The 72,089-nt window shown below is 41.3% G+C and overlaps 1 long non-coding RNA gene across 1 annotated transcript; it reads left to right on the top strand.

Annotated features, from left to right (window-relative positions):
• Positions 1-5,451: 5,451 nt before the first annotated feature.
• LOC141988179 (uncharacterized) lies at positions 5,452-17,098 on the top strand. The gene is made up of 4 exons (XR_012639685.1): positions 5,452-5,522; positions 14,740-14,782; positions 15,319-15,911; positions 16,501-17,098. It is a non-coding gene; the product is annotated as an uncharacterized LOC141988179 (long non-coding RNA).
• The last annotated feature ends 54,991 nt before the right edge of the window (positions 17,099-72,089 follow it).

A 72,089-nucleotide genomic window follows, 5' to 3' on the forward strand; every position in this document is an offset into this window, starting at 1 on the left:
CTGTAGAGAGTAAAATTTCAAACAGTTGCTGCTAAATTAACATTGCCATTTACACACGGTATTTACTGAGTATTGCTGCTCAGTGGCATTGTTTGGAGGATTAGTGCAGAAATTTGAAACCTGGGTGTAGGATGCTTAAAAAGTACATCTTCATGATTAGGAGCATGTTGACTCTGGTTGGACTTTTGGTAGGGTCATGGCAAGCACTGGTGTAATTAAATCTTTTGAAAGTCATCACTTTTCAGCCAGTATGTTTTAATGATTATCGGGATCTGTATCATTCTTAAAGGAATGACAGGTAAGGATTTAAAGGCCTAGAGAGTTGATTTAGGGAGGGAGGAGAATCTTGCAGTTGCCTGTAGGCACCTGGTGCATCTGAACATCTGGCTGACTGGTACAATTTTACTTCCAAAGGTGTGGCTTTTTTTTTTTATCATTGGTGATGTTGATGTGCACAAAATCTTTATCATAGAAATCTGCTGCAACTCCAACCCAGATTATACAGGAAAACCTTTTTTTTTATTTTTAAAACTGATAAACCCTTTTCTGTTCTACAGACTGATTCATTTATTTTTTTATTGTTTAGGTAAAAACAAATTACTGCATCCTACAATGAAATTAAAATTGTAACACAAAAACAAAATTTCATCTTTAAGGATGACTAGCTATAATGTATGTAGGTATACTTCAATATTGCAAGAATCTAGTGACTGACATATGATTTCAATTTGTATAGTATCTGTTAACTATTCAAAAACAATTTGGAGTGAAGTAGTTGCCTAATTTTAAAATTAAAAAATGGAAGTGAGCAAGAGAAATACGAAAGAATAACTTTTTGAAAATAAATGGTGTTCCTGAGGCTAAGGTATTGCATACAGGTTTTTCTAGCTGGGAGGAGCTACAAGGGTTTATGTGCTTGCACTATGTCAAATTTGTGTGAAATAACCATGGGGAGGCTGGTGCTAGGTAGAAGGGGACTAAAGAAAAGATATGTGAGGTAGGCTGGAGTTTGTCTATTGAGGGCTTTATAAACAAGGAGGGCAATTTGGAACTGTCGTGAAACAAATGGTTGAGCCAGTAGAGTTAGTACAGGATGATTTGGAACTGCAATTTGACATACATGTAAGTAGACAGCCAACAGCACTGAAAACTGAAACCCAAGTTCCCGATAACAATCAGCTGTAGACAAATGTCATGGAGGAACAGGTGTTTTTATCTTATCTTACAGAACAGATAAAATACAAAGCTATAAATTGCTTCTTCAGAAAGACTTGCCACACCGGTTCTCTAAAATAACAAAACACCGTGTAAAACAAACACCTGACAACTTGCATTAGAGAATACTTGTTGGCATTCAAATTACTTGCAAAAGTCCCAGAGGTTAAAATATAGCCCTCAAGTATCCTCGTCAAGATTTACAAGAATAAGCATCTACTTTGTGCAGGTGAAACATCCTGACGTTAGCCAGCCATGAAGTTTACTGCTGAAGTTGTGAATCAGGGGGAAAAACCACAAAAGCCTTTGTTACTTAGAAATAGGGCATTTCAGTAGATCATAATAGTGAACATGTTTGGATTGAAAGGGATCAGACCTGGTGTATTTGAATATTGTGGAAACCCAATATTAGAGTTTTAAAAGAAATCAGATTGACAAATCCTTGGTTCCTAAATACAATACATACTTTGCAGTACATACTATAGAATCTTAAGTCTCTTTAAACTATTCTTTTTGTAAAGATAAACCTAGCATGGAGAAATCATCCTTCAAAATGCACTATTTCATCATTATACAGTATAACAGATCGATGGAAGGATATTTCATGTATGAGGCAGTCTCCTTTTATCAGTACCAGAAGTTATTGGGTTTTTGGACAGGTTTAATCAGAGCAAAAATATTTTAATTTCTTTTGTTTTTAAAGGTGTTTAAAAATGTATGTGTTTAAAGATTACTACCTCTGTTTCTTCTGTTGCAGATAAGTATGTGCCTTTCATTGAGAGAAATTAATCTTAAATCAACAGAAAGAGGAGGTTATGCAGGAGGAATAAGAAGCCAATATATCAACGGGGCGTGGGGGGGGGTATTTAAAGTGTGTATATTATGGTATGCTTAGTTTGTTGCAATAAATACTATAACAATTGGTTGTACCTCTTTGTACATACAGAAATACTCTAAATTCAGAGGGGTGTGCACTAAAATTCAAAACTATTTGAAAAGGAGATTCCCTTTTAAAACGGTATTTTCTGCTTATTTTAATTCCCTATTTGTGTATATGTATTGTATTTTCTATACCAATCTGGAATACGTTCACTTATTTTTGCCAGTGTAATATTTTAAGTCCATATAAACAACATCATCTTATGTATGTGTGAATTCTGTAGTATGGCTAGATTTTGTGTAGTTTAGTTGAGTTTCTTTCCCTATCTTGAAAAAGCTCTGTGCCAAACTACTGCCTCTTGTTTTCTTTTGGTTTTTTTTGTTTGAAATATTTGACTAAATGAATGTGAGTTATTGTATGTAAACATTATTTAAAACTGCCTAAGTGCACCAATAAAATGTTTACAATATTCCTAACATTTGTATGACACTTCATTTATGTAGGTTTTAAAGTTGCCTTTGATAGGATCCTGAGAAATATGGTAATGTTATGGCCATTCTAATCAACCAGTTATGACTGATAATTGTTCCATCAGCTTCTCTAACAAATGTAGTCACACTGATGTAAAGCTGGTGTAACAGTGGAAAATCTGGCTCCAGGGGCCACTTTCTCAGCTAATGTAAGTCAGTATAGCTACATTGACATCGGTGAAGCTACTCTGACTTCCACCCGCCGAAAATCTGGTCCTTGGTATTCAAAGCCACCCAAAAATGGTAGAGCAGGAAGCCTTCATTTAATCCTGTAATCCTTTCTTTAAAATATTCCAAGATAATGGAGTGGCTGATATAGGACTCAGTAAGTAAAGAGTTTAAAGGAAAGTCATATAACTAATGTCAATCAACATGGGTTTATGAAAAAAGATGGGTTTATGGAAACTCAGTTGATGAGTTTTTAATGAGATTACAAGTTCAGTTGATAAAGGTAATAGTGTTGATGTAGTGTACTTAGATTTCTGTAAGGCGTTTGACTTGGCACTTCATGACATTTTGATTTTTAAAAAATTAGAATGATATAAAATTAATATGGCTCACATTACATAGATTAAAAGATGGCTAACTGATAGATCTTGAAATGTAATTGTAAACTGGGAATCAGCATCGAAAGGGCCTGTTTACATTTGAAGGAGATAATGCTGCCCACTTCTTGTTCACAGTGTCACCTGAAAGTGATAACATGTTCTCATGGCATTGTTGTAGCTGGCGTTGCAAGATATTTACATGCCAGATAAGCTGAAAATTCATATGTCCCTTCATGCTTCAACCACCATTCCAGAGGACATGCATCCATGCTGATGACAGGTTCTGCTCAATAACAATCTAAAGCAGTGCGGACCGACTCATGTTCATTTTCATCTTCTGAGTCAGATGCCACCAGCAGAAGGTTGTTTTTTGGTTGGTTGGGTTTTTTTTGATGGTTCGGGTTCTGTAGTTTCTGCATCGGAGTGTTGCTCTTTTAAGACTTCTGAAAGCATGCTCCACACGGTCCCACTCAGATTTTGGAAGGCATTTCAGATTCTTAAAACTTGGGTCGAGTGTTTGTAGCTATCTTTAGAAATCTCCCGTTGGTACCTTCTTTGCCTTTTGTCAAATCTGCAGTGAAAGTGTTCTTAAAATGAACAATATGTGCTGAGCCATCATCCAAGACTACTGTAACATGAAATATATGTCAGAATGCAGATAAAATAGAGCCAGAGACATACAATTCTCCCCCAAGGAGTTCAGTCACAAATTTATTTATTTTTTTTTTTTTTTTAAACAAACGTCCTCAGCATGGAAGCATGTCCTCTGGAATAGTAGCCAAAGCATGAAGGGGCATGCAAAGTTTAGCATATATGGCACGTAAATACCTTGCAATGCCTGCTACAAAAGTGCCATGCAAACGCCTGTTCTCACTTTTCTGGCGATCTTGTAAATAAGAAGTGGGCAGCAGTATCTCCCGTAAATGTAAACAAACTTGTTTGTCTTAGCAATTGGCTGAACAAGAAGTAGAACTGAGTGGACTTGTGGGCTCTAAAGTTTTGCATTGTTTTGTTTTTGAGTGCAGTTATGTAAAAAAGAAAACTACATTTTTAAATTGCACTTTCACAATAAAGAGATTACACTACAGGACTTGTGTGTGGTGAATTGAAAAATACTGTTTCTTTTCTTTATCATTAGTTGTAATAAAAAATAATATAAAGTGAGCAGCGTACCTTTTGCATTCTGTGTTGTAATTGAAATCAATATATACGAAAATGTAGAAAAACATCCAAAAATATTTAATGAATTTCAATTGGTATTCTATTGTTTAACAATGCGATTAAAACGTCAATTAATCGCGATTAATTTTTTTAGTTAATCGTGTGAGTTAACTGTGAGTAATCGACCGCCATAAAACTAATATTTGTAACTCTGTCAGAACCCGGTAATCTAATCTGTCTATTCTGTGTTGTAATTATTGGTCTGTGTGGTAAGACTTGCACCACAATAATCTGCCAATATGAATAGCTACGGTGTCTTAATGTGATATGGAGATTTACTAGTGATATTTATTGAAAGCACATGAAAATGGTCAGTGTGAGCCATATTAATTTTATATCATTCTAATTTTTTTAAAATCAAAATGTCATGAAGTGCCAAGTCAAACGCCTGACAGAAATCTAAGTACACTACATCAACACTATTACCTTTATCAACCAAACTTATAATCTCATTAAAAAATCATCAACTGAGTGACTCTAAGCCAGACCGATCTACAAAGAACTAGTCTGGGATAGCCAGATTCAGTTCAGAGATATAACCCTGAACAGCCATCAGATAATAGCTTTTTTCATTGCCAGCTGGTCTTGATTTGAACTGATGACTTAGACATGAAAGGCTTTATATCTCATTATCAATCCCCTGAAGTATTCAGTTATTTCTCCAATAGCTCTAGTTAAGATGGATTCTTCTGTACTCAACCTGGCATATTTAGAGGAGAAACCTTTTTAGTTGCAAATAATGTGCTTTAGTTAACTTCAAAATAACTCTGCTGCCCACACTAGCTATAACTCAATATTATTTTCAATATTACAATCTCACCAACTAATCAGGATTTAAGTCTAGATTCAGTAAAGCACTTAAGCACATACTTAAGCCCTGTTGTAGAATTGGGGTAGATTGTTAGGTTCCAGTTAGTGAGTTCAACTGTAGCGAAGTGGATAAAAGTTTATAAAATGTTGTAACCACCCATAACAAATGTTGATGGGAAAAGGTACAAAATGAAGACTGGGATAGTTCAAACAGAAAGGTTTACTGTTATAACTCAAGCACTGCGTTGAGATCATTTCTGGTAAACAAGAGGACTGTGGGATACCAGCTGTACTGTTGGAATGCAGCTACCTGTGGAGGTACGTAGACAGACACAATATCCTTTCCATTTCTATTCATTATATTTCTTTAAAAGCTTAAAGCAAAACTAATTTAACAAACTGGAATTTTGACCCATTTTGAAGCAGGTGTATTTAAATGAAAACTTGCAATATGAAAATAGACCCATACCCCACATTTAATGTATTTGAATATTCAATGCTCCTTTTTGAGTAAATCTGGTACTTTTGCATGAGCACAGAAGCACTGAAGATTGAACAACTTCCCATCAGTGTGGAACTGGATAAATACTCCTCTGTCAATGTCATGAAATGCATCCCTAAGCATAGCTGAAAAAAGGATGGAAAAGAGCATGGGAGCCAGCATGCAATCTTGTGTGGTAACATTGGTGACCATAAAGGAGTTCTTTATTTCAGCATTTTCCACCAGTCTGGCTATCGTCCCGTCATAGAAGGTCCAAATTATAGAAATAAACTTTGCAGGGCATCCAAAGATGAACAAAAGTTTCCAGAGTCCCTTACGATTTACAGCACCAAAAGCTTTAGCTAGGTTGACAAACAATATAAAGACCATGGTTTTGCACCCAGCACTTTTCCTGAAACTGATGGGCTGTGAAGATTGTGTCTAAAGTGCCCTTTCCTGACTGAAATCCACACTGAGACTTGGGGATGATGGCTTCCATAAGATGGGAGTTAAGTCTATTCAATATGACCTGTGCAACAATTCTCCCAGCAAGAGAGAGTGGAGAAATCTGTGCTTATCACAGTTTGCCCTATCACTGTTATGTTTATAGAGATGGACACGGTTGGCATCCTTGAATCTGTGGCACTGACTTCTGGTCGCAGATAATGCAAGAGCCATGTGAGATGCCTTGCAATGTGATACCCACCCTGCATATGTATCTTTGCTGAAATGTCATCCTGTCCATATGCTTTCCTTTTTGACATCTGCTTGATTGCTCTTATGGTCTCTCATAAGATGGTGCTACTGCAAGTTCTTCTTTTTAATGGGTGTTGTGGAAGAAATATTGGAATTGTGATTAAGAAGTTAACTGAAATGTTCCATCATTGGGAAAGTATTTTTTTTTCTTTTTTCAGTTAAGCATTGATTGTTGTCCAGTGTGCATAGAGGGGTTATCCCATTGAACCTGTGGCCATAGATAGCACAAAGGCCAGAAAAAAAGCTTTTGGTGTCTGGTCTGCTGCCAGTTTTAACTCCACCACTTTCTTTTCCCAGCACTAGATTTTCATTTTTCAAAGTTAGAGCTGGATCATCTGTTTTGCTCACCGGATATGTAGCCTTCCTAGCTCCTAGGCTACCTAGGATTTCAAGAGTTGACATATTTCAGGTCATTCTCATCAAATGAGTCCTGATGTTTCTGACTGGTTCGGTCACAGAGATCCCCTTGGGACTGTCACATGATGTGCTGAAATTACCTCTGAGCCCGTTTTCCCTGCTACCTTGGGACTTCCGAAACCCTGTCTTGCAGCAAGCTAGCATATCTGGCTCAACAACAAAGACCCAGGGTCCGGTCCATGCCCCCAAAGCTGCAGACTTAACTGAAAACAGCTCTGCAGGTTATTTATCTCCAGCACCCAGACACCCAGTTCCTAATGGGATCCAAACCCCAAATAAATCTGTTTTACTTTGCATAAAGCTTGTACAGGGTAAACTCATAAATAGTCCGCCCTCTATAACACTGATAGAGAGATATGCACAGCTGTTTGCTCCCCCCCGCCATTAATCACTTACTCTGGGTTTATTAATAAACTAAAGTGATTATATTAAGTATAAAAAATAGGATTTAAGTGGTTTCAAGTAATAACAGACACAACAAAGTAAGTCACAAAAGCAAAATAAAACAAACTCGCAAGTCATAAGAACATAACATAAGAATGGCCCTACTGGGTCAGACCAAAGGTCCATCTAGCCCAGTATCCTGTCTTCCGACAGTGACCAGTGCCCCAAAGGGAATGAACAGAACAGGTAATCATCAAGTGATCCATCCCCTTTTGCTCATTCCGAGCTTCTGGCAAACAGAAGCTAGGGACACCATTCCTGCCCATCCTGGGTAATAGCCATTGATGGACCTATCCTCCATTAATTTATCTAGTTCTTTTTTTAACCCTGTTATGGTCTTGGCCTTCACAACATCCTCTGGCAAGGAGTTTCACAGGTTGACTGTGTGTTGGGTGAAGAAATACTTCCTTTTATTTGTTTTAAACCTGCTGCCTATTAATTTAATATGATGACCCCTAATTCTTGTGTTATGAGAAGTAGTAAACAACACTTCCTTATCTACTTTCTCTACACCAATCATGATTTTATAGACCTCAATCATATCTCCCCTTAGCCATCTCTTTTCCAAGCTGAAAAGTCCCAGTTTTATTAATCTCTCCTCATACAGAATCTGTTCCATACCCCTAATAATTTTTGTTGCCCTTTTCTGAACCCTTTCCAATTCCAATATATCTTTTTTGAGATGGGGCAACCACATCTGTACAGAGTATTCAAGATGTGGGCATATCATGGATTTATATAGAGGCAACATGATATTTTCTGTCCTATTATCTATCCCTTTCTTAGTCTAAGCCTAATACATTAAGAAACTGATTACAGGTAATATCTCATCCTCAGAGATGTTCCAATAAGCTTTTTTCACAGACTAGACTCCTTCCTACTCAGGGCCCAATCCTTTCCCCTGGTACAGTCCTTGTTAGTTCCAGCAGACATCTTAGGTGGTAAACAGGGGTTTTCTCATGACTGGCAGACCCTTTTGTCCTGCTCAACCCTCTTTTATAGCTTTGGCACAAGGCAGGCATCTCTTGTCTCTCTGGTTCCCCACCTCTCCTTCTAAATTGAAAAGTACCAGATTTAAGATGGACTTCATTATCAGGTGACATGGTCACATATCACTGTAAGACCCCTACTTTCCATTCCCCATGGCTGGCCCACACATACACAGGAAGGCTTTCAAGTAGCTAAGGCCATTTACAACTGATCGTTTCTGGAGCACCCTTAACGGCATCCACTTAATATGTTTCATCAGTGATACAAGTTTATATCTTATTCTCCTAACTCAACACATAGAGATAATACATGCAGACAAATAGGATGAACACACTCAGTAGATTATAAGCTTCGTAGTGTTACCTTACAAAAGACCTTTTGCATAAAGCATATTCCAGTTACATCATACTCACATTCATAAGCATATTTTGATGTGCAAATGGAGTGCAATGTTACAGTTTCCTCTTAACGAAGCTGAGAACTTCAGCAGCCATAATATAGGTCATATCCTAAAAATGTTTCCAGGCTGTCTCAACTTCCACTGAGGCTTCTATAGCTAAGGGAAATACTTCCATGAGTTTCTGTTGGAGTTTGGTCTGTTTGTCTGAAGTTGTTGTTTGCTGATGATGGTGCACTGGTTGCCTAAACGATTGATGACATTCAGTTTTTAACTGATCACTTCACTTGTGCAGTCAATTCCTTTGTTTTCACAATTGGCCTAAAGAAAATGGAAGTATTGGACCAACCTGTTCTGAGAGACGTACATGTTGGTCTGAATTAGATAAACAACTCTCCTCTGAAGTCCATGGGGAAGTTTTGCTACCTAGGGAGTATGCTGTCACAGAATACCACAACTGATGATGAGATTACCCATTGCATGGCCAAGGCCAGCTTTGCATTTGGAATGCTGTCTCATGACCTATGGAATGATAGCAGTGTTAAAATAAGCACTAAGCTAAATGTCTATTGGAAAGTTGTGTTCCCAATGCTTCTGTAGAGTTGTGAGATCCATACTTACTGCCTTCAGTCTGTTTTCAGGGTCAAAGGGTAGGACAAGAGTCCGAATATCAAAATCCTTAATCATTGTTGGATCTCTGGCATTCAAAGCATACTCATAAAAGCTCAGTTGTGTTGGCCTGTAAATCTTTTTCACAAGGCCAACTCAAGAATACTCAAAGCCCTATTTTATGGTCAGCTATAGCAAGACATTCATTCTCATGGTGTCCAGTACAAACCATATAAAGATACATTGATATCAAGCTTGAAAGTACGTCAGGTTGGACCCAGCAACTCAGAAGCAACAGCCCACAACAGAGCATGGTGGCAGCAGATTTGTCATATCTCTATTAATCTCTTTGAAGCAAGTCACATTAACATTTTTGTGAAAAACGTGAAGAGTGCAAAGCAAGGATACAACAGCCTGTAATGGTCCTGGACAATCTTGTCTGTCCCACATGTAACTGTTTGTGATTCTTGCATGTTTCTGACCTCACATATACCTATAGTTTTTTTAAATACTAGTATGTGGACAGTTGACATACTCTATACACAATGCATGTTCAGTAGGATGGGTGCTCTTGTATGCACTCCTAGCAGAGTAAGATAGGCATCATTCTCTCAACTTAAAAATGGCAGCTGCATATTCAATTTCCCACATGCTGTGCTGAAAATTCAGGCAAATGGAGTGTTTGACCTTGTTGTCTCCTGTGCCAAGAGTACAGCAAAAATTTAATCCTCTTCTGTTTGCAGGTAAGGACGTTACTTGCTTTCTTCAAATAGAAATTAATTTACTAGGGAGCTTTTGTTTGTTTTAAGTTTGTAATTAATACAAATTGAAAAGGGAGGGTCAGCATACTTGTTAGATCAGGAAGAATCCATAGTGTACAAAAGATATGATAGGGAACAAACTCCTGGTTTTGTTGGGATTTTTTTTATTATTTTTTGGGGTTTGGGTTTTTTTGTGTTTTTGGTGGGCTAGGTACTTGTGTGTGTGTGTGTGTGTGTGAGTATGTCTCTGTGTGTTCTCATTGCTCCTCACAGTCATTAATCATGATGTTCTCTGGTCCTATTTTATGGGGATTTGTGTTAGGATTTTTTCTGCTTCTTTACATTTGCTTTGAATTACAATATTTTATTCTTCCAAAACTGAAGATGTTTCTTAGTTTATACTCATTTCTGATTTGGAATAAACACTTCTCATACACAAGCAGTCCTTTCACCTGGAATTAACTATTGGGTAACCATGCCATAGGCTCTTATGGAAGTAGCACAGAGACAACTAGGTGTTCACTCTCTGTACTAACAATATAAAGACACACTGAAGTCAAACCTGAAAGCATGTCAGTGTATGCATGTAAATCTCTCTCTCTCTCTCTCACACTCACACTCACACACACACACACACACACACACACACACACACACACACACACACACACAGTTAAGACTAAAAAGCCAATCATTTAAAAGTTAGAACATGCCAAATTAAGATTGTCTGTCTATGGAATGGAATGCTAAACTGTATTATACCGTTGAACGATCAGGTGGTGCTGTATGTAAAATACCTTATTGAACCTAACCTTACCCATACCTGACTGAGCATTAAAAGATCTTATGGAAGATCTGGTGTATATCTTTCTGAAAACTAAGCTATGTAGTCAGTCTGTGTATATATATATATATATATATATATATATATATATATATATATATATATATATACAGAAGCCTGACCTGCTAGTAGCAGCCCTGCAACCTTCTGTGTACAAGAAGTAAATGGCATGATGTCAGAAGTAAACTAGTGCCAGGGGAGAACAAATAGAAAGAACAAAACAACAACAGTTGCAAAGAAAAGGAACAAAGCAATAAAGTTTGCAGGATCTCATCAACATGCCCTAGAGAACATAAACTTTGATAAACCTTCACAATGGACAGACTGGAAGCAGTATTTTTGCAACATTTCAAATTGCTACAAAGCTCCACCAGGAAACTGGAGATATTCAGGAATCTAATTTATGCTATGGGGAAAGCAGGAAGACCATTTTTTTGAATCCTTTAACTTTACTGAAGACAGTCACAAAAATGCTTATGAAAGGATTCTGGCTATGTTTGATGCATATTTGATATCAGAGAAATGAGCTTTATGAAAGTGCATTTTTTCACCAGACTTTGGGAGAGACTAGCTGTGGATTTATATGAATTCAGAGGACAGCATTACCTGATTGCTGTTGACTAGTTTTCTTGGTATATAGAAATAATATACTTGAAAGACATAATATTTCACAATGTTATTGAGAAACCAAAGTGCACTTTTGGTCATTTTGGTATTCCATAACAATTATTGATGAACAGTGGACCATAATTCATTGCAGCAGAATTTGTCATTGTGAACAAAATATTATTTTGATCATACTACTAGCAGCCCACTTTATTGTACAAGCAGCCTTGACTGTACTGACAGTGAAGGAAATCCTACAGTAGGAAGAACTATTCCTTCCTCTTCTGAATTACAGATCAACACCACTAGCAACACAACTCCTGATAGGAATGCATTGAAACTCATGGAGTCCCCTGACACCTGTCCCTTCTGCAGCAAGAGAGAGACCCTGATGCACATTGAATTAGTGTGTGTCAGGCTGTAGCCCCTCTTCTGTCTCCTTCTGACACTCTTACTGAGGTTCTGGCTGCACTTTACCCCTCTTGTATTTATTCTAACACACCCCATCTATGGTCCCACAAAGTCATCAACCTTCTCCTGGCACTGGCCAAGATGGCCATCCATCACACAACAAGGGAAGCTAGAGTGGGGGGAGTGGTACTCCATGACTGTGATGCATAGTTCTAGTCTCTTGTCAAATCATGTCACTGAGTGTAGTTTTTGTGGGCAGCAGCCACTGCTGCCTTAGATGCTTCTGAGGAGGGGCACGCACTGCCTGGAGTGTCCCATTCTGGTTCCCTAATTTTCAACCTTTGACCTCCATTCCCATTCCTTGTTTTTCATTTGTTGCCCTAAGTAATCATTTGGAGCCTGAGCTCAATAGTTCCTCTCCCTTGGTTTAGGGGGGGTGGACCTTATGTTTTGGGAGGGTCTTGGACCACGTGTTCCCACATATCCCATACGTACCCACTTTCCAACCTCCACAACAAATAAGGCAGAGGTCTTATAGACAACAGCCTAATTCACTATACGACTCTGATTTATTCCCAGAGCACCACACCTCCATTGCACCGATTTGCGTGAGTGTATTTCTTCCATATTTGAACATATTAACCCCCATTCTGCCCTCCGGTACAGTTAAGGAACCCCTCTACCCCAGAATTTGATTTCTTCTGCATAACCTGTTACAAAAATCGTGTCTGTGCTTGAGAGGCACAAACAGCTTGAGGGTGCTGGATGGGTGCTGCAGAAAGGGAGATGCTATTTTGTCTCTCTCTCAGCCACAGGGCTTGAGACTGATTCAGAGCCCCCAGCTGCACAAAGGAGAAAATGAACCTCAAGACTCAGCCACACCTGGAAGGACTGATTGCCAACTGTGCCTGTTAGGCCTTCCCTGTACCATGGGACAGCCAGGGCTTAATGCAGCCAGGGAAGCCCTTCATCTGAAAGGGCTACTCATCAGTTTCCCAGCAAGAGATGCCAGCCCTTCTCATTGAGCTCCAGCTCCATCAACCAGCAAGTCCTGTGGGGACACTTTGGGGGCATTTTAGTTATTTTTTACTTAACTTAGAAGTAGTTCACATTTTTTGCTGTGCAACTGGTTGACAGCCTCAAGTCCCTTGTTTGGTCCCTTTCCTTTCTTTTAGTTTCCCCTTATTCTTTCTGGGAATAAAATGTTTGTTTAGCTTTATAATCTGTCAGTCCTTGATTTTCTTCCTTTATTATGAGTAATGTCTTACAGCTCATAGGGAACGTCTGTTAGTTTATGTACCTGGCTGCTTGGTGGAGGCACTGAGTGCAAAGAATATCTAACAATTAGATAACCAGGTGAAAACAATGCGAGGAACTCAGAACGTGACTGCGCTACTTCTCATTAAAAAAGTCAAGTAATTTGTACTGTAAACGTTCACTTTTATCCTATGTTATGCAGAGTGCCTGCACTCAGATCCATGCATGACCTCTAAAGAAACAAGATGAATGCACCTCATTAAAAGCACAAAAAGCCACAACTCCACCACTATGGAAATTCCCAGAAGTATATTCTATACATTGCATTACTGCACCTCAGATACACACAGAGACCTTCTTTTAAGAGGACTCTCAAATTGCTACACTATGAATTATAAACGATACAATTAACTCAGGAAAGAAAGCAATTTTCACAGAAGATCAATGGATTTTCTTAGGTATGATTGTAAATGGCAGATTAGGAATTTACAAAGCAACCACGCTGTCATCAATTATTTAAGTACTATCCCCATAACTTTTACTGCCAAATAAGCTGTGCTGGTAGTCATGTACTTCTGAACGTAGAAGTTGCAGATTTATCCTCTTTCCATCCATGAATGTCAGCTTTTTAATTTGGCCCATGAATCACATGATTCGATTCATATTATTTATTCTAAGCAAACTTCATATTCAGCAGGAAGAGTCTTCAATGCTGAATCACGCAAGCCTCACTGACTAGATTGTGGAAGCGGTTAAGACATACAGCAGAAGAATAAATGAACACAAATCTGACATCAGGAATCATAACATTCAAAAACCAGTAGGAGAACACTTCAATACCCTTGGTCACTCAATAACAGACCTAAAAGTGGCCATTCTTCAACAAACAAACTTAAAAACATATTCCAACGTGAAACTGCAGAACTGGAATTAATTTGCAAACTGGACACCATCAGAATAGGCCTGAGTAAAGACTGGGAGTGCTTGGGTCACTACAAAACCTAAACCTAATTTCCCCAATAGTAATTTCCCACTACTGTTACTCACACTTTCTTGTCAACTGTCTGAAATGCGCCACTCTCATTACCACTTAAAAAGTCATTTTTCCTCTCTTGGTATCCTCCTGTCAATTGAATTGTCTCGTTAGACTGACCTCACACTTGGTAAGGCAGCTCACATCTTTTCATGTATTTATACCTGCTCCTGTATTTTCCACTCCATGCATCTGATGAAATGGGTTCTAGCCCATGAAAGCTTATGCCCAAATAAATTTGTTAGTCTCTAAGGTGCCACAAGGACTCCTCATTGTTTTTGTGGATATAGACTAACACGGCTACCACTCTGAAACCTAATTGTGTATGTTTTCAGTGCAGTATTGATTTAATTCTGTTTGTATGACACGTTTAAAATGTGTAACAGTTCCTTTCATATCTCACACAATGGGCTCTGAAATAGGAAGGAAGGACTCTTAATTAGGGTTAAAATAGTTAGACAATGGTTTAATTGAAACAGTTTAATAGTGTGAGTCTACAAAAACATTTACTAGTGTCAATGTTTTACAGACACAACTCTGCTGAAGACTAGATGGACTGCTGATCTGTACTGGTATGAAAATGCATATATTCCTTATGAGTTTTCAGTTATAATCCAGTTTTGGTATACAAGTTCCATGTGGAAAGACAATATGAAACCCATTAGTCTAAAATCGAGTGTTGGACTAGGAGAATGGAGAGGAGGGAAAAGCTAAACAAATGTGGGTCTAGAATATCTTCAACTTGTGTAAATCAGGGTTGCTCAGCCCTGGTCTACACTAGGAGTTGAGGTTGAATTTAGCAGCGTTAAATCGATTTAACCCTGCACCCGTCCACACGATGAAGCCCTTTTTTCGACTTAAAGGGCTCTTAAAAATAATTCCTTACTCCACCCCCGACAAGGGGATTAGTGCTGAAATTGGCCTTGCCGGGTCGATTTTGGGGTACTGTGGATGCAATTAGATAGTATTGGCCTCCGGGAGCTATCCCAGAGTGCTCTATTGTGACCGCTCTGGACAGCCCTCTCAACTCAGATGCACTTGCCAGGTAGACAGGAAAAGGCCCACAAACTTTTGAATTTCAATTTCCTCTTTGCATGGTCACCTGCAGCTTGCCACGCTGGCCAGAGCTCATCAGCAGAGGTGACCATGATGGAGTCCCAGAATCGCTCCAAAAGAGCTCCAGCATGGACCGAACAGGAGGTACGGGATCTGATCGCTGTATGGGGAGAGGAATCCGTGCTATCAGAACTCCGTTCCAGTTTTCGAAATGCCAAAACCTTTGTCAAAATCTCCCAGGGCATGAAGGACAGAGGCCATAACAGGGACCTGAAGCAGTGCCACGTGAAACATAAGGAGCTGAGGCAAGCATACCAGAAAACCAGAGAGGCAAACGGCCGCTCCGGGTCAGAGCCCCAAACATGCCGCTTCTATGATGAGCTGCATGCCATTTTAGGGGGTTCAGCCACCACTACCCCAGCCGTGTTGTTTGACTCCTTCAATGGAGATAGAGGCAACACAGAAGCAGGTTTTGGGGCGAGGAAGATGATGATGATGAAGTTGTAGATAGCTCACAGCAAGCAAGCGGCGAAACCGGTTTTCCCGACAGCCAGGAACTGTTTCTCACGCTGGACCTGGAGCTAGTACCCCCCGAACCCACCCAAGGCTGCCTCCCGGACCCGCCAGGTGGAGAAGGGACCTCTGGTGAGTGTACCTTTTAAAATACTATACATGGTTTAAAAGCAAGCATGTTTAGTGATTAATTTGCCCTGGCATTTGCGGCTCTCCTGGATGTACTCCCAAAGCCTTTGCAAAAGGTTTCTGGGGAGGGCAGCCTTATTCCGTCCACCATAGTAGGACACTTTACTACACCACACCAGGCCAGTAGCACGTACTCGGGAATCATAGTAGAACAAAGCATTGCAGTGTATGTTTGCTGGCATTCAAACAACATCCCTTCTTTATCTCTCTGTGTTATCCTCAGGAGAGTGATATCATTCATGGTCACCTGGTTGAAATAGGGTGCTTTTCTTAAGGGGACATTCAGAGGTGCCCATTTCTGCTGGGCTGTTTGCCTGTGGCTGAACAGAAATGTTCCCCGCTGTTAGCCACGGGGAGGGGTGAGGAGTGAGGGGCTAGCCACGTGGTGGGGGGAGGCAAAATGCGACCTTGGAACGAAAGCACGTGCTGTGTATGTAATGTTAACAGCAAGGTTTACCGTGAAAGAGTATGTCCATTGTTCTATAAAACGTGTCTCTTTAAATACCACTGTCCCTTTTTTTTTCTCCACCAGCTGCATGTGTTTCAAGGATCACAGGATCTTCTCCTTCCCAGAGGCTAGTGAAGATTAGAAGGCGAAAAAAACACACTTGTGATGAAATGTTCTCTGAGCTCATGCTGTCCTCCCACACTGACAGAGCACAGACGAATGCGTGGAGGCAGACAATGTCAGAGTGCAAGAAAGCACAAAATGACCGGGAGGAGAGGTGGCGGGCTGAAGAGAGTAAGTGGCAGGCTGAAGAGAAGGCTGAAGCTGAAAGGTGGCGGCAGCGTGATGAGAGGAGGCAGGATTCAATGCTGAGGCTGCTGGAGGATCAAACTAATGCGCTGCAGCGTATGGTTGAGCTGCAGAAAAGGCAGCAGGAGCACAGACCGCTGCTACAACCCCTGTGTAACCAACTGCCATCCTCCCCGAGTTCCATAGCCTCCTCACCCAGGTGCCCAAGAAAGCGGTGGCGGGGCCTCTGGCTATCCAGCCACTCCACCCCAGAGGATTGCCCAAGCAACAAAAGGCTGGCATTCAATAAGTTTTAAAGTTTTAAACTTTTAAAGTGCTGTGTGTCCTTGTCCTTCCCTCCTCCACCACCCCTCCCAGTGCTTTTCTCCTCCACCACCCCTCCCAGACTACCTTGGCAGTTATCCCCCTATTTGTGTGATGAATTAATAAAGAATGCATGAATGTGAAGCAACAATGACTTTATTGCCTCTGCAAGTGGTGATCGAAGGGAGGAGGGGAGGGTGCTTAGCTTACAGGGAAGTAGAGTGAACCAAGGGGCGGGGGGTTTCATCAAGGAGAAACAAACAGAACTTTCACACCGTAGCCTGGCCAGTCATGAAACTGGTCTTCAAAGCTTCTCTGATACGCACTGTGCTCTCCTGTGCTCTTCTAACCGCCCTGGTGTCTGGCTGCGCGTAACCAGCAGCCAGGCGATTTGCCTCAACCTCCCACCCCGCCATAAACGTCTCCCCCTTACTCTCACAGATATTGTGGAGCACACAGCAAGCAGTAGTAACAGTGGGAATATTGGTTCCGCTGAAGTCTAACAGAGTAAGTAAACTGTCCCAGCGCGCTTTTAAACATCCAAATGCACATTCTACCACCATTCTGTACTTGCTCAGCCTGTAGTTGAACAGCTCCTGACTACTGTCCAGGCTGCCTGTGTACCGCTTCATGAGCCATGGCATTAAGGGGTAGGCTGGGTCCCCAAGAATAACTATAGGCATTTCAACATCCCCAACGGTTATTTTCTGGTCTGTGAATAAAGTCCCTTCCTGCAGCTTTTGAAACAGACCAGAGTTCCTGAAGATGCGAGCCTCATGTACCTTTCCCAGCCATCCCACATTGATGTTGGTGAAATGTCCCTTGTGATCCACCAGTGCTTGCTGCACTATTGAAAAGTACCCCTTGCAGTTTATGTACTTGCCGGCTTGGTTCTCCGATGCCAAGATAGGGATATGGGTTCCGTCTATGGCCCCACCACAGTTAGGGAATCCCATTGCAGCAAAGCCATCCATTATGACCTGCACATTTCCCAGAGTCACTACCCTTGATATCAACAGATCTTTGATTGCATTGGCTACTTGCATCACAGCAGCCCCCACAGTAGATTTGCCCACTCCAAATTGATTCCCGACGGACCGGTAGTTGTCTGGCGTTGCAAGCTTCCACAGGGCTATTGCCACTCGCTTCTCAACTGTGAGGGCTGCTCTCATCTTGGTATTCATGCGCTTCAGGGCAGGGGAAAGCAAGTCACAAAGTTCCATGAAAGTGCCCTTACGCAGGCGAAAGTTTTGCAGCCACTGGGAATCATCCCAGACCTGCAACACTGTGCGGTCCCACCAGTCTGTGCTTGTTTCCCGGGCCCAGAATCGGCGTTCCATGGCATGAACCTGCCCCATTAGCACCATGATGCCTGCATTGCCAGGGCCCATGCTTTGAAAGAAGTCTGTGTCCATGTCCTGATCACTCACGTCACCGCGCTGACGTCGCCTACTTGCCCGGTATCGCTTTGCCAGGTTATTGTGCTGCATATACTGCTGGATAATGCGTGTGGTGTTTAATGTGCTCCTAATTGCCAAAGTGAGCTGAGCGGGCTCCATGCTTGCCGTGGTGTGGCGTCTGCACAGAAAAAAGGCGCGGAACAGTTGTCTGCCATTGCTCTGACGGAGGGAGGGGCGACTGATGACATGGCTTACAGGGTTGGCTTACAGGGAATTAAAATCAACAAAGGGGGTGGCTTTACATCAAGGAGAAACAAAAACCACTGTCACACAGAATGGCCCCCTCAAGGATTGAACTCAAAACCCTGGGTTTAGCAGGCCAATACTCAACCCACTAAGCTATCCCTCCCTCTGGTATTTCAGTCAGGACATCACAGAGGGAGGGAGGGAGGGAGGAGGAGCAAATGAATACAAAACAAATCTGGTCTATTTCTTGTTTTGATCCACTCCATCTATCTTTTACATCTTTGGCTGGCAGCAGACGGTGCAGAAGGACTGCAAGCCATCCACATCTCTTGGCTGCTCGGCAGAAGATGGTACAATAGGACTCCATATTTCCTGCCTGCTCACCTTAAGATGGTACAATAGGACTGACTGCAGGACTAAAGAGAATGCCCTGGTCTAGTCACTCCTAATTTAGTCCCTGCACCCATGTCTGCCCAAGCGCTCCTGACCTACGTGGCCAGGAGCACCTCGGACATGATGATGATGGCTACCAGTCCTATTGTACCGTCTGCTGCCACAAGGCAATGGGTTGCTGCTGCTGTGTAGCAATGCAGTACTGCATCTGCCAGCACCCAGGAGACATACGGTGACAGTGAGCTGAGCGGGCTCCATGCTTGCCGTGGTATGGCGTCTGCACAGGTAACTCATGAAAAAAGGCGCGAAATGATTGTCCGCCGTTGCTTTCACAGAGGGATGGAGGGAAGGAGGGCCTGATGACATGTACACAGAACCACCCGCGACAATGTTTTTTGCCCCATCAGGCATTGGGATCTCAACCCAGAATTCCAATGGGCAGCAGAGACTGCGGGAACTGTGCACCCACAGTGCAACACTCCGGAAGTCGACGCTAGCCTCGGTACTGTGGAAGCACTCCGCTGAGTTAATGCACTTAATGCACTCAGAGCATTTTGTGTGGGGACACACACACTCGACTCTATAAAAACGATTTCTAAAAAAATGACTTCTATAAATTTGACCTAATTTCGTAGTGTAGACATACCCTCAGTTGGTTATAATTAGTTATGCTGATTTACTCCAGATAAGGACCTGGCCCATAATGTTTATGTAAGTGACATGGACAAGCCTCAGTAATGGGCTAAGTTAAAAGGCACTTTTTATAGATGGGACTTGCCGTTTGTGGTACTCAGTCTCCAGCTGATGGGGGCAGGGGTCACTGATGTTGTCTTGCGTTAGTATTGGTAGGGGGAGGCCAGTTTTCTATCAGGCTAAGTTAAACCTCTAATAAAGTTGAAGCGGGTGTCTTTAACCACTTATCTGTGTAGCTTTTATTTATTTGCCCAGGCTGTGAGACTCAACAATGTGTTTTGTGTGCTTCTGCAATTGTTAACTTTATAACATACACATGTGAAATTCAACAAAGCAGATCACAAGCAGTGCCAGTGAGATCCAGACCTTTCCCGTCAATTTGTCTCCCCACTGTGTTTTGCTGCTTTATAAAGCATTTCTATTCCTCTCTGTTGTGACTCCTTATCATGTGATAATATGACATGTTACTTTTTCTTTGTACGTGCTTCTACTTCGTGACCTAAATATTGTCAGTATTTTAGATATCTTGAATAAGACACATTGATTCCTCTAGTTTTCACTGTGATGGATAACTAAATTAACAGCCAACTCTGCCTGTCTGGAGTTTAGATGTATTCTGGGTGAGTTGCTGTAGGACTGAACACAAGTGCAGAAAAGCCACCTTGCCTTGATGTAGTTAGTATTGCTTTGGAGGAGGTTATTTTTTTGTGTCTCTTAATAAACTTCTCTAACTTGTTCTGGGACACAGGCCTGTGCTTTAAGCATAAGACTATTCTTCTTCCCCTAGAAGGTGGATTTAAGGAATTGATATCCCAGAGATGGTCAGAATTAGTTGTGGCACTCTTACTGACATCCTAATGATACATGTCCAGAGGTTAGAAGCCTGGGCCACAATGAGAGTGGTGCTTATGGTAAGAAAAAATAAATAGTAAACATATTACATGAACCTGGCTTGGGAAGAAATACTCATGTAACACCCTGATCTTTTTTTAAAAACTCTTTATTGTAAACATTGCAAGAATAGACACATTCATAATGATTTTCTTTTGTTTTCAATGACATCTAAACCTGCACTATACTTATATCGTGATCTCCAAAGGACACAAAACTGTATGGAAGGGGTAAGTCATATTTATTTTTAAATAACTGACTGTTTCCTTTTTTCTTTCAAACTGCTCTGAGTTCTGTGTTGTCGTTGCTGAGACTTGTTCCATTATAATGTTTACTTTGATCAGTTTTAGCTCTGGGGGCCATCCATCTTTCCACCCAGAGCAAGCTGCTATGTTCTTGATGGAGGCTGTAACCACGTGTGAACAGCCTGCTTTGGGAGGGCTCCTTAATCAGCTTGAAAAGATTTTCTTTTAGTTCCACAGAGGCCCTTCCTCAGTCACTGGTGGTTAGATTGTGGGTTATTACAGAGCGCTTCCTCTCCTAGTCTGAGCTTCAAAGGAGAGCTATCCTGCAGAGAAAGTTGCAGGGTGTGGGGCGCTGGCCCTTTCAAAGTTGTGCCCTGACTAACTTTGCATCAGTTGGCCAAGGATGAACCCTTTAAGTTGGACACCCAAAAGCTGAGGCACCCAAAAGTCACTAGTCACTGAAAATCCTGGGCACCTATCTCTGTCTGTATCTGGGTGGTTAGCAGAAAGGGGGAACGTCTCATAAAAACTGGGAGGGTCTCCACTGGCTATGCAACCCAGGAAGATGGCAGAACCTCATTTTTTGTAGCAGTGCCCTCAGTAATTTAATAAATAAACACCACAGACTGTTAAACTCTTATTTAGTGCACTACAGGAAACATATGCTATTCATACCTGCAGGTGTAGTGAGCAATTAGTTCTACATGCTTGGGTTTACTTCAGATGTAATTGCTAAACAGGTAGTTTTGATTCACATGGGATGATTCCTTCTTGTGCTGAACATTGCAGTCTCAAAATGACATCGCTGCATTCTGTTCATGCCTAAAAAGACAGTGAAGGGGAAAATAAATAGAACACATTTGAAATATTAGAATGGTAAAGAGAAAGATGACAGAAGAAAAACTGCAAGACAATAATAAAATGATTGAATGCAGCATAAACAATGACTACTCGGCATTTTTAAAGCAGCAAAAAGACTTCTAGCTGTTTAGAGTGTTACTGCTATGAATACTTAAATCATTAAAGTTTAGTCTCGTAATACTGTTTCCTGGAGGATTGGCACTGAGCATTCATCTCTAATCCTCCCCCACAGCAGGAATCCTGCTTCCTTCTTCTCCTCTGCTCTCTTCCTTCTTCTCCTTTTTCACCATTTAGCCACCCACTAAGCCCTTCCTCTTTATGCCACACATGTACTGATGCACCTAGTAGACCTATGGCCTTGCACTCCCCACACACTTCCTCTCAGCTGCTTCCCCTATATGTTTCTGTATCCCATGTGATTAATTCACTGGCCCCAAGTGAACATCCTGATGTGACACTCTTCGTTTTGCTGAAGCCCTAGGAAACTAGCCAGACCCTCCAAGTAAATATTCCGTCTCCTCCCTGTGTAAGTCAATGTGTATTAAACAATTACATTTCTGATCTGCTTTGAATATATACTCTAGCCAGACCCCCCAAGATATTAAACTGCCATGTAATATTCAATCTCCTCCCTGTGTAAGTCAATGTGTATTAAACCATTAAATTTCTGATCTGGTTTGAATATATACCCTATAGTCTAAATCTGAACTGGAACTGTAAACATTCAGAAAGAGAATTCTTCCTTCCTCTCCCTAGAAATACTAAGCTAATTACTGTACATATTCCCTCTAGAACTCCTGTATTTGAACCTTGGTCTTATGTTTAATTTTAAACTTTTTGCTTCAGGAAAGACACAACTGATACCAGAGCTGGTCAAACATTGTAAAAGCAGTAACAAAAATCATTCAGATCATAAACAGCTGTTTGGTTGATTATGTTCATGCCTTTTCCTTCATTATAAACAAGCATTCACATGAATATGGTTCATTTCACCCAAATGTTTAAGGTCATGGCTGTTCTTTGTAAAAATTCCTGTAGTTTAATGTAACCAGAAATAATAGCACATGAGTAGGAGTACGTGCTATTCATGGTTTGTCACTCAATATTTTGTATTCTTGGGTTTAAATAGTTTCAGTCATCAATCAGGCTGCAGAAAAAATATCATCCAAACAATCACATATCATTCATTAATAGTAGATAATCAAAATGAAGTTTGCAATCCACAGACTGATGACTGTTCATCAGTATGCAGTAAATCAGGATCAGTTCACAAATCGTTTGCTAACAGGAATAAAGGGCTAAACTAACCACATATATATATATATATAGGGGAACAGATCATAAGCTGCAGCCAAGGAGCACAAAGGAAGAGGGTCACAAAGGTGTCCTTTCTGCTTCCCCAGTACTGATGCCAAAGAAGCACCTGGAGGCTGCTCTAAACTGGGCAACTGCCAGCCACATAAAAGACTGCTACACCTGCCAGGGATTGCTGGGGAGAAGGGAGCTCCAGCCATACACGGCCAGCAGCAGAGCATGTGGGGTAGAGGCTGTAGAGAGCATGTAAGAATTCCCCTATAAAAGGAAAGGAGTACTTGTGGCACCTTAGAGACTAACAAATTTATTTGAGCATAAGCTTTCGTGAGCTACAGCTCACTTCATCGGATGCATTCAGTGGAAAATACAGTGGGGAGATTTATATAAGTAGAGAACATGAAACAATGGGTGTTACCATGCACACTGTAAGGAGAGTGAACACTTAAGGTGAGCTCTTACCAGCAGGAGAGCAGGGGGAAAAACCTTTTGTAGTGATGATCAAGGTGGACCATTTCCAGCAGTTGACAAGAATGTCTGAGGAACAGTGGGGGGGGGCGGGGAATAGTTTTACTTTCTGTAATGACCCATGAGGGCGGGGAGAAGCCCATTCAAAAACCAGTTGGAGAACACTTCAATCTCTTTGGTCACTCGATTACAGACCTAAAAGTTGCAATTCTTCAACAAAAAAACCTTCAAAAACAGACTCCAACGAGAGACTGCTGAATTGGAATAAATTTTCAAACTGGATAAATTAACTTACGCTTGAATAGAGACTGGGAGTGGATGGTCATTACACAAAGTAAACTATTTCCCCATTTTTATTCCGCCCCTCTACCCCCCACTGTTCCTCAGACGTTCTTGTCAACTGCTGGAAATGGCCCACCTTGATTATCACTACAAAGTTTTTTCCCCCCTGCTCTCCTGCTGGTCAGAGCTCACCTTAAGTGATCACTCTCCTTACAGTGCGTATGGTAACACCCATTGTTTCATGTTCTCTGTGTATATAAATCTCTCCACTGTATTTTCCACTGAATGCATCCGATGAAGTGAGCTGTAGCTCACGAAAGCTTATGCTCAAATAAATTGGTTAGTCTCTAAGGTGCCACAAGTCCTCCTTTTCTTTTGCAAATACAGACTAACACGGCTGCTACTCTGAACCTATAAAAGGAGAGAGCTCAAATTTAGGGCTTCGTGCCAACAAAGTACAGCTCAGCATAAAGGCTATTATTTGAAACAAATACTTTTACCACTCTCATACATCTAAAGAACATTGCCATTGAAAACTATGTATTGTGTTGTTTGTTTACTTCTATTATTTTAAGACCAGACTATATGCTGTAGAGAGGACCCAAACTACAAAATTCACCTGTGGATTTTGAGCTTGCCAAAGTTTGAGGTGTTTGCAGTCTGGTTTCTGGTTTGATCCATTATGAGGACAAGGAACAATTGAAATAATTGGATCTGGAGTAACATAAAATTTTCAATTCTCTCAATGCCAGGGGTGTATTATCTGTCTCTTCAGTTTTGCTTCAGGTCCATCTTTAAAAGTGGTACGTTTTAATGGATAAGATTTGGGGCCAAAATATTGTTTCCTTAGGCAACATGCTTTGAGTGCTGTATGAACAAATGGGGGACATACAGTTCCACATGAATCCAAATGGAAGGTTTTTAAATAATTTCGGTAAGAGTATAGCCAGCATTTTGGAGCTGGCTTGTGAAGTACGAGTAGAAGTGTCATTTTAATTCCTCCAGCAAAAATGTAGCAGCAAAGTAACAAGACAATATAATGAGGACAGGTGAAAGAGTGGTGATATGGGTTGAGAGAAAAAATTCCTGAGGTGCATCGAGTTCCTTGAGACAGAGCCCAGAGGGAAGGGGAGCCGGAGGAGAGTGAAGAGAACTGACTGAGGATATGACACTTAAGGCAGAAAACCTGGGAATGGAAAGGAAGAAAACCAGTTGGAGATATTGAATGAAAGCAAGAAAACTCAAAGCAATGATCAGCACGTATCTTTTCTTGGTTTTATTTCTGTTAGGATAAAACTCAGCCTGTTCAATATGTGTAATTATAGAGCAGGCCAGGATGCTTGCAGCTGCTTCCTACTGTGCTTTCAGAGTCCAGGCATAAAGCAGACATAAAAAAGCATACTGCACCACCTGGGTAGTTTTCACATGTATACGTAACATTAGAACCATTTTCTAGTTGCTGCACTGCTGATTATAAGCCCTGCTATTAAACATGGTACAGACATACTTCAGTAGGAGGGCCTGGCTGGTAGAGGAGGGAGTGTTCCTTTTCACTGGGAAGATGGAGAGGTTTGTTGGGGTTTTTTTTTAGAAAAAGAAATGCACTGACTGTCAAAATGTAGTCGAAAAGATAAAAGGTTAAATACAAGGAAAGGAGATTGAAAGAGATCAAGACAGTCATTTTATACATTTCCTTAAACTCTGTATAGTCTTTCTTCCTCTCTCTCCTGCTGTGCTGCTGAGTTCTAACACTTTGTTTGTTCACTTTATTTTTCCTTTTCTTCAAATTGCATTTTTGTTGTGTGTGTGACACTTGGGAATCCTTTCCCACTATTACTAAATCTTTTACAGATGATTTAGAATGTCATTTAGAACCACCAAAGTGTGGGTATGGTCAGAGAGGTACTGTTCTGAACATGGCACATTGTTTACTTCCACTTACCTGTGCCCCCAGGAGACTTCTAAGCTTTATTCACTTAGTTTGCTCACAAAATCATGGTTCACTGTTATCAGTTCAGAGTCAATATAGCTGCTGAAGAGCAAGCTGTACACTGTTCTTCTTTCTGCAGCAGCAGCAAATAGTCAGCTAAAATTTTGATTCCAGAATTTTTCTCCTCATGATCACTGGTAGTAATATATGAAGCAGAAAAAAGAGCTTGTTTTGTGGATGAGAAATTGTGCTTGTAACATGAGCAAATCTGTTGGTGAAGTCAGTGATGAGGAGAAACATGGGAAACTCAGGCTGCCATTTTTACAAAGTCACATCCCTGACCATAGCTATGCACTAAAGCCCTTTGAGAGTACTTCGTACATAACTGTGCTATTTAACATGAAATGTTAGGAGATAATTCTGGAGAAGCTCAACAGAAAAATGCAACTGAGATTTAATTGCTTATGTGTTTATTTCCCTTTAATAATATATACCCGTGCAGGGAGGAGATGATACCACAGAGACTTGAATACAAAACTTCAATCTTACTGCTTATCTTCCAGTGCTATGCCAATTGGAGTTGTACGCAAGTGGGGGTCACCTGAATTGAAGATACAGCTCCAAGTATTCCACTGATCCTTTTAATGTGCATTTTTAGCTGTAGAGTAATTCTGAACAATTACATGTAACGCAAAGATGGTCCTGTCTAGCATTGCTTCAGAGATTTATAGGTTTCAGAGGGTAGCCGTGTTAGTCTGTATCAGCAAAAATAACGAGGAGTCCTTGTGGCACCTTAGAGACCAACAAATTTATTTGGGCATAAGCTTTCGTGGGTTAGATGCAACTGATAAAGTGGGTTCTAACCCGTGAAAGCTTATGTCCAACTAAATTTGTTAGTCTCTAAGGTGCTACAAGGACTCCTAGAGATTTATAGATTCATGGATAAGGCCAGAAGGAACCATTTTGATCCTCTGGTCTGATAGCTGCATAACTCAAGCCATAGGACTTCTCTGAATTAATTCCTGTTTGAACCAGAGCATCTCTTTTAGAAAAAAAATCCAATCTTGATTTTAAAATTGTCAGTGATGGAGAATCTACCACAGCCCTTCATAAGTTGTTCCAAAGGTTAATTACCTCATGTAGCACGGTGCTGGTGCAAAAGCACCTAATTAGTCCCTGTCCAGTCAGCTCCAATCAGCGGAAACAGATTGGGGCTGATGGAAAAGGCCTAATGCTGGCCTGAGGATTGGCAACACCTGCTGGCCTGACAAGCCAAGGGCTATAAAGGCTGGGAGGGAGGCAGAAGGCTGGGGGGCAGCCAGGGAGATGTCAGGGAACTGGAGGCCTTCTAGCTGAAGGCTGGCTCTGCCTGTAAAGGAAGAGATGAATATCAGGGTTCAAAGGGACCTCAGGAGCTCATCTAGTCCAACCCCCTGCTCAAAGCAGGGCCAATCCCCAACTAAATCATCCCAGCCAGGGCTTTGTCAAGCCTGATCTTAAAAACCTCAAAGGAAGGAGATTCCACCACCTCCCTAGGTAAACCATTCCAGTGCTTCACCACTATTCTAGTTTTTCCTAATATCCAACCTAACCCTCCCCCACTGCAACTTGAGACCATTACTTCTTGTTCTGTCATCAGCTACCACTGAGAACAGTCTAGATCCATTCTCTTTGGAACCCCCTTTCAGGTAGTTGAAAGCAGCTATCAAATCCCCTCATTCTTCTCTTCCGCAGACTAAACAATCCCAGTTCTCTGAGCCTAATCCTGTAAAGCTGTACATAGATGGACACTGGTGGTGGGATGAAGTTAAATAAATAAAGACATGGGTGTTGCACAACCCTGAAGCCTCTCTGAGCCTTATTGGGGAGGGCAAATGGGCCCCAGGAAGAGGGGGTGGGTTGCGAATACTGTTATATGTGGGGGCTTGTCCGGGATCCTTTGCCAGACACACAGTTTGGTAACCAGGAGATGGAGGGCACTCTGCAGTGGCTCACAGAGCAACATGGGGAGATGCAGAAGATACGGCAGGCCTTTCAGCAGTCCCACCAGTCGGAGAGGCAAGCTTTACTGGCATGGCAGGCTGAGCAACCACAGACTTTGCAGGACTTTATCAAGGAACAGGTAATGGTGCAGCAGCAGTTCCTGCAAAAACTGGTGAGTCCTGTGGGGGAGATGGTACCTGGCCCCTGGGCATTAGCCTCTGTAAGATAGCCCCGGAGGACAACCCTGACGCCTTTTGGGGCACATTTGAGTGGGTGGCCCTGGGTGCAGGATTGGACAGGACAACCTGGCTAGCCCCATATCTTGCTGGGGAGGAGCAAGCGGCGTATATGGCCCTGACAGATGCCCAGGGTAGGGACTATGACACAGTGAAGGCAGCCATCTTGGACCGCCTGGGGCTTTCATCAGAGAAATACCGGCAAAAGGTTTAGGCAGCCTGGTGGGGGTGGGCAGGGGGCGTGCGGCCCTGGGCCTTCGCCCAGAAATTGATGGACTGGGCGACACAGTGGTTGAGGCCCGACGCCCAAACAGTGGGGCAGATTATGGATCAGGTGATCCTCAAACAGTTTGTACAGTACCTCCCAGATAGCATGCGGGTCTGGGTGCGGCAACACCAGCTGTCCACCGTGGAAGCCGTCGTCGAAATGATGGAGGGGTATGCAGAGGCAGACTTCCCCCCAAGGGAGCATCGGACCCTACGAGATATGGAGGGAGGCAAGAAACCCAGAGAACATCCCGCTGGAAAGCCGGTAGACAAGCAACGGGAGAAGCCAAGGGAACCCCTAGCTGCCCGGGACAGCTTGTGTGCTGGCACTGTGGACAGCCAGGGCAAAGAGCCGTGACTGCCCTGTGATGGACGGTGGGGTTGCTGAATTCTGTGGTTGGACCAGGGTTGTGGGGTGGAAGAAGAGGCGTGGAATAGCCACATCCCCGTGCGGGTGGGGAGAAAGCCTCAGAGGGGTCTAGTGGATACGGCCTCAGCCTGCTCCCTCATACAGCGGCGCTTGGTGAAGCCGAATTGATTTATCCCTGGAGAAAGGATGCTGGTGGAATGCATCCACAGGGATAGGGAGTATTGTCCCGTGGCCCAGGTACCCCTGGAGGTGCAGGGAAGGTTTGCCTGGAAGCAGGTGGAGGTAATAGAGGGGTTGCCCTACCCTGTGGTCCTGGGGTTTCCCCCCAAAAGGGAAAGAGGGCATGGGGAGGAGACCAACAGAGAGAGCAAGAGAGAAGGACCTAGAGGGAGGGGGCCAGTCCCCTACGGGGGTGGACCCTGGGAAAGGAGAGTCCCCATAACCTCAAGGGGAGAAAGCTATGCACCCTAGACAATGCAGCCAGGATAGAGACCCTACAGGAGTGACTGAGGGAATGGAGGTCCCAGGACAAGACCACCCAGGGGAGGGAATCTCGGTGATAGAGGCAGAGCAGCTAAAGAAAGATCAGAAGATAGAAACCCAAAACGGGGAGGCCCAAACTCCAAGAGGCAGAGGGTGGGTTGTGAACACAGTTACACCTTACTGTTAAAAAAATTGTGCCTTATTTCTAGTCTAAATTTATCTAGCTTCAAGCCATTGGATCTTGTTATTTTTTTCGGCTAGACAGGACAACCTCCCACCCCACTATCGCATATCGGCTCCCCATGTAGATACTTATAAGACTGACCAAGTCACCCCTCAGCCTTCTCTTTCATAAGGTAAATAGATTGAGTTCTTTAAATCATTCACCTTAAGAAACGTTTTCCAGTCCTTTAATCATTCTTCTGGCTCTTCTCCAATTTTTCAAAAGCCTTCTTGAAGTATGGACACCAGACCTGGACACAGTATTCCAGTAGTGGTCACTCCAGTGCCAAATACAGATGTAATATATTCCTAATCGATATTCCCTTGTTTAGACATTCAAGGATCACTTTAGCTCTTTTGGCCTCAGAATTATACTGGGAGCTTATGTTCAGCTTGATTATCCACCAATCCTTTTTTTAGATTCACTACTTCCCAGGATAGATCCTCAATCCTGTAAGTCTGGCCTGTATTATTTGTCCCTAGATGTATGATTTTGCATTTGACTGTATTGGCATGCATATTACTCGCTTGCTCATGGCTTACCAAACATTTTAGATTGCTCTGTACCAGTGATCTGTCCTCTGTATTATTTACTATTTTCCAATCTTTGAGTCATCTGAAAACTTCATTAGCAATGATTTTATGTTTTCTCCAAGGTCATTGGTAAAAGTGTTAAATTCCATAAGGCAAAGAACTGATCCCTGCAGGCCCCCACTAGAAACACACTCATTTAATGTGTCAATTTACTGTGTGCCTTGTTGATTTGTATTGTTTTACTTTTTAAAATCAATGTGTGCTATTGCTATAAGGTAAGTGTCTTATAGAAGTCTACACCTTTTAGATCAACACTATTAATTTTATCAATGAAATCTGTAATCTCATGGGAAAAGATAGAGTTTTCTATAAACCCATGTTGATTAGCATTATTTCTATTACCCACTTTTAATTCCTTGTTAATTAACTCCACTAACAACTGTTCCATTATTTTGCCCAGGGTTGATGTCCAGTTGACAGGCCTATAGTTAGCCAGATCATCCTGTTTATCTTTTTTTAAATACTGATACAATATTAGGTTTTTTCCAATCCTCTGAAACTTCCCCACTGTTCTAAGAATCATTGAAAATCAACATGAATGGTCCAGATTGCTCATCAGCCTGCTTTTAAAACTCTTAAATACAAGATATTTAGACCTGCTGATTTAAAAATGTCTCACTTTAGTAGCTGCTGTTTAATATCCTCCTGAGTTACTATTGGCATGGAAAGGATTTCACCCTCATCATTTGATATGAATACATCACTTGACTTTTTCCCATATAAAGAACAGAAATATTTATTTAATACTTCTCCTTTTCTGCATTATTATTGATTGCACCATTTCCATCTAATAATGAACTAATACTATTGTTAGGATTCTTTTTGTTTCTAATATACCTATCAAAGTCCTTATTGTCCTTAACTCTGCTGGCTAAAGAGTTCTTCATGTGTTATTTTGCTTCCCTTATCAACTTTCTACAGTTAATAGCAATGAATATAAATCAGAAGCTACTAACTTCCCCATTTGTCCTTTTGTTATAGATACGTGTTATAGTTGCTTTCCCTTTCCCTCTTAGTCAGGTTAGTTTTTCAAACCAGTATAGCCTTCTTTCTTGATTATGGCTTTTGGGGTACCTTGTTAAATATTCTTAAACAGCTTTTAAGTATCCTTCACATTTTTCTGCTTAAGTGCTTTCTGCCAGTTGATTTGGTTCATAATTGGAGCAGGTCAAAATCACTGTGTTTAATTAACATATTTATTTCAAAATGCAAGCAGTTTTCAAACAAGCACTATTGGAACAACTAAATGAATAGCAAATAGGCAAGTGTTAAAATATTAAAAACAAAACCGGGAATAAAAAGATAAAGATTGGAAAAAGGAAAAAAGATTAGGTTACATTTCCTCCTTCCCTCCAACTACAGCAGTGTGAATAATTTGGGGGTGAACCACAAACTATTTTTAAAAAACTTGGGAGCAGGGGCAATCAAAAAGTCAAAAACAATATTATTTTAAAAAATAATGAACTGAAAATTTGAAAAAAGTTGTTTCAAACTGAAAATCTAAAAGTTTTGTTTTGAAAAGTCTAAAGAAATGTTTTTTGATTTTTTTTGTAATTTTTTCATGATATTGAAACTGATACAAATTTGCAAAATATTTTGGTGTCACTGAATCTGCATTTTTCTCTGAAAAAAGTTTCAGACAAAAAATTTGCTTAGCTCTACCTCCAACTCTTATTTTTTCTGTCCTTTCCTGTTGCCTACTTAACGTCCAGTCCTTCAAACACTGACTATTCATTGTAGTTCTTACTCTTATGAGTAGCATTAAGACAGGCACTGGATTGCATAGGTGTCATTCAGAGTATAATCTGAAGAGACTGAGATCACACAGATGTAGTATGAAAAACACATACTCCTCTATATGATTATGGTCAGGCACATACATCTGGTCTTTTCTGTCTGCTTAAATGAGCTGCACTCAAATATCTGCATACGCTTAACTTTGAAAATTGAGTCCTAAATATTAGAATTGGCTTTCTTCTCCAGTCAGCACAGCTCTAAAATTACAAATGTTAACAGACACTCTTTGGGTACGGATATACTACACGTTTCTTTCATCAGCGTGTAGTGTGCATACGTCTGTAGCCACCCTAGCTTGGGTACAAATATCCATGTATCTGGCTTAGTCAAAGAGAGTAAAGACATTCTTGAAGGGTGTGAGTATATACATGAGTACACAGCTGTCTAGTCATCCAACCCGTGCCTCCCCATCTACACCATTCTTAGCAGTGTAGCGTCTCACTGCCTCCCCGTTTTCCCTATGCAGGAAAAGGCTCTGGCAGCTTCGGGGGCAGTGGGAAAAGGGTCTGTTAGCTCCCTACTTCTGGTGGCTTCCCCGCTGCAAGGAAAGACACTGGCAGCAGGGAAAGGCTTCGGCCGCTGAGTCTTTCACTGCTGCTTCCTCCCTGCCAGGTTCCTCCACACAGTGAAAGGCTCTGGCAGCGGGGAGCTACTGATGCTTTTCCCTGCTGTGTCCCCTCTGCCAAAGCCTTGCTGGCTTTTCAGTGCAGTGTGTAAGCCACATGTACACTACATGTCATCACTGGTGGTGTGTGGAGTAGAAGTATCATTTGGCTGTTGGTGAGAAGTGGCGGACTCCTGAATATTAATTAGGTAGATTTGCTTTACAAAATTCTGAACATATATTTTTTTCCATCCCATTTGTTTCTCTTCTCTAGTTGGACAGTAAGCTCTTCAGGGCATGGGCTGTTTTTTCCTATGTGTTTGTTCAGCACTTAACATATTGGGGCCCTTATCTTGGTTGGAGCTGCTAGACTTTACTGTAATAAAAATAATTATAATTAATAATGCATGTGCTTCTTTATTTTTTTAGAAAAGAGAGGGTTTCCCTATTTACCTGTGACACAGGCTGATTTTGTTAAAGTTATAACCTAAGGTCTCCTGATTAGGGCCCTACCAATTTCATGGCCATGAAAAACATGTCATGAACCGTGAAATCTGGTCTTTTGTGTGCTTTTACCCTATACTATACAGATTTCATGAGGGAGACCAGCATTTCTCAAACTGGGGGGTCCTGACCCAAAAGGGCTTTTGATACTTCCATAATGTTTAAAACCTTTCTTATTATTTCCACTTTTCCCTGTCATTTGCTTGGTCTGCCTTAAGCAAGATGCCTCAGGAAAGAAGTGCTGTCTAAGCAATCTTTGTCACTGTTCCAGGGCTTAACATATATCCCCTTTATGAGTTTATTTGGATTTCTATCCTGAAGGAAATAGCCATATATTTTGTAAATTTCCTTTTGTAATGCTTTCTATTTATTATACACATCTAATGGAGCTGTGTGTTGTGCTTTGGTCACAGTGGCCATTGCTTCAGTGCACATGTTTAATAGCCTGCTATATATCAGAAGATTAACATCAATCCAGAAGACTTTATTCTTCACCCAGTGTGGTTAGCTACATTCAGAATCATGAAGAAGCTTGTGTATGTATTGTAACACCGTGATCAAAATTAGATACAACTTAGAACAATGAAAGGCCAAAATCTATGGAACTGAGTCTGTGTAGGAGGGTCATTTTGTGAGCAATGTGAGGCTTGTGAGACTTTGATGCATTTGTTATGAACACACATGCATAAAAGCTGCAATTTAATGAGGAATGAAACTGTACATGAGGAAGAAGTTAAGGGAGCCTGGACAAATTCATAGTCCAATATGTAATTAACAAGGAAAGAATAAAGCCCTCTCCTTCATCCCTCCCTCTCTCACTCACGCACACTCAGATACTTTACTGAATTTGCATAGGTTATTAACTATAATCCTGGTGGGATCCTCAGGTAGGCTAGCAGCACTCTGGGAGGCGAGCATCTTCTAAGCCAAATGTCTGGGCTGAGCTGGACTGAGTTCATAAAATGGAGGAATCTGTATGTAAAATGAAGGGTTAAACGCAGACAAGGGTATTTGAATGAGCATGTAGCTTCCTGTGCATAGAGGACAAGTGAGTAGGCAGAAGACTCTGGTACAAGGAATTGTGGGAATGGCAGTAGAGGACTGCCTAGACTTGAGGCCACCTTTGTTACCTCCAGAATGAAAAATGAGTGGGTCACAGGTCAACACACTCTGAGCCGTACCCTTTGGTACCCTCGCCAGCTTGGGTTCAACATGCATCTAGATACATGACTAATGGCTTTGCATATGGATGATAGGGAGTATGGATAAAAATGCATGGCTACACAAACACAAAGCCTGCAACGCAGACATATCCCAAGTATTACATCACTGTAACATCAGCATGGATGAAAACTTCCACTGCAGGCTTATTTATCCCAAGGAGTTGCAACTTCCGCTAGATTTTTAATGAAATCCACTTGTGTCCTGGGAAGTAGGCTGAGACTAGCAAATCATTTCACATACAGTGGGTCAATAATGAGCTGTCATGTTCAGTGTCCTTGTGGAAGTATTTTGTAGTGCTGGGCAGGAAATCTGGGTTTGATTCCCGCTTGTATTATATCAGACCCTAGAGGTTCAGAAAATAATACAGTAGAACCTCAGAGTTACAAACACCTTGGGAATGGAGGTTATTCGTAAGTCTGAAGTGTTCATAATGCTGAATAAAACATTATAGTTCTTTCAAAAGTTTGACTTAATACAGCTTTGAAACTTTACTATGCAGAAGAAAAATGCTGCTTTCCCTTTATATTTTTTTTAGTAGTTTACATTTAACACACTAATGTACTGTATTTGCTGGGGTTTTTTGTTTTTTGTTTTTCCTTCCCCCTTTTGTCTCTGCTGCTGCCTGATTGCATACTTCCAGTACCAAATGAATTGTGTGTGGTTGACTGGTCAGTTTGTAACTCTGGTGTTCGTAACTCTGAGGTTTTACTGTAGTGGGAAATAGTTGCAATGTGCTGTCATAACACCCTTGCCTTTGTTCCTGTCAGACCTCATAAGCAAGTGAGAGTCTGGTTGGTAACTTGCATGAGAATACTTACAAGAAAAAAAAGGACATGTGGGCTCCATATATTTATGTGCCAGCTGGTGGCTACAATGCCATCTCTTTAAGTAGCTTCTGTAGTTCTCCCCCTTTTTATTCATTTTTAATATTTTTTTTGCCAAGATTTTAATTTGAGATTGAGATTTTATTTGCACAAAATTGAGACTCAATGTTCTTTACAGCAACCTTAAAGCTTTTTGCTAGCCATTACATAAAGGTATTTCATTACCAAATCCCACATCTCTGGATAATGTGCCATGCTATTCATGAGAGAATACAATGCAAAAATGCAAAGAAACTGAACTTTATTTTTTTAACAGCTGTAGATGAATGCACTACATGTGAAATTTTGTGACACTACGTGGACTTAAGATGAATTTTAATATTAAAGCCTATGCAAATAAAACTTCAAGTGTTAATTTGTGCATAAATTGTACCTTTTCTGCCTGTCTTTCAGTTTAGTGACAATTATTGTAAAGTTGTACTATGCCTACAATGCAATTACTTTATGCAGAAATAATTTCCAGTAGAATGAAAAAAATGTTAAATTGCACAATAACAACTTTCTTGTTTTTCCCCAGTTCCTGAGTACTCTGTATTCAAAACAATTTGATTGTAGGAAAGTTTCCTTTGTATTCTTTTATGACCAAATTTTCAAAGGATGCACCTGTAAAAGTGCATGTGCACCCATTATGGTGTTTTCAGGCAGAAATCAGGTAACTTTTTGCCTATGTACAGGCCGAATGAAAACCCCATTGAAGTCAACGGGCTCTGGATCAGGTCCCAATTACCCAGTCTGCACACACAATTTTTGGATTTTGTGGACACAACAGGTGTACCAACATTTAAAAATCTGGCTTTTAATATACAATTGCTAGATTGTGTAGTTCATAGAATCATAGAATATCAGGGTTGGAAGGGACCTCAGGAGGTCAGCTAGTCCAACCCCCTGCTCAAAGCAGGACCAATCCCCAACTAAATCATCCCAGCCAGGGCTTTGTCAAGCTTGACCTTAAAAACTTCTAAGGAAGGAGATTCCACCACTGCACTAGGTAATGCATTCCAGTGTTTCACCACCCTCCAAGTGAAAAAGTTTTTCCTAATATCCAACCTAAACCTCCCCCACTGCAACTTGAGACCGTTACTCCTTGTTCTGTCATCTGCTACCACTGAGAACAGTCTAGATCCATCCTCTTTGGAACCCCCTTTCAGGTAGTTGAAAGCAGCTATCAAATCCCCCCTCATTCTTCTCTTCCGCAGACTAAACAATCCCAGTTCCCTCAGCCTCTCCTCATAACTCATGTGTTCCAGTCCCCTAATCATTTTTGTTGCCCTCTGCTGGACTCTTTCCAATTTTTCCACATCCTTCTTGTAGTGTGGGGCCCAAAACTGGACACAGTACTCCAGATGAGGCCTCACCAATGTCGAATAGAGGGGAATGATCACGTCCCTCGATCTGCTGGCAATGCCCCTACTTATACATCCCAAAATGCCATTGGCCTACTTGGCAACAACGGCATACTGTTGACTCATATCCAGCTTCTTGTCCACTGTAACCCCTAGGTCCTTTTCTGCAGAACTGCTGCCGAGCCATTCGATCCCTAGTCTGTAGCAGTGCATGGGATTCTTCCGTCCTAAGTGCAGGACTCTGCACTTGTCCTTGTTGAACCTCATCAGATTTCTTTTGGCCCAATCTTCTAATTTGTCTAGGGCCCTCTGTATCCTATCCCTACCCTCCAGCATATCTATCTCTCCTCCCAGTTTAGTGTCATCTGCAAACTTGCTGAGGGTGCAATCCACACCATCCTCCAGATCATTAATGAAAATATTGAACAAAACCGGCCCCAGGACCAACCCTTGGGGCACTCCACTTGATACCGGCTGCCAACTAGACATGGAGCCATTGGTCACTACCAGTTAAGCCCGACACTCTAGCCAACTTTCTATCCACCTTGTCGTCCATTCATCCAGCCCATATCTTTAACTTGCTGGCAAGAATACTGTGGAAGACCATGTCAAAAACTTTGCTAAAGTCAAGGAACAACACGTCCACTGCTTTCCCCTCATCCACAGAGCCAGTTATCTCATCATAGAAGTCAATTAGATTAGTCAGGCATGACTTGCCCTTGGTGAATCCATGCTGACTGTTCCTGATCACTTTCCTCTCCTCTAAGTGCTTCAGAATTGATTCCTTGAGGACCTGCTCCATGATTTTTCCAGGGACTGAGGTGAGGCTGACTGGCCTGTAGTTCCCAGGATCCTCCTCCTTCCCTTTTTTAAAGATGGGCACTACAATAGCCTTTTTCCAGTCATCTGGGACCTCCCCCGATCACCATGAGTTTTCAAAGATAATGGCCAATGGCTCTGCAATCACATCCGCCAACTCCTTTAGCACTCTTGGATGCAGTGCATCCAGCCTCATTGTATGGGGAGACTTTGGCAAACCAGTAAAGTGCCTGAAACCACTATGGCTTATTGCTAAAAGCAGCCAAGTCAGCAGGCTGTAAATTAGCCAAGTCAGCAGGTCTAGCTTAACCAAGGCAGGAGGAGAGGGGGGTTTTTGGGTGCCACAGAAAGGGCAGCTTGACCCCGCGTCCTTCCTGATAAGAATTGTGTTGAAGTTGCTGATACATGCATCTTAGAAGATCAGGATGTGCCCCAGGAATGTCTATTGGGGCCTCAAGGCTGCAAACTCTGGAAAAACCCACACCTGGTTAATCGATAATCAGAGGGAACCTCTCGCTTAACCATTGAAACTGCTTACTTAACAAGTTTTGCTTTAAGGGACATGTCATTCTATTACTAATATATAAATAAGAGGGAAAAGTTTGAGGTAGTGGGACTCTTCAGGACTGGACTCTCTCTCTCTGGATGCATCTTGTGTTTCGGGCTGCCGCTGTGCCTCTCGAGAGCCATACTCAGCTTTGGTAATTATCAAGGATTGGGGTGTTTTACTAACCTCTTGCGGACGTGTGTATAAGTGCTTGAGACTAAGTAAAGTTTAGCTTTAAGTGAAAGCACTCTTGTGTTGTCCTGCTTGTGCCAGCCATCTATCGGTCGGACGGCCGTGTCTCCCCTGATTTATTTCCTGACACCACCTCGCACAGAGTAAAAGTTACCAAGAGCTTTGGGTTGAAAGAATCCCGGGTAACACCATGGACTTGTGCTCGTCCAGCTTTTCTAAATAGTCCCGAACCACTTCTTTCTTCACAGAGGGTTGATCACCTCCTCCCCATGCTGTGCTGCCCACTGCAGCAGTCTGGGAGCTGACCTTGTTCGTGAAGACAGAGGCAAAAAAAGCATTGAGTACATTAGCTTTTTCCACATCCTCTGTCACTAGGTTGCCTCCCTCATTCAGTAAGGGGCCCATACATTCCTTGACTTTCTTCTTGTTGCTAACATACCTGAAGAAACCCTTCTTGTTACTCTTAACATCTCTTGCTAGCTGCACCTCCAGGTGTGATTTGGGTTTCCTGATTTCACTCCTGCATGCCCGAGCAATAGTTTTATACTCTTCCCTGGTCATTTGTCCAATCTTCTACTTCTTGTAAGCTTCTTTTTTGTATTTAAGATCAGCAAGGATTTCACTGTTAAGCCAAGCTGGTCGCCTGATGTATTTACTATTCTTTCTACACATCAGGATGCTTTGTCCCTGTAACCTCAATAAGGATTCTTTAAAATACAGCTCTCCTGGATTCCTTTCCCCCTCATGTTATTCTCCCAGGGAATCCTGCCCATCAGTTCCCTGAGGGAGTCAAAGACTGCTTTTCTGAAGTCCAGAGTCTGTACTCTGCTGCTCTCCTTTCTTCCTTGTGTCAGGATCCTAAACTCAACCATCTCATGGTCACTGCCTCCCAGGTTCCCATCCACTTTTGCTTCCCCTACTAATTCTTCCCGGTTTGTGAGCAGCAGGTCAAGAAGAGCTCTGCCCCTAGTTGGTTCCTCCAGCACTTGCACCAGGAAATTGTCCCCTACACTTTCCAAAAACTTCCTAGATTGTCTGTGTACCGCTGTATTGCTCTCCCAGCAGATATCAGGGTGATTGAAGTCTCCCATGAGAACCAGGGCCTGCGATCTAGTAACTTTTGTTAGTTGCAGGAAGAAAGCCTCGTCCACCTCATCCCCCTGATCCGATGGTCTATAGCAGACTCCCACCACGACATCACCCTTGTTGCTCATGCTTCTAAACTTAATCCAGAGACACTCAGGTTTTTCTGCAGTTTCATACCGGAGCTCTGAGCAGTCATACTGCTCTCTTATATACAATGCAACTCCCCCATCTTTTCTGCCCTGCCTGTCCTTCCTGAACATTTTATATCCATCCATGACAGTACTGCAGTCATGTGAGTTATCCCACCAAGTCTCTGTTATTCCAATCACATCATAATTCTTTGACTTTTCCAGGACTTCCAGTTCTCCCTGCTTGTTTCCCAGGCTTCTTGCATTTGTGTATAGGCACTTGAGATAACTTGCTGTTTGTCCTGCTTTCTTAGTATGAGGCAGGAGCCCTCCCCTTTCACGTTCTCCTGCTCGTGCTTCCTCCCGGTATCCCACGTCCCCACTTACCTCAGGGCTGTGGTCTCCTTCCCCCGGTGAACCTAGTTTAAAGCCCTCCTCACTAGGTTAGCCAGCCTGCTCGCAAAGATGCTCTTCCCTCTCTTATTTAGCCCGTCTCTGCCTAGCACTCCTCCTTCTTGGAACACCATCCCATGGTCAAAAAATCCAAAGCCTTCTCTCCAACACCACCTGTGTAGCCATTTGTTGATTTCCACAATTTGATGGTCTCTACCCAGGCCTTTTCCTTCTACGGGGAGGATGGACGAAAACACCACTTGCGCCTCAAACTCCTTTATTCTTCTTCCCAGAGCCACATAGTCCGCAGTGATCCGCACAAGGTCATTCTTGGCAGTATCATTGGTGCCCACGTGGAGAAGCAGGAAGGGGTAGCAATCCAAGGGCTTGATGAGTCTCAGCAGTCTCTCTGTCACATCGTGAATCCTAGCTCCTGGAAAGCAGCAGACATCTCAGTTTTCCTGGTCGGGGCAGCAGATAGATGATTCAGTCCCCCTGAGGAGAGAGTCCCCGACCACCGCCACCTGCCTCCTCCTCTTTGGAGCGGTGGTTGTGGAACCTCCATCCCTAGGACAGTGCATCTCATGCCTTCCAATCAGCAGAGTCTCCTTCTGTTCCCTTCCCTCAGATGTATCATCTAGTCCACTCTCCGCATTAGTACCTGTGGAGAGAACATGAAAACGGTTACTTACCTGTATCTGTGCTGCTGGTACATGGACGCTCCCCTTTCTTCTTCTGGAGGTCACATGCTGCCAAATTTCTTCACCGTCCTCCTGTCCCCGCTGCGCAGCCTGCTCTGAATCTTCAGAACATTGTGCCCGTAGAAGCATATCCTGACGTCTGTCCAGGAAATTTTCAGCTTCTCTTATGCAACGCAGGGTCGATACTTGTTTCTCCAGACCTTGAACCTTCTCTTCCAATATGGAGACTAGCTTGCACTTTGTACAGACAAAGTCGCTTCTGTCCTATGGAAGAAAGACAAACATGGCACATCCAGCGCAGGTCACAACAGCTGAACGCTCCCCATCCATATTACCCTCCTTCTACAAGCTTCCTCAGCAGTTGTAGTAACTACTCAGAGAAGCCGGCAAGATGTCAGCCTCGGTGGGCTCTTCCCGGGCAAACTCCCAGGCAAACTCCCTCTGTTAGCCTCTCTGCCGTTCAGCTGGTTCGCAGCTGACTGGCTTTTTATAACAGTCAGGCCCACTCAAGGCTCACCTGGAACAAATCACTCCCAATTCACACTTTTCAAACAAACAACCAATCAAGCACACGGTCAAAATGTCAACCTGTCCCCAGAACAGACACTTGGATACTCACCAACACAGCCTCCCTAATGCGGCCCTTAGCATACCTCCTCTCAGACAGATCCCAGATGATAGTTCCAACAATTCAGTTTATATCTCTGAGTAAGCTCCTTAAACATTGTGTGCTATGATCATCTGATAAAAGTTCTAGCATATTTCTGATTCCAAACTTCTACCAGAATGTGCCCTTCAATAAACCTGGTTTCTTTCTACAAGTCTGGCTATAAGCGTGGCTTGCTGATCCATGCTTCAGAAACATAGTTGGTATTCAGCCAAAAAAAAGCCTCCAAAATCAAACTAGAATTTAAATATTTCTGATAATTAAGGCCAAGATTTTGTCCTGGTTATTTTTAGTAAAAGTCAGGGACAAGTCACAGGAAAAAAAGAAAAATTCACAGAAGCCGTGACCTGTGGCTGAATTTTATTAAAATTATCCAGGACAAAATGGGGATCTGCAGGTCCCCACACCACCTGAAGTGGGGCAGCTTCGCAGGGGCTAGGAACCACCTGCAGTATTGGGGGGGGGCTGTGGGGTATCCCTGCTGCCTGTAGCTCTGGGGGTCCCCGCACTGCCCATGGGGGCCAGGAGCTGTGGGGTGCCCCCACCTCCTGTGTCAGCTGGAAGCTGCAGGGTACCCACAGCTCTGAAGATCCACGGCAGCCAGGAACTCGAGTGTTCCCCTGCAGTGGCCAAGAGCTCAAGGGTCCCCCACCACCCATGGTGGCTGGGAGCTTGGGGGTTCCCCTACCACCAGTAGCTCCAAGGGTCCCCACCATCTGCAGTGGATGGAACTCAGGGGTTCCCCCACCACCCACGGTGGCTGGGAGCTCGGGGAGGGGGCTGTCAGAGACAGCGGGGGACCCTGCAGTTTCTGACCACCGTAGGTTGAAGTCATGGAAGTCGCTGAAAGTCACAGATTCCGTGACGTCCGCAACCCCTGTGACTAAATTGTAGCCTTATTAATAGTTTCATGCTTTTCTCTAGACCCAAACATAGAAATGTTCTAATCAGGCAGTGCAGTGATGATCTTGCTAACAAGGGATATCCTTATTTAAAGTAAGTTTACATGCTCTCAATATGTAATCTGTGATATTGCATCAGGGTGGATTATTTTTGATTGTATTAGCAACATTTATATACCACAAATGTTGACCAGCAAACCAGTATGTGCTGAGAAGGCTGCCTATCTTAGCATTATACTAGAGGCATCACAATGTTGTTTACCTATGGCTGTAAGAGGTTTGCACAGACTCTGGCAGAACAGGAGTCTAATTCTGCTTCAATGTTTTCAGCATCAGATCATTAGGCTACATCCAAGCACTGAATCTGGTAGCCTGAGCATTCAATATGCCTGTCTGTTTTGTTTTCTCCTTGGGTATTTTTTTAACTGCTTTAGCAAAGCCTACAGAACATAGCATTCAAAATTCCTGTTCAGAACAAATCATAACAGCGCTTGAGGGCAAAAGGTATAATTCTGAGCACAGCTAGCTAGTTACAGATGAGCCTGTTGCCCATGGGATTTCCTGCATAAACTTAGCAAGTATGTAGCACACTGTATTACTGTACATGTTCTTAAGGTGATTTAAAGAAAAACCTAGTGTGACTTCTAAAGTAACCTCAGTTGTGCATTCCTCTTGATTTATGTGCATAATTTTATCTTACCTTAGACTTGCATACAGTACACAGCATTTTGTATGACACATGTGGCCATGTAATGAAATACCCAATTGTAGTACATGTGCACAAAGGGGCAATGGGCATCCTAACTCTGAAATGCATAGCTTTTATGTCTGATTAAAGTGTCATCCTTAATATTGCATTTACAAGGGGGTTATGTTATGTTACTGAAACAATTCTAGACACTGCCTGTGCAATGCAGGACGTGACAAGCTTCCTATACTACTTTGTACTTGGTAGAAATCTGTCTCCTTCATTTTTGAATGAATGTCTCCCCCTTTCAAGGAGAACCAAAGCAAGTCAGTAAAAGCATCATCTTCTGCAGGACAAAATCTTTCTTTAAGATGATCCAACTGAGTGGGAAGTAGGAAAGTAGAGTTACTATGTTGTCTAAGCCAAAGAAATAAAAGCTTATGATGATTTAGCTTGAACAGGGTTCAAAACAGAACTAGATAAGTTCATGGAAGATAGGTCCATCAATCGCTTTTAGCCAGGATGGGCAGGGATGGTGTCCCTAGCCTCTGTTTGCCAGAAACTGGGAATGGGCGACAGGGGATGGATCACTTGCTGATTACCTGTTCTGTTCATTCCCTCTGGGGCACCTGGCATTGGCCACTGTCAGAAGACAGGATACTGGGCTAGATTGACATTTGATCTGACCCAGTATGACCATTCTTATGTTCTTATGACTTCTGGGTTGACTTTTCCAGCTTGGAATCCTGACATCAACACTGACAATTTATTTGCAGGGAAGATGGCTTGTCATTACACATGTCCTTCTGCTAGGATGGCATTGTGTCCCACATAAGGCGGCGATCCAGTTTCACTAAAACATTGGTGCTAACCAAAAATATCTCTGGTTATCTGAGCAGCTTGTATAACACTGCAAGTAACTGCTTCTGCAGGGAATTCCTCCAGGGGGACAGTACTGACCACTTCGGTAAAAGATACGACCCAATTTTCATCCCATCTTGCTGTTACTCATGTGCCAGAAAGGAGAAGATAATGCTGGGTGTTCATGCACATATACTGACACTACTGAAAGCACAGGTTATATCATAATTAGGGATAAAATAAAAACACGCAAACGTCTGCGTATGGTAACATTTTCAAAATTATGTAACCGATGTAGGATCCTAAATCCCATTTTCAAAAGGGACTTTGGTATGAGGAGTCTAAGGCTATGTCTGCACTGCCCACAGTTTAGACTGTGGGGTGTGAATAACTGTGTGCACCAAAGTGTTGCTCAGTAAGACCCTGTGTAGAAGCTTCAGGCACAAACAAAAAGATTCCTAACTGGCATTAATGTAATAATCCTCTTGGAAGGAGACTTCATTAACGTGAATTTGGAAACTTTTAGTTCACACAAACAGCATCTCCACAGGTAAAAAGAAGAAAGTAGGGGCCAGAATCTGGCCCTGGTTTTACATTTTTTTCCAAATAATGGCAGCTCCAGAAGTACATCATCACCCTCTTACACCTTGCTGGAGCACTGATTTGCAGGGAATCACTATCATTTGCTGCCGAACCTCCATATTTTATGGTGTTCTCCCATCCAAATACTGACTCTTCCAAAGTTGCTCAGCTTGTGGGAGCTAACGGAATCACAACACAAGGTAGCACGGATGCAGATAAATAAGTAAGAATTTAAATAGTAAGAATTTAAGTCTAAAACAAAATTATTTGTGTTCAGTGCCTTCTATTGTGTTATATGGCTCACACTGCTTTGGTCCATTGATTTTGCTTCTTGGTACTTTAGATTGTAGTGACATGCGTGTGTTCAATGAATTTGTTTGGCCTACTTAATTAACGTGTTATTTAAAAGAAAACCTAAAGTGAACTTTTAAGACAGATGCTGTTTCCACTGTCATCCAGTTGTGAATAAGCAAAATAAATATTTTAAATGGTTTTGGTTTCTTAACTTTTTCTGTCCTAACCCCCTAATGATTATTATCAAGGTATAGCTCTATCAATCCACTTTGTCACTGACATTTAATAACCAATGATCTTTCACTCTGGTAACCCTTAATACATATCTATCCTATATGACTTTTATTTTGGGGGACTTCTGTTGCCAAAGATATCTGAGCTGTGCTGCAATGACAAAAGCATAGGGAGGGAAGTTTAACAGATTTAATTCTCTGACATTTCTGAAGGTGAAAACTCCATCTTGTAAAACCCAGAATTCACTGATGGAGCAATGATAGCGTTGTTTAAATATCATGTTCCAATTTCCACCTTCCATGCATTCGTACACCTTGCATTGATTTCAATGTTGAGGCAAAGAGCATTCAGCTTCATCTCTAGGACGTTTTAATCACTCTTGACTGTAATGTGAATCCTGTGTGCTCATAGAAAAGGAGAATTTTGTTCAAAGAGTCTGACTCAATTTAAAATTAAAAAGAACGCACCAAAAATCCGCTCTTCCAACTACCACAATCTCATCCTCTCATCTTTTTGAGACTAACTTCATCCGTCTCTAACTATCTAAACTGCTGCTGCCAAAATCATTTCTCTAGTTTTAGTTATGTGACCCTGTTTTCCCCTCCCCAGCCTTTCAGTCATATCAGTCCATTGCACTGAGTACCAAGTTCACATTTCTTGTCCTTGTTTTGAAGGCCTCACGCACTCCCTGATTTTGCAACTCAAAGCAGGTCTCCTTCATGTCTCCCCAAGCTCTCTTCACTTCGCCAATGACACCAGCCTCAAGGTGCCCTTTGTCTCCTCCTCCCACAGGAATCTCTGTCTGTGCCTTTCTGTTATACTACTCATTTTGCTTAGGACAAACTCTTCAAACTATTTATTAATCCATTGCGTTCCTCACATTCAAATCCCTCCTGAAAGCCCACTTCTACTACAAAGACTACCAAAGTGAAGGGAGGAGAGGCAGCCAATAAACCAACTGATAACACCATCCATAAAAACTGAGCCATCAAGATGTTCACATCCCTCAGTGAGTGACTGTGTGATCATGTGATTGTCTCCTTGTCCTTCATCTCACCTTCCCCTACCGTGTGTTTACAAACCTCACTTATGCCACTTGAAACTAGGGCTTATCTCCATGGCCCCACAGTGCAGACAACAGTGTTGCACCATAACTGCCCAGTGTAGTCATATGCATGGGAACTAGGAGTACAGGGGGTGCTGCAGCACCCCCAGGTTTTGTGCCCAGGGTCCTGGCTCTGCTGCCAGCCCGGGGTGCCAGAAGCCGGCCCCGCACTCGGGGGCTCTGCTGCTGGTTCGGGGTCCCAGTCGACGGCTCTATGCCCGGGGCTCCACACCTGTCCTCAGCTGTGGTCCAAGCCTCAGCAGCCTTACCCATGTCCATGTCTCCCACTCCTGGAGCCACGGTTCTTGTTCCAGCCCCAGCTCTGTTGGGCAGGTACCTTTTAGTTTGCCATAGCAGAGTCTACACAGGGCACTTACAGCACAATGCATTACTGCATGCTGCAGTTCACACCCTATAGTCCACACTGTGGGGCTGTGTAGACAAGCCCTTAGTTCTTATGTTTCTTGGGACTGGAACTGTGCTTCTACCTGTTTGATAACACTTCTGCATGCTTGAAAAATAATAATTCTTAATAATGTTCTCCAGTGCTCACACAGCAAAGTGATAAGTGACTTCTAGAAACCAAAGACAAGTACATTGGTCTCCTCCCCAAGGACTGGAAGGACAGTATGTACTGGTGGACCGACCATGGAGGTGGGAACCAGTCACTCCTTAGTTTTAATCCTGGCTCTGGCACTGCACATTGTGGAAGGAATGTATCTTCTCTGTGTGTGGACAGATTTCATATTTATGGATGTATAGTTATCATTTGAACGGGTGGAGTGGTCTATTAATATATTGCTTGTGATAAATCTGAATAGCTACTGACCCAGCCTAAGTCAGTGTCCATGCCTCTGCACCAGACCAAGCACCAGATTATACTGGGTGCAAGGGCATGGGGGGGCAGAAGGAAGAGAACAATGGACTGAGGGACAAAGGGAACAACAAGGAAGAAGGGTGGGAAAGTTTTAGGCCCAAATTCTGCAAACACACCTACTCAACTTTAATTATGTGAGTGTCCAACTGACTTCATGTTTCTCATTGTCATCTACAAAGCTCTTGCCTTCATAAGGACTATTCACATGCTTAAAGATAATCACCTGAATATTTGTTTAGGGCCTAAGAGAAAATTTGATAGAGACTGCATGAATAAATGTGGCAGAGAGTGAGGGGAATGAGGTGAGGGTGAGAAAAAATAATAGAAAGGAGAAATAAACAAGAGAACATGCATAAAGGGAAAATAAGAAATCAAAATCTTCAGGTGAAGTCAATGGGAGTTTTGCTGTTGACTTCAATGGAACCAGGATTTCATCCAAAATATATAAGAGGGAGGAGCGGGAACTCTTTACTCTTTGCCCTCTAGTTGTGCATATACCAAAACTTTTCCAACATTTCCCTGACCCTCATCAAAACTATCCCTGATGTCACACCTTGATCCACTTTGAAAATCTGATCAACCCAGTGGACCTATGCTGGGCTTACAGGAGGGAACAAAAAACATGAACTTGGTACAGCAGTGAAAAAGAATGAAGGAATTCTAAAAAGGGAGTCAGTACTCTTTGTGGTGCATTTGCAGCTGTATTTGTGTTATAATTATTTACTGGATAACCTTGACATTTCAGTTCATTAATAATTAGGATAATTTCTTAACTAGGTTATCGTGGATAATGCAAAAAATCTATGTTCTTTTTTTAGGAATGTATTTATTTAGCAGTGGAACAAATATCAATCTCCTGTAAACTGTTATTGAAATTCTTGATGCAGTTAAGTAATGGGACCACAGAAATTGACGTTTTCATATGGCAGGGGAGAACTGTGTTCCCCAACCAAATTTCTCCATAGTTCCCCTGAAGGAATTCTTTCAAATGGGGGTATTGTTTTAGGATCAGGATTTGGCACCAGCGCAAGATATTTAAGGTGATTTAGGCACCTAGTGATATTTTCAAAGGCACCTAATTTCCATAAGAGTTAGGCACCTGGGCACTTTTGAAAATGTCAAAGGTGCATCTATCTGCATGTTTAGGGACCTAAAATCTGGCCCAGAATGGCTCATTAACCACCTTTAAAAATTGAAGTTTTCTAAAGGAAAATGTTACAATCCCTGGCCACCTTCTTCTGTTCATTGCACACGTCTGATATCATCAGACATTTCTCCAGACACTCAGAAATTGACCTTCTAATTAAAATTCACATAAGTACAAGACTCATATGAGACACACATGCACACACTTTTCCCACAATTCTGTTGTGACTTTCAGCTCTTGTATAGTTCTCGTCTTGGGTATAACAAACACTTCATAATATTAAGCTTAGTTATTCTGTATCTGTTAAAATATTAATATTTATTTTACAGCTATCTTACAAGAGCAAGGTCAACACTCATAAAATAAACACAATGAATACAAGTTTACATAGAAACATATAATACATGAGTAATGATCACATTCCTAAAATATGGATTAATTTTACATTAAGGTTATGAATGTCAGTGTTATGGGTCTGAACTTCAGCACAGAAGCAGATTTTTAATTATTCACAGAAGATAAGTTTTCAAACTGAGACTAATTTGCTAACCATAAACTCTTGTTGCATTTATGAAAGAGGAACTTTCCTTTTTATATCCTTTTAGGATCTGGAGTAATTAATGTAATCATACTTTATCACTTTAGGCAGTGATGCCATTGAGGAAATAAAACCTTATTTTAGGAGATTAGACTTAGAAAAGTGTTAAATTTGAGAAACTATATGGAAAATGAAGGAATTTAAAATATTATATTCAAACTTTTTGGAATGATGAGGGATACTTCAAGAGAAAGCTCTGTTGCTAGGATAACAAACACACAGTGTTGGGATAATGTTCCTTTCATTTAATTAAGAAATGTTGATTAATGAACATGTTTAACATAATGAACAAAAGTATCAAAGGTATTTAAAAAGTATTAAAAACAGGGTGAGGCATTTAGTTTATAGCCAATGTGAAATGAAAGTCTTCAAAGTAAAGCCAACTAAAGCATGTGACCATTATCTGAATGCCACAAACCTTGTTAACTGCTTGATTAGAAGAACACAGACACATAGCTGAGAAGTATAGAGAAGTGATTCCAAAACATAAGTTGACTAAGAATAAATAAGGATCACAAACAGATACTTATACAGATACAATGGTTTAAAGATTTATACAGCTATTTCATCCTGCTGGTGTTTAAGGAGCTGGAGAGACTTCACATAAAGATCAGGAAACGTTAGAGTGGGCCTTCCTGCAATGAAATAAAGTTGCTGATAGAGAAACATCAACCTCAGAAGGACACTAAACTCTTCTAAATTAGCCAAGGAAGAAATGCTGAACAGACTGCCATGAACATTACTCTGAACACACAGGTTTTATAGAATCACTGAAAAAGCCACAAAACTAGTAGGAGACCCCAGAAAAGTTAGTTATGAGCAAGTATCCATCAAGTGCTTAAATCGTTGAAATTCCCAAAGCAGAACTGGAATATCCTAAGATATTTGCACTGGAAGATTTACTGCAAACTTTGAATTGTGGTTACAAAATCCACAATAACCTTATTTGGACCTTATTTGTAAAGCAAGGACTGTATCCTGATTGGTCCACACCAGCTTTTGGAAAATGGAATCAGTCAATGGACTGCCTATGAAAACTGAAAAAAATAATCTCATGCTGCCTTCTCTCATTCCAAAGACACAAGAGCCATAAACTGAGGGTTGGATTTGAGCACTTTATATTTGTAACAAGTAAAACTTATCACAGATAAGCACCTTACTAATTTCTCAGAAGACCATAGCAATAATGGATCAAGACTATTGCTGAAATACCACTGTGAACTAAAACTAGATTGAAGTGAACTTTCTACCTATCTTGAGAGACCAGCCATTTTAAATTGTCAAACTGAGCTGGAGAATTTACAAACCAACAGGCTGTATAGACTGCGGCTGGGTGGGCACTATGGAAAGTGTCTTATAATCTCTCAAGGTTAGTAATATTTCAGGAGAACCAGTTAGAAGACTGTGAATTGGAATTAGGTATGGTAAAGGATACCTTAAATCGGTATAAACCTCTATAAGTGGAGAAATAGTGATATTGCGCTTGAAATTGAGGGACGCTCAGGTAGTTGTCAGAACAATCCTGCAGGAAAAACAGGCAAGCGGCGATCATTTCACCTGCATGCAACAGATTAAGAACTGAAATATAAACTGGAAGCCTAGAGGGGCATTGCGGCAGCAGTAAGGCGACAAGTAGTTGCAGATACTGGGTGTACTTCCCGCCCCCTGGGATATTTAGGGTGGGATATTTGGACCAATCCTGAGGGGACAGATCCCAGATGGTCATACCTCCCACCTCCGCCTTTCCCAAAGGGCCATATGCCCCCTTGAGAAGGGAATGGCAGGAATCGTGCATGGTAGCAGAATGTACAGCCCACCTTAAGACACACTGGCATTGCAACTTGATCCCAGGGGAGTGGATTAGGAAAAAAAAAATTCTTCAAGGTGGAAAAAAAAAGTGGGTTAATATCTAGAGTTAATGCACTAATCCATGAAATTGCCCAGGAACAATTAATTTCAGCAAAGAAGGGGAATCCTGCCATCCATTTAGCAAGCAAACAAAGGCAACAGACACTGGGGGGAACAAATTTGGAGTTTGGAAGAGCAAACTAAGGCATCTGTGTTGCAGGGATGGTACTTGGTGGCTAAGGGCATGGCTACACTCAAAACTTCAAAGCGCTGTCATGGGAGCGCCCTGAAGTGCGAGTGTGGTCGCGCGCCAGCGCTCGGAGAGAGCTCTTCCAGCGCTCCTTGAACTCCACCTCCATGGGGAGATTAGCTTAGAGCACTGGGAGCATGGCTTCCAGTGCTGGGGCACTGTTTATAAAGGTGCTTTACAGAGCTGTAACTTGCTGCACTCAGGGGGTGTTTTTTCACACCCCTGAGCAAGAAAGTTGCAGCGCTGTAAAGTGCCAGTGTATCCATAGCCTAAGTAATTACAGGCAAAATGCACCACCTTAAGAAATAAATAAAAAACACATAAGAATCAGCATAACTGACAAACACAGAACTTTGAGTGAAAGCATGGAGGGTTTAAGATTACAAAACTATGTTGCCAGTAAAACTTTAAAAGCTATGGCAGCCGAGAATAATACAATAAAGCTAAGATATAAGAAACTGGATGCAGAAGTAAGTGATTTAAAGAGAGAGTAAAGAGATACCAGTAGCTTTTACAGAAATTAATATGACAGAGTCTGGAGGAAAGTAGACAGTTGGGAGTTGTGAAAATGTTAGAGTGACAGTTGTTATAAGAAGAGAATTCTGGGTTTAATAATAAAACCCAATCATGTAAATGTATGTGCAACTCGGTACAGTCATATTGGGTAAAACCCTGATCTTTAAACCAATGATACAAGGGGATTGTGTAGATATTTTGTTCCCAGGAGTTTTTATAGCTATTCTGAAGGAAAATGGGCCCTTTTCCCCAAAGGAATGTTCTTTAAATAATAAATTGTAAAGGACTGTTGTATGCTTCTCTGCCTGCTGCCATCTGATTTAAATCATTTGACTATGGATGATTTAGTCAAAATCACTTAGAAAAAACAAACCCATAAGGTGTTCCCATTGGAATTTAACTGCCTTCAAGTATATAAAAGGGAATATAATCTGTGTACAGCTGTGTAAAAAATAATTAAAGCAGTGCAAGGGATGTTAAATGAAACAGAATTTTTGTGTGTGTAAATCTATTGTGTAATTATGTAAGGTTTTAAGGACCTAAACCAACACTCCTCGTTTGTAAAAGCCTGTTTTGTAGGGTTAAGAGGAATATTCTTTTAACTAATGCCATCTGAAAATCCATTTGAATCTTTGATTCAAAATTGCTATACTGACAGACCCTTTGCCACATACAAGCAACTAGTGTGGCTTGGCTTTGGTATTTAGCATTTAACCCTTTGGGTACATGTTTTTATAAAGTTTAGGTTTTTTTTAATAAGGACCCAAGGATGTGGCCAGGGAAGCCAGAACCAGGAAAATGTGGAGAGATTCTGGATTCATTTTTGGTAGCAGCTGAGAACTGCAGGAGAAAAATAAAAAGTTAAGACAGTGCACTTTTGACATAAGGGTATAGGTGGAATGTACAAAGGAAGCAATGTTAGAAACACTAAGCCTTAACGTGGCTCTTAGTAATCAGACCGTCATGTAAGTAAGGACACATTAAAACTCTGTAAACACAAAATAAATAGCTACACATTCCTTCCATAATTAACTTCTATAACATTATATTAGCCATATTAATTGTTACATAAAGTGTATTTTTTCCATGAAATATGCAGCATATGTTGTAGAAGGGGTAAGAGAAATGTAAATAAAACATGTTACTTAATTAAAATCCTATTAGGGCCCAAAAGGAGCCACAATAGGTTGTTTTCTTTTTCAGATCTCTGGGTGTTCTGGAAGCAGAAACTGGAAGTGGAAAGTAATCAGAACTCTGGTTCTGACTTGCTGGTGGAAAACCCTTTTAAATCAGAGTACAGTCTCTGAGCTGGTGATTGCTTTGGATCCAAAAGCAAGCATCTGTGTTGATGCAAATTATGTAGCTGACAGGGGAGGAAAAGATCTGCCCATATATGGTAGCACAAAAGAGCAGCAGATAATGGAAATACCTGATCAGACAAACTACTTAAAACCAAAAAGGCTCAGATTTCAACCCTCCAGAAAAAGGGTTGAATAAGCCTGAGAATAAGAGGGACAGGTTAACCCTAAGTAGGGGAAAGGGTTTTGTTTTGTTTTGTTTTGTGTATGCATAGTGGTGAAATCTAAAAACAGATACTAAAGGGTTCTGCTCATATGAATAATACCCCTACCTCTTTTAGTCACCAAAACCCCAAGTATATAATTAAATTAAAATCTATGCAAAGATTCTAAGAGGGTATTGAACACACTGTCCTCCGAGACAAATTGTCTAAATAAATGATGTGGTATAATAAGATACTTATAAACACCCACTTGTAATAGAGTTAATGTTGTTAATATTAAACCTTGGGATAAATTGAATATTAGTAAGTAACCCTGTAACAATGTGTAATCTGTATGATTTTGGGGGGAAATCTTTAAACATGCTAGAAATAGTAATTAAAAACACATTTCATGGTAAGAAGCTTTATGGTGATGCTGCCTCTAAGTTATTACTTATGAACAAATTTAAAGCTTGGTACAGCAGAAGAAACCATTATAAACCTGATATGTTGTGTAGAAGGGAAACTGAGGTACACCATCTCATGAATTTAATAAATGAAGAGTGAAATAATTCACGCTGTAGAAGCCATTAAAACCTGGCCTGCCTATGGAACAAAAACACACATGTATGGCAGTAATTCCTCTGTTTTGCCTACAATCAGCAAGGAGTTTGTAAAAGGAAGAAATAATTTGCTGCCCCCCCAGAGGGGGTAGGAAAATGTTCTTTTTGTCTTACAGAATTTTAGGACCATTTCTGAGGTGAGGGACCAGCTGAAGAGCAACCCAGAATACCATGGATCTACTGTCATGACGAAGACTGTGTTCTGTGTTGTTGTCTTGTTGCTGCATTGCTGTGATGGATATTTAAAACGGGGCAGGGGGAAGTACAATAAAGGTCCATTGAAGGTATAGCTGCCCCAATACAACCTCAATGTGAAGTAATGAAGGTTATTTAGTTTGCTTGGTAGCCAGGAGGGGACATTAACATCAGGGTATTCATGGAATTCATTGAAAGTAAGATTGGTTCAATCTGAGAGTATTTTGAGTATTAGAGACTTGTACCAATGAATCTTGGCAAGTGGATTCTAGGCATATAGGAAAAATGGAACCCCCAGAATGAATCAAAGAAACCCAGGGCAGTAAATGTATTAAGAAGTAATCTAAAGTTCACTTACAATATCAGTGTCTGACCACTTCTTCATAGTGTCCCTACCCAGTTAAATAAATATACATGGCTAAGTATTTGGGTACAATTAAACTTTAAGGTACTTGAAACTGGCTCTGATATTTAAAAAAAAAACAAGGAGACACCCATTGAGTGGACTACATGTGGTAAAATTGAATTATAGGGAACAAGGTATTGTAACACCAGTACGATCTCGAAAACAAACTGACTTTGACCTCAACGAGTTAAATGTACCCGAGGTCATAACTCAATGTGCCTCATGTACAAACTCTCCATAAGGGGTGGGCAGCATGGTTAAAATTATGGTATGTCAAAAAAAATACAATAAGGAAGGACTTTAATGGGTATATTGGAAACTACTGTGGCAGGAACGGAATTAGGATTTGAAATACTGGATGATTCTAACACACAGGTATTGGCAAATAAACTAAGTTTCGTTACAGCTGAAATACAAGAATTGGAAAAGCCAATCAGTGCATCTTTGTTAAAATTAAAAATGGGGCAACAATTATTTTCTAAAATACTGCTACTATGGCAACAGCAAGGTGAAAATAATGTATTACTTTTTAGCAGGGGCTATGGAAACAATACAAGGAAATGTGTTCTTAGTATTAACCTGCACACAGGCCCAGAAAATAAGCCAGCAATTAGTCATTCAAATGATCTGAGAAGGCATGCAAAAAAAAAAAATTGCCTTTGGAAATAAAAAATTGCTGTTGTGGAAAAAAAATGTCACTGAAGGAAAAATACAACAATTGGTGTCTTGGTTAAATGGATAAACTTTACCTTTTATAAGGATCAAATGACTATTCAAGCATATGTAATAACTGTCTACCCTAGCCGTAATAACTTTCTACCCTAGCCGCACCATACCCAATATTATCTATAAAAATTCAGATCACCTAAATTTTGGTAATGTATTTGGTGGACTACCATCCATGGGCATATCAAAAACATGAACAATGGAATGCCATAGATGTATCCCAATGTATAGTTTATAAAGATTTTAAATATGTATGCAAGGATCAAAATTTGCAAATAAGGGACAAGTGTTTTTACATGAAAATAAAGGGTACTTAAAGGTGTTTGTTTAATGTGTTTACAGAATAAAAAAATTCTGTAATTTATGCAGGTAAAGGCTGTGTATGTGTTAGAATTTATTGTCTGGAAATTATTGTAAATAATGAAATGTACGTTATGATATATTTGATTGACAGATGTTTTTGTAATGTTAGTAAAGTTAAGGGTTGTAATTTTGAATATTATGTACCCCTTTGGATTGTAGAATATTTGCAGTATAATGTCCTTGTATTTAATGATATAAGACCTGTTAATGTTGGTATAAATGAGTTTGGTTCAACAATTGCTAATCCACCTTATGCTGCAAAACAATTAGCAATACATAAAACGCATTGAGGACCAAATTTGCATTAAGGACAGCACAACAACCTACAAGTAATTAAAGTTTTAAAAACCATTTCTGAAACAGGATATCACTCTTGGTGGGAAACATTGCTGGGATGGTTGCTTACGATGACTGGAGCTTTTAATATAATGATTCACCCCATTGTGGTGTTCATTGGAATCCAATTGGCTTTGTTTTTAGGCATGGTGATATTGGTGGTGTGGGTAAGAAGAACCAGCTGGAAGATACAGATGGCCAATATATGAGATCAATCGTTCTTGACCATACCCGGGAAGCACATCCTAGGAATGTAACAAGGCTATCCCATGGTAATGACTGCTTTGGTGAAAGCATCATCACTGAGGAGAATTGTAGGCCTGAGACCTGATAAATCTCTTTCCCCACCTCCCACCCCACCACCACCACACACACACCATATTCAACCAGCCTTGGGTGAAAATCAGGAAGCGCACCACTAAAATTGAAAAAAAGAAATGTTCTCCTGCTGATAAAGCACCCCCACCTCAGGAATGTCCCTAACAAGAGTTATAACAACCAAGGTTGTAAAGACACTGGGAAATTAGGGAGAATACAGAAAGAGACTCAACAAATGGTAAGATAAGCTCTGAACAGTGTTTTATGCTGACCATCTGCACAAATAGAGAAGGTCACAATTAAGTTACAATTTAGGCATGAAAGATAAAATGTAAAGAACTTGGGTGGGAAGGAGGACACATAAATGCCAATGCGTAATTGGTTACAATTTTTGTTATTTAGGAGTGTGGGATAATGTGATAGGTTTAGTGAATTTGAAGGAGGGAGCTAATTTTACCTATATAATGTAAATGAAAAACAATTCTTTTTGGGAACCATTTCAGAACTGCAGTTCAACAATCAAGCTGCTGGAATTCTGACCCCTCTTCATGACCATGATGTGCAGAGGCATCGCTGGGAACCCCTAGATGAATGAATACTGATTGGCCATCAGGTAAAATTTGTCTGTATATTGGGAGTGGTGAGCATGAGAGATTTGCTTGGTATATGTATTCTGTGTGTGTTGCTAATAAATAGATTTTTAGAGCACAACTGTGTAAGGCTCTTTTGCTGGGAAAAGATTCCGCAGACCCGTTGAGCCCTGAAGGAAAGGGTGGGTACTTAAATTGACCAGGTTTCTTCCTGAGCCCCATGGGTAAGGCTAGGTGCTTTATACCCTGAGCCATCAGAAGGGAAAGGGTGGGGTGCCTAACGCCTTGAGCCCTCCGCAGGGTATAGGGGGTACCTTAAATTGAGCGGGTAACACTATTGTGCCACAGTATTTCATGGAATTTGTAGTTTGGGTGCCTGATGTCCCCCTCTTCCTATGGGCTGGATTTCCTGGCTGGACTATATATCTCCCATGATGCAACCCACCACTTGCTCAGAGGAGAGATTGCATTACATTGTAGTAGGTGTAGTTGGGCCAGGCAGCCTGGCTCATAGGTGAGAATGGGGGTTCAGAACTGTGAACTACAACTCCCATGAGGCAATGGTTCACAAGAGAGAATTGCAATTGGGTCAGTTCAACATGCTGAAATATTTAAATTTGGGTCAAACTGACCTGACAAAATATTTTCAGTTTTCCAATGAAAAAAAATAATCAAGAAAATTCCTGTACAAAATGTTGATTTTGTGGAAGCTTCATTTTCCATCTATAAGTCATTCCAATGAAAAAGTCCCAAACAGCTGTGGATGAAAGCCTTTCAGGACATAGGCCAACCACTAAATGAATGAAGATTAGGAAAAAAAATTCTCTGGATGGATGATTTCATATTTGTTCACGACCAGGTTTCTTGTACCATCCTCTGAAATAGCTGGTATTAGCCACTATCAAAGACATGTTAGTTAGTGGACTAGACGGAGCATTGAATCATAGAAGAGAGCTCAGGAGGTCATCTAGTGCAACCCCCTGTTCAAAGCAGGACCAACCCCAACTAAATCATCCCAGCCAGGGCTTTGTCAAGACAGGCCTTAAAAACCTCTAAGGATGGAGATTCCACCACCTCCCTAGGTAACCCATTCCAGTGCTTCACCACCCTCCCAGTGAAACAGTGTTTCCTAACAGCCAACCTAGACCTCCCGCACAGCAACTTGAGACCATTGCTTCTTGTTCTGTCATTGGTCTGATCTACTGTGATAGTTCCTCTGCTCCTTGTCAAGTATGAAGAATCATTGTTCTAATAAAGTAAGTGTCATTAGTGCTAACATCCTCATCCTCTTTATCACCGTCTCTAACATCCTATACAAGATTTTCTAATGTGCAGTATGTTGGATTCGTGAAGAACAAATTTTACATCTAGTTTGTGATACATTCAGGCTTTGACAGATAAGCATTTAGAATTTTGAAATTCATACTTCAGGCCATATGTCTTGAAAGCACAAACATGTGGGTTACTGATCAGGTGTATGTTGACATATACACTGAAATACCTCAGGACAGAAAAAGAAAAACAGTCTCAGAACTCCCCAATCGCTAGAAGAAATTAGGAAAGAAAAGGATATTGCAGCAGAATTATACGCTGAAATCTGCAGTGCATTCACCAGTTTTTGCAGAGGTTTGTAGTCCTTGGTCATCAGTAGTCTGCAGAAATCTGGGCAGCCCCCTTGTGTGCAGATCCTGCTAAAACACATCAAAACTTACTCCTGGAATCTGCCCCCAGGGTCTGCTGCTGACAGGGAACCCTGATGAACAGTAGAGGGGCCTGCTACTACTGCTGAAGCTGTCGCTGCTGCAGGATTAGACAAGAACAAGGGACCAGCTGCCATTATGAGAACTACCACTTCCAGTGCTATTGCCACTATGGGACCAGTTACCACTGGAGGAAATAAAAGAAGGGATGCTGGTGGAACCCTGAATGGGCCAGGAGAGTAAGAGACGGAGAAGCTGAAGGGGGAAATAGTGAGGAAAACATGACTGAGGGTAAGTAATAGATTTAAGAATGCGGTTGTTCTTCAGTGGGGAAGGGGAGGTCAGAGAAGGTGCACCCGAGGAACCCCTATTGTGAGATAGTGGTGTGGGGGTACAGGGAAGCTTTAGTGGCACCCTGGAAGGGGGTGCCAGCTGGAGAAGGCCAGGGTTCCTGAAGGACTTCAGAAAGTGAGTTTGGTGGGTGGGGGAATTGATTATGAGCATGCGTGAAGGGAAGAATTTGGGTTTCAATGGGGAAAACTGATTTCGATTGTGGAGGGGAAATTATTCCTGTGAGGAGAGATGGAGGAATCCTTTTTAATTTGTCTAGGGCTGAAGGAAATTGACTTGTGAAAAGTTGTTGAACAAGATGAATTTAATGTTGAAGTGGTAAGAAAATGTATGATTTTGGGTGGTTGACATTGTTAGATACTAAAAGGCTCTTTAATTTAACAAACAAAGGCACAATAGCAGCCCATGTCTGGAGTGGGAGTTAGACAAATTCAAACTAGAAATAAAGGTGCACATATGTAACAGTGAGCAAACACTGGAACAACTTACCAAGGAATATGGTGGTATCTCCATTACTCAAAGTTTTTAAATCAAGACTGAATAACTTTCTAAAAGAGGCCATTGTTCAACCAGGAATTATGGGCTTGATGAAAGAATTACCGGATGAGGTCTTTGACCTGTGTAATGCGGGAGGTCAGACTACCTGATCATACTGGTGTCTTGAAACCTCTCTGAGTGTATGAATCTATGATTATTTATGGTAGGGTAAAGTGAACAGATTTTGAATTTGGAGAAAAAATTGACCAGTTGATTTTTATTGCGGAGGAAATTAATCTTTTGGGTGTGGATGCAGCGTGAGGAGGATTTATTTTGATTTGTCTGGGCAAGAGAGAAATTATGAGGATGGCGAGGAATTGTTTTTTGAATGTGGTGGTGAGAGAGAATTTTGACTATGATGGTTCTAGTCCTGGAGTAGTGGTGCTGATGATGACAGCTGGGGTGAGGCGGGAACAGTCCTCCAGTGGCAGGTGCCAATCAGGTCGGGGAGCGGGGAGAAGGTGGTCCATCAGATGGCCTCGCCCATGAGAGGTGCACACTATGAACAAGTTTGGGGATTCCTGAGTTATTTGACTGTATATACCACATATAAAATTTTGGGGGAACAAAATATTAGGGTTTTCCAAATTTAGCCTGTCTCACTAGTGTCTGAAATGGGCACAAACCTCACTGCACTTGCAGATCCTTTGAGTGATTTTTTTCATTCCACTGAGTGCTGACAAGAACATAACATAACCAGATGACAGCCTGCTTCTTAATTTGTAATTTATCTTAACCTGCACATCTGCAAATTTCACCTGGAGCTGAACCCACCAGATTGCGTGCCTTCAGATATCAATAAAAAAGAACAGAAGAAAATAAGTTAAATGCAGCTTCCCGCAATTGTTATATTGCTATTATGTTTATTAAGGAAGAAGCTGAAATTTTCTTCTTCTACCTTTCTCAGTTCTACAAAAAAAGGACTGTAACCTGAAAGGAGATGCCATTCTGTTTTCTGTATACCTCACATTAAAATATAGAGGAGTGTCCCAGATTATGGTGAAGAGAAAGAAGAACTGGTATGGAAGCAGCTACCATCTTGTGTTTCATTTTGGGTACAGAGTGTTACACTGGGATCCCCTCCCCTCCAGCCCCCGCATATCTTATAGAAATGTAGTTGTTTGTTACTTTAGTTATTTAGCTCTTTGTCTGAGAAAATGTAACGGGGGCTGCAATTAGTGTACTGGAATTTTTGGTAGCTATTATCTGGCATGCTTTACTAAGTGAGCAAGCACATAGGATTTGAAGCCATTACTTGAATCAATGGTAATTTGTCATCCTCTATATATTTACTCTGCTACTAATAATTTGAAATAAACAATATGGTTTTCCTCTGAAAGGAAGAGGATAGGAAAACGGATGTTATCAGTGCAGTGGGAGTCAGTCAAGAGAGAGAGTTACAAATTGTAGGGTGGTGTAAGACCAGGGATGCTTTGGGCTTTAATAATACTCTGAAACTATGTTAAGATTTAGGGTTTTACAAAAGATTGTGTCCAATGAAGAAATTTCCCCTTAAAATGCAATGAGAAAAGTGAATGTGAAAAGGCATCTCCTATTTACCAATCTGATTCTTGAGCCCAACATATTATTTATTTGTATTACAGTAGCATCTTGAGGCTCCAAATGAGATCATAGTAGAGCACTGTTGTAGGCACTGTATGAACACATAGTAAGAGATAGTCCCTGTCCTCAATAGTTTACAATCTATCTAGAAGAAACAGGCGGTGGATGGGAGAGGAACCGGACAGAGGTGAACAGACTTGCCCAAGGTAACACAGCAAGTTTGTAGAAGATCTGGGAGCAGAATCCAGGTGTCCTCATTACCACGCCATTGCTCCAGACTACACTGCCTTTCTTCAAGTGACTTCAACAAGAGTAGGTCCACCCCTGTGAATATTCTGTGTTGTACCTGATTATTTTAGCAACAAAGTATGTTTTTAGTACTATTTACTCCTCTTAGCACCTCAGCCAGCATCACTAAGAGAGAACGAGCTGGATTCTTTTCTGGCTCAATACTCATCAAGAGAACTGTTAAAGTCCTACCTGAAATGTTTTTATTATGCCAATGCTGCAAAAGTCAAATAAAATCCATCTTTACGATTAGGTCCCAGGTGGAGTTCTCAGTGCTGGCAAGTAGGAAAAAAACTATTTTACTTATAAATTGAGCAAGTATGATTTCGAAGCCACTGAGAGAGAGTAAATATCAAATCCCATGATGCCATTTTTACAGAGACACTTTTCAGAATATAACTGCATTGTAATGTAAAACACGTTTTTTCAAGAGGAGTTTAATTTTAAAATACGAATGTCTAACTAAATGAAAACTTGTGCTACATAAACAATAAAGATACTTATCTGTAGGTAATGCTTCCCCTGCTTCCAAGACTATTAAAATCATCCAGTGGCCCAGAATGCAGACCATATCGCTATTCAGATTTTCTATTGTTTGAGTGATACAAGGGTGTGGAAGAAAAGCAGCTGGTTTACACCTAACTTGGGAAACAGTTGATGCTGGTGGGCAGGGTCGAACACTATGACAAACTTCAAAGAATTTTAATCTCACCTTTTGTCGTTGGCTGTTGAAGGCATCTGACATCTTTGTCAAATCCTGGAATCCTATTCAACCTATGATTATTCCTCAGTACTTGGCTCCCTGTTCAACAAAGCATTCGAGGAGGTGCAAAATCGAGTTAAGCATGTGCTTAAAGTTAAGCATGAGCTTAAGTTCTTTGCAGAAGGACAGCCTTTTTAGAGGATGGAAAGTTGAGTTTTGGGCTACAGCTGCTATTCTAGGTGTTAATATTTAAAATTATTGGATAAACTTTAAAGGCTTGTGATCCAGCCTCTCTTTTTCCATCTGCATTTTGTGACTCCAAAAAGTAAATTGTGTACATCTGGTCACTTGCATCTGTAGTTACTAGTTTTAGAAGGGAGTACCCAGATTTGCATTCACAGTTGAACTGCAGGGGCAAGAGGACGCTAAAAATGTTAGGGGTGAAATTTTCACTTAAAATAGGGAAAGTGACTGTGACCCTAGACACCCTTGCATTCACACCCTACACACTACTGCAGTAATATTTGTACAAAATATGCCTTGTGAGGTATATGAAAGCTAATAACATGCTGGTTATTAATATCATTGTCAAAAGCATGTGTTAATGTTATATGTGAAGTCATCAATTTCCTCGGTATGATGTTACTAGAACACATTTAAGACTAGACAGCCTAGCTTAGGTAAAGGTGATAAACAGATCTGTCCTAGACAAAGGAATGCGGGTTTACTTCAATTTACATATTAATGATAAATAAAGCTATTGAGCTAAACCAGCCAGAGTTATCGTTTTCCTGAACTCGAGAGAAAGAGAATTAGCAAGGCTTCTGCATCCCAGAGAGACACAGGAGACTGAATCCCCAGGAGGCTTTTCTGACCTGTAAGACAAAGACATCCCTTTGAGCACATAAAGAACACAGACTCCATTTTTGACATTCACCTTAGGAGACAAAGAAACCAAGTGATTTGACCTCTGTGATGGGTCCTGGCCAGGCTGACCAGCAAAAGCTGAAAAGAGACTGGGTGGGAAAAAACATCTTGAACAAAGACTATATCTTGCTAGTTACATTTTAGACTTTTAGATGTGTGCTTTCACTTTTATTTGTTTGAAACCATCTCTACCTTTATTTCTTTTAATTGGTGTCACTTAATCCATGCTCTTTTGTTAATAAACTTGCTTTGCTTTCATTATAAATCATCAATGCTGCGTAAGTAAAATCGTGCTGTTAGATAGCTAACAGGTTGGGGTGTTTAACTGTCTCTGTAAATGAAGAGAACCTAACACTTTCTCTGTGAGGGTCCAGTGAGAAGGACTGATCTCTGCAGTAGGATGATTTTGAGGAGAATTCACAGCTGGAAGCGTATTAAGGTCGGCCTGCAAGGAGTAATCAAGTTGGGCAAAGGCAGATTGAGGCTTGTGTACTGCTATCAGGTCTGTTGGAGTCAGTGCTCTGGACACAGCCACAAGACACACAGGGTTACAAGGCAAATGGTGACCAAACCCCTTACTGACCTGGGTGGACCCCAAAAAGTGTCAGTGCCCTTTTGAAAATTTGGCCACATATGTCAAGTATGTTTGCCAAGCACAAATCCTGATACAATAATATAATCAAGGAGATGTTTCTCTCAATGTGCTGAAGAAGGATGTGCTAATGATTTTTTAAGCAAATATAGCTTGAATAAAGACATAAGACCCAAAACAGTAAAAAGAAATTAGCTTGAATTTTTTTCTTCATATTAAATGAACAGTAACAAACAATTCTTTTGATAAGTGTAAAATATTTTTTCAAAAAGTGTTATTTAAATAATTAGTAATGTTGTGTTATTCAAACTACCCATGAAGCTGATGAAGAACCACATTGGAGGAGAGGGCATTTAATCAATATTTCCTGCCATTATGGGCTTTATAATTATCGTAATCGACCACTGTAGGAATTATGCTTCTCAGATCAAAGGCAAAAGCCCATTACGTGTTCCAGGTTCAATTATCTGAAGCTATTGCCTGTAAGAAAAGGAGATTATTGTTACTAGAAAAAGATTTTAAAGTGGCAATTTAAAAAAAAACATATTTGCAAATACATATTGAAGGGAACAAGTCTTTCAAAAAAAAATCTTCTGACTGATGATGTCAGCTTGTGAGTCCATTTCTAACACTGCTGGAAACAGATTAGAATTTAAATGTCCCTTACAGTACATCCTCAATCATAAATTTCAATTTAATAAAATAAGCAGCTGAGTTCTTTAAAAACACAGCCTGCGTTTTATTTAGCTTTAATGTGCATGCTTTGCCTTTTACCCAGACTTTGTCAATCAACAGATGAGCAACCCAGTGAATCTTATATGTCATCATAATGATACAGAAATTGTCTCTCCTACATAGATAGAGATGTACAGATGGTTACTACTACACACACATAATTTAGTGTTCTGTGGATGAATCTGAAAAATGGTGAGATATTTCATCTTTTTTTTTAAATGTATAGGCAAGATCCTTAACTGTAAGTCAATTACCAACACTGACTTCAATGGAGCTACACCAATTTACACCAGCTGAGATTCTAGCTCATTCATTTTAACTAGCACAAAACCATGACTTTCTGCATCCTCTGTTTTTGGCCAGAGAAAGTACCTTAAGACAACATGGAATTTCCAGCTTGGCCAAAACTAGATATTACTGGAGATCGTATGAGATCTTGGGATCTTGTAAAATTTTCAGATTTGGTACCTAAAGATTAGTAAACTATCTAATCCAATCCACTGCCAGTGAAGGGTTGTTCCTTCCACAATATCTTCTAGTTCTTTATCTACTTCACCTTTAAATGACCCAAACAACGAGATTTGTGTTGTGCTGAAGAATAATGTCTTTAGTGGGTGAAAAAAAGCATATGGTTATATTGACCTAAGGCTATTACTTATGAAAAGAAGTATGGAGCAGAGCTGAAATGGCTGGTGCAAACTGGCTGTATCTGGAGGGGCAAGAATTAATTAGGGATTTTTTCAAGGCTTCTGGTTAGGTTCCACAATTGTTTTAGCAACAGACCAAGGTGTTGTTAAGATGGGAAGGAGTGTCTATGCATTGGCCCACTTGATGTTTGTTTTGACTGGTTAATGATAATGAAATATCCTTGCTCAGACTCCACATGGGTGGGCTGTGTCAATGACACAGCACCTGTGCTCCCCATGAACTCCAGAAGGAACTGTGCAGAGCAATGATCCCAGCTCTCCACCCCAGCCTCAACATGAGGACATGCCCACAGAGCACAACAGAGTCCTACATTAGCCATAGCACTTGGCTGACAGTAGACAAATGATAGGGGTGAAGAAGCTTGATAATCTAACCTTCCTAAATCATATTGACCCCTTCCTTAAATGATTCAGTTCATCTTAGAGTTGGGGCATAATAAACATTCACCCCACAGAGGATCAAAGTGAGATTATGAAACAATGTACAATCTGAAAACTAATCAAAGGGCAAGGCTAAACAACAAAGACTATTGCATGTTAAGTAGCATTCACAGATAAGTGCTGCTGTTCTTTAATAGTAGCTGCTAATTTTGAACCCCACATTATAGAAAAGTAAAGAACATTGTCCATGGAGTGAGCACTAACAAAGGCCACTGCAGATTCTGGTTAGAAATCTCCCGACAAAGAAAGTTCAGGTAGTTGAGCTTTGTGACAAACTGAGAGGGTAGAAGAATGATACAGATAGCTGTGCCATAGCTTGCATGCTCAGTGAATTTATTCTCCTTTTGGGTCAACAGCATATTTGTCATAAATATAAAGGGAAGGGTAACCACTTTTAAATTCCTCCTGGCCAGAGGAAAAACCCTTTCACCTGTAAAGGGTTAGGAAGCTAAGGTAACCTCGCTGGCACCTGACCAAAATGACCAATGAGGAGACGAGATACTTTCAAAGCTGGAGGGGGGGGGCGGAAACAAAGGGTCTCTCTGTGTGATGCTTTTGCCATGAACAGATCAGGAATGCAGCTCAGAACTCCTGTAAAAAGTTAGTAAGTAATCTAGCTAGAAATGCATTAGATTTTCTTTTGTTAAATGGCTGGTAAAATAGACTGTGCTGAATGGAATGTATATTCCTGTTTTTGTGTCTTTTTGGAACTTAAGGTTTTGCCTAGAGGGATTCTCTGTTTTGAATATGATTACCCTGTAAGGTATTTACCATCCTGATTTTACAGAGGTGATTCTTTTACCTTCTCTTTAATTAAAATTCTTTTTTTAAGAACCTGATTGTTTTTTCATTGTTCTTAAGATCCAAGGGTTTGGGTCTGTGTTCACCTGTACACGTTGGTGAGGATTTTTATCAAGCCTTCCCCAGGAAAGGGGGTGTAGGGCTTGGGGGGATATTTTTGGGGGAAGACATCTCCAAGTGGGCTCTTTCTCTGTTCTTTGTTTAACACGCTTGGTGGTGGCAGCATAGGGTCCAAGGACAAGGCAAAGTTTGTACCTTGGGGAATTTTTTAACCTAAGCTGGTAAGGAAAAGCTTAGGGGGGTCTTTCATGCAGGTCCCCACAACTGTACCCTAGAGTTCAGAGTGGGGAAGGAACCTTGACAATATTTCTACATCAAAGATATTAGGAGCTGGGGAAAAACATAGCATCTATTTTTCACCATCATGAAGCACATAGTGTAAAATGCATATGATGCATGAAGCCTGGTGTGGAGAATGAGGGAGTTATGTGTATTATTTTTTAGAAATATCAGATGCGTGACAATTGACGTGTGTGGTGACATCAGATTTGCACAGAGTTAAATCCAAGGAAGCGGTTAGTGGGGAATCAAACATGACAAACATAAGGCGTCTTAAGGGAACAATGAGGGGAACTATCATGTGGAGAATGCTCCAGCCAGGCTGGCAAAGTTTACTTTTCCCACGTCTCAGCCTTGAACCAAAGGGAATATTACAGCATTAAGGGATGCAGGGCATAGGAAAGGAATGGGGGTTGAGTGGGTTAGCAGCAGATGGAGATGAGTCCTGGACAGAGAGACACAGAAAGTACACTTTGGCACGGTATTCTTCTTCTCCCAGCCTAGAGATGGAGATAACTGGGCTGAATGGAATTTACCAGAGCTAGCGAGGCAAGATTAGGGTTTAGGTAAGGGGAAATATGCAGATAGGTCTTAATTGTTTTAACCCTTGTCTCTGATTGCTATGTACTTTTGGGTGAGGGAATGAATAATGCTTTTTTTCTCACTTTAATCAGCTCATTGGTCACAATTCCTTGGAGGAAAAGGTGTTTCAGGTGCGAAACCCAGCCGGGCCTGTCATGTTAACATGGTTACAGCCCAAATATTCAATCCCAGAACAGCTGGGCTGCATTGTTCCATCCTTGAGAGAGGCACAGGAAACTGGTTCTATCACCTGACAGGTGCACTTGAGAAGGAGTAAAAGGAGTCTAAAGCACAGTTCACCCTGTAACCGTGACACTTAGCTATCAGAATTCTGCTGTGCACATGATTGAAAAAATAACATTTTGCAAACATATGAACTTAGCAATATTTTCCTTGTTGTTTTTTAGGGTAGAAATAGACCTTATTTTTATTTAGACAACTAAGGTTAAGTCCTATCCATTCTACTGGACAAATCTGAGCAGAAATAGAGACATCTCAACAGTAATGAACTTTCAGGATCCACACTAAAGCCGAAGGTGGGGACTGGACAGTCTAAGGAGAGGCGTGGATGGAAAGAGGAAGGGAAAAATGCATCTTTCCCTTTCCAGCTCCATGGAGCTGTCCTGGAAAGTGTGATGTGTCCTGAGGCTGTATTAATCATTTCCAGTGAAAGGGGAATATCTGGTAGTGCAGCTCCAATAGGGCCAGGCTTCCAGGGAGTCTGGGTGGGCCTCAGTGGTGTAGTGATTAAAAAAAGAAGTGGGTAAAATAGCCTAAACTAAACTCCATATTCCCCAAAATGAAATGTGGATAAGCACCATTCACTTGCGTTTGCCATTGACTACACTATTGGTGGGACTCATAATAGACCACAACCAGTGACAATGCTCAGTACCTCTATGAGGCTCTCAAGGGATCCTCCAGATTTATGAGCAGACCTCAGAGCCTTTTGAAGAGAGGGGACAATCTCTGCAAGGGGATTCTTATGGAGATTTCCTCCTCAAGAGCATCCACTCAAGGATTTTACGATAGAAAGGGTTGATCTGGGCCATTATTTTTAATGTGAAGGTAATGTATGTTGTAAATTGCAGATAAGTATAATTCCCACTAAAGTATTCAAATACATAGTTATGGGCATAACAGCATCCTAATATATAGACACAGAACCTCAGAGTAATCTTATGGATTAAACAGCTCATCTTCTAGTAAGGAAACAATATAATAAAATTAATAGAACTACGGTATATTGGCAGGAAGCTGGGTGGCTAGTCTAATTCAGAGCAAAAGGCAATATCTAGGAGAATATTGTGAGGGGAAGAAGGAACTCAAGCTAGGTGACTCAAGAGAATACAGTGGAACAGCAATTTGGAAATGTTGTTAATTAGCTAACATTACTGAAATGTAAGCCATGTAAGAAGCTAATTAAGTGGATATGCATAATTTTCAGCAGTACTACCCGTCATTATATATAAAGCTATAGTAGGCTGACAAAATGCAGACAATAAGCTTCTGGAGGACTGGATGCCGAAGAGGGGCTTTGACTTCAACTTCACTTTAAAGCATATGCATCTGCTATAATGCTTACTCCAAGCCAGGCTCTCACACCAATGCTGCCTTTAGAAGCACCTGCTTTTCCCCAGGACAGTAGGTGCAAATTAAGTGCATATTTACAATATAGAGTGATCTGTGTACTACCTCGATATTAAGTCCAGATTAGAACATTTGTCTGAAGAGCGTGAGTGACACACTGATACAGCATCACAAAGAGAACTTCTTGAATATCAAAGATGGACTGGCAATATTGTAACTGTTCCACTGCTGTTTTTTCTCTACTGCATCATCAGTACTGCATGTAGCACTATTTTTCCACTGCAATACAGAAGTCACTGCTAAAATCTTTACAAATGCCTTTGTGTTCCCTATATACTAGGTGTGGGGGATTTTGCAATCATGCTACCTGCTTGAAAAATTAACATTGTAAAAATGTTAAGGTGCCCACTGTATCTGAAACATCTGGCAGCCCTGGTAGGTTTATTTTGAATAATCACCAGGCATATTCAGTGGCAATAAAGTTTTTAAATGGATGATTCTTTTTTTTTAAACTATAACCATAAAATGAAATTCTCTTACGATGAAGATCAGTGGGCTTATCTCTTAGCTGTACAAAGGTTTCTGCCCCACAAGCAGAGATGATCCCTGTACCAGGCAAGCAGATGTGGATGTAGGGCAGGGATCGGCAGCCTTTGGTATGCGGCCCATCAGGGAAATACACTGGCAGGTCCGGACAGTTTGTTTACCTATCGTGTCCGCAGGTTCGGCCGATCGCAGCTCCCACTGGCCGTGGTTCACTGTTCCAGGCCAATGGGGGCTGTAGGAAGTGGCGCGGGCCAAGGGATGTGCTGTAATAGAATTGCAATGGAATTGTTGTAATGAAACACAAGACATCCTTTAAGCACTGAAGTGCTGTTTGGCTGTTGTGGTTAATTGGATACCTGGTGACACTGAATGTTCACCTTTTTTGTATCTATAGATATGTGTAAATACACACACACACACGGAAAGAGAGAGAGACTTAGAGAGATTCTGAACCATAACTTGTAACTAACACTGAAGTATTAACACTGCGTAATAGAATCCCTTGTAGCTCTATTTGAAAACACAGGTCAAAGTGACCATTTGTAAATTGTTAAGTGATTTTGCTATAAGTAGTAGTACTACAGTAGAACAAATGTCGTGTTTTATTAGTTTCTCTGTTGGTTTTCATTATCTTAATCTTTTGTGGTGACTGTAATTTGAAATGCAGGATTGTCATTTTGAAGGTCTCTCCGTAATTATTCGCTAACAACGCCACATTTAATGAAACCAAGAGTTGCCATAAACAACATCATCTGAAAGATATATTGAGATTAAAACTGTGGATTGCAGCGTCTTGGTCTTTTCATGGTTTTTAATAACTGTTCAACTTGAGCTGCTCCTCAATGACTTCTGCAATGTATTGTTATAATTAAGGATCGTTTAACATGTTGTGTAGCAGCTTCACCTCACCACAGATAAGAACTAAATTAAAAATGAAATAGGCCAAGAAGTTACTTGGCAACGTGCTATGACAGTGGCTCTGTAAGATTCTGTGATGTGGAGAGTGAGGGAGTTAAGTGTATTCTTTTTTTATCCATATCAAGTGCACTTCAGTTTATCTGGTTGGTATTACCCTGCCTGGATGTAAAGAGTTAAATCAAAGAAGGTGGTTAGGGAAAAACCTATGGGAAATGAAACAATGACAGTACAGAGGATACAAACAGTCCTTGAGGAAACAGTGGGAAAGTTGTTGATTAGAGAATACCTCCTCTCTGGCTACAGCTACTCAGGTAAGGTTTACTGTTCCCAGACCGTATCCTATTATCAAAGGGGATGCTGAAACCTTAATGATGCTGGCCTAGGGAAGAAGTGGGTTGAGTGAGCTGGGGGCTGCTCAGGGAGCGTCAGTAAGTACTGATAGAGCCAAAGAGACAGAGAGAGAGAGACACACACACAGAGAAACTGCAGCAAGCAGGCTGTCTGTCTCAACCCAGTTAACTGAGCTGAAGGGAATTTACAAAAGCTTGCAAGGAAATATTATGGTGTAGGTAAGATGCATGCCAATGGGACTTTTTTGTTTTAACCCCGTGCTTTGCATGCTATGTATCTTTGGGTAAATAAATAACTTTGTTTAGATTTAGCTGTCCTTCAGTCATGTTAATCAACCACTGTTACAGGTCCCTGGAGGAAAAGGGCTGTGTAATGGAGGCAATGGGTGCTCAGGTAAATAGCCTGTGAATTTAATATACTCTCCTTCTTACTGCTTCTCATCTTAATTCTGTGCTGAAGTACAGGCCAGAGTTCTCTTTTCAGAACACATTACACGGAATTAAACCTCAGGGCTACTGAATGTAAAACCCTGATAAATGGATGTTAAGTCCTAGTCAATTTCAGAGAGAGAATGCCATATGCTTCCTTAGTAAAACAAGCACATAAGGCACACAGAACACACTGTAAATAGTATTTGGAATACTATGAATAACTTGTAAACAAAAGCTATTAGACAGTAAATCCACTGGCAATCCTTAGCAAACAGCCTGGGAATTTCCACAACTAGCAGCATTTCAGCCCTTGGGTTAATAGCCGATGGGTCCTGTCAGTTGCTGGTGAAACAGAAATCTGCAGCCTATATCCAAAGTGATTGGGATCAGCATATAGACTATCCATTCCCTGCATCTCTACAAGAATCTCACTCTCTAAGACATGATATTCTCCCCAAAAGTACAGCTAACTCAGGCAAGAATTCAGAAACTCTCACCTCACTCACTCACTACATATTGCCCCTGTTCTCTCTTTAACTAAGACAGAATCCCAGTATAGGGCTATTAGCTGACAGCTAGATGTAAGTTCCACAGGTTATAGATATAAGGATAACAAATGCTTCCCTGTACATAAAACTGAAATAGCACTCACCTGTATCCAAAGTGGTACAGAAATTGAGACCCAGCCCTCACAGCAAACACAATCTGTGGTGTTAAGGCAATCAGCGGCTGAATCCACAGGACTGTCTTTAGCGTCTATATTTATAACATCCCTACACTTACTCTCTCATTGGCTAAGCTCTCAAAGGTTGGTTGGGGTATGACCTGTGAGGTTGGTTGCTCACAATGAAAACTTCAAACACAGCCTTAAAACAACTACTAAGAAAGTCTAGTAACAACCACACCTTGTTCTGGAAGTTTCTGGGCTTTTCTAATTGAGTTGTCCTGCCCTGATCTTTGCACTTGTGCAGAGATACAGAGTATCTAAATAAGATCTATGTCTCCTCCCCACTGCTTCCCTTCCCTTCCCCTCCACTGGAGAAATTAAGTAAAATGTTGCAGTATAAAAACATATAGGTTACACTTACAGGTGCCAGACCTAGTTGGGCCTGTTGTGGTAACATGATTAGTAAACCATCTGTGGGCTGCTGCCCAGAGATCCAGTCCTAGAATAGTTGGACCACAAGGTTCTACTGTTGAGAAAGGTGTAGGAAGCCAGGTCTGTCACCTGAGGGAATGTTCAAGAGGAACTCAAAGGCCTGGTCTACACTACGAGTTTGTCAGATTTAGCAGCGTTAAATTGAATTAACCCTGCACTCGTCCACACAACAAAGCCATTTTTTTCAACATAAAGGGCTCTTAAAACCAATTTCTGTACTGCTCCCCAACGAGGGGATTAGTGCTGAAATCGACATCGCCATTTCGAATTAGGGTTAGTGTGGATGCAATTCGAAGGTATTGGCCTCCGGGAGCTATCCCACAGTGCACCATTGTGACCGCTCTGGACAGCACTCTGAACTCGGATGCACTGGCCAGGTGTACAGGAAAAGCCCTGAGAACTTTTGAATCTCATTTCCTGTTTGGCCAGGTGAGCTCATCAGCGCAGGTGACCAAGCAGTCCCAGAATCGAAAAAGAGCTCCAGCGTGGACCGAACGGGAGGTACTGGATCTGATCGCTGTATGGGGAGAGGAATCCGTGCTACCAGAACTACGTTCCAAAAGAAGAAATGCCAAAACATTTCAAAAAATCTCCAAGTCCATGAGGGACAGAGGCTACAGCAGGGACGCAACACAGTGCCACGTGAAACTTAAGGAGCTCAGACAAGCATACCAGAAAACCAAAGAATCAAAAGGACGCTCCGGGACAGAGCCCCAGACATGCCGCTTCTACGCTGAGCTGCATGCAATTCTGGGGGGAAGGGAGCGAGGCGCTACCACTAACCCACCCCTGTCCGTGGACTCCGATGATGGGGTACTCTCCGCCATGCCTGAGGATTTTGCAGATGGGGAAGATGAGGAGGAGGAGGAGGATGAGCTTGAGGAAAGGACACAGCACACCGTTCTCCCCGACAGCCAGGATCTTTTTCTCACCCTGACTGAAATACCCTCCCAACCCAACCAAAGCTGGAGAAGGGACCTCTAGTGAGTGTACCTTTTTAAATATAATACATGTTATAAAAGCAAGCGATTAAGTAGCCCTGAGGACTTGGGATTCATTCGTGGCCAGTACAGCTA

This window comes from Natator depressus, chromosome 5 (assembly GCF_965152275.1).
Source record: "Natator depressus isolate rNatDep1 chromosome 5, rNatDep2.hap1, whole genome shotgun sequence".
Classification (NCBI taxonomy): Eukaryota; Metazoa; Chordata; order Testudines; family Cheloniidae; genus Natator; species Natator depressus.